Raw genomic sequence first — 71,676 nt, forward strand, 5'->3', positions numbered from 1 at the left:
TTGAAAAAAAAAATTTTTTTTTAAAAATGCAAATTCTCGGGGCACCTAGGTGGCTCAGTTGGTTAAACATCCGACTTCAGCTCAGGTCATGATCTCACGGTTCTTGAGTTTGAGCCCTGCGTCACGCTCTATGTTGACAGCTCAGAGCCTGGAGACTGTCTTCAGACTCTGTCTCCCTCTCTCTCTGTCCCTCCCCTGGTTGTGCTGTCTCTCTCTCTCTCTCTCAAAAATAAATAAAATATTAACAAAAAAATGTTAAACAATGCAAATTCTCAGGCCCCACCAGAGACCAAGGAGTCAGAAACTCTGGGGCAGGGTCCCAACAAACATTTTGCCATGTCTCTCTTATTAATAAATCAATTGAGACAGAAGATAGATTCTTCAGGGATTCCTGGATGTCTCAATCGGTAGAGCGTGTGACTCTTGACCTCAGTGTTGTGAATTCCAGCCCCAGGTTGGGTGTGGAGCCTATTTAAAAAAAAATAAAAGGTGGATCCTTCTTCCTGGATCCTAACTTCCTTCTTCCTGAGGTTAGCTATAGGAAAGAGCAAATGGTGCCATTAATCATAAAATTATACCAAGCAAACAGGGAAGGAACATTGAAAGTTTGGAGAGCAGAAGCAGAGGGAATTAATTGGGAGGTACTTAACAGATGCACAAAATGGGGTGCCTGGGTGGCTTAGTCAGTTAAGCGTCGACTTCGGCCCAGGTCATGGTTTCGGTTTGTGAGTTCGAGCCCCACCTTGCACTCTGTGTTCACAGCTCGGAGCCTGGAGCCTGCTTCAGATTCTGCGTCTCCCTCTCTCTCTGCTCCTCCCCCGCTCACGTTCTGTCTCTCTCTCTCCCTCAAAATAAATAAACATTAAAAAAATTTTTTTTTGATGTCTTTTATATATATTTGATCCCGTTTCCAGAGATCTTCATTTATTTGGGCAGTTTCTGTCTGGTATCTTATGAGAGGAGTTAGCAAACTTTCTAGAAATGATCAGAGAGTAAATCATGAGGGTTTGCAAGACAAATGGTCTCTTGGAATTCCTCAAGTCTATCATGGTAGCACAGGAGCAAATGAGTGTTACCGTGCTCCAACAAAACTTTATTTACAAAACCTGTGGGGGGCTGGATTTAACCTGCAGGCTATATAGTTTGTCACCCCTGTCATATCTGCTGCCGTAAGACTCCCTTTAATATTGCCAGTAGCACAGGTCTGGCACGAACCTTTGGTTTCTCTGAAAAAGTCTTTTTTTCCCCTTCATTGACAAGATGTTTTTGTTGGCTAACAGAATACTGGATTTTCTGGGTTTTTTGTTTTTTTTTTTTTCCTTTCCTTTCAGTATTTTGAAGACGCCAAGTCATTGTCTTCCGGCTAACATTGCTTCTCATGAAGTTCGCTGTGACTCTCACCTTTGCTTTTCTATATATGATGAGTTTTTTATTCCTCTGGCCCTCTTCAAGACTTCTTTTTTTTTTTTTAAGTTTTTTTTTTTTAATGTTTTTATTTATTTTTGAAGGAGAGAGAGAGACAGAACATGAGCGGGGGAGGAGCAGAGAGAGAGGGAAGCCCGGAATCCGAAGCAGGCTCCAGGCTCTGAGCTGTCAGCACAGAGCCCTACGTGGGGCTCGAACTCACAGACGGTGAGATCGTGACCCTAGAAAGGGACACATCTCTTCTCGGGCAGTTGATCACGGCGGATGAAGTCATGCTAGTTAAAAGATGGGGTGGATTTAGGGTTTGCCCTTGCCAAGGTTATTTTCAGTGCACCATAGGCTTTGGACTCCTCTTAGGATGCCTGATGCTTAGGGTCGGGTCTGGAATGCTGGAGACCTCGGTGTTTATTCTCCACTTTCTCCTCTCGGCCTTCCCCATACACGTTATAGGTGCCACAGAGCTGGTCTCTCTCCATATTTTGCCCCTCTGCTGGTGGTGGACTGCTTCTACTCATTATGTTTTTGCTTCGAGTACTGGTGACAGGGTTCAGTGGCTCTGTTGATAGGTAGTTGATATGTCTGGGCCCTGGAGGGTGAGATTTTCTTAGGATTCCTGCCTCTACTCCCAACCAAACTCTCCTTTGTATCTGTGGGAGGTCTTGTGTGGAAAAGATTTTCCTGCTGTTCTTTCAGTCTTAGGAAACTTCTGAGAGCATTGGTATAGACTTCTGGGCTGAGGTCTGTTTCTTCTCCCTCCCTCTGGGGTAGGTTTCTTCTTCTTCTTCTCCTTCTCCTTCTTCTTCCTCTATCCATCCCCTGACAACTACGGGTATTGACCTGTGCACCAGAAGGGGCAACGGTATTTACTGCTTCTACCCAGAGGCTTAAGCTTTTTTTTTTTTTTAATTTTTTTTTTTAACGTTTATTTATTTTTGAGACAGAGAGAGACAGAGCATGAACGGGGGAGGGGCAGAGAGAGAGGGAGACACAGAATCGGAAGCAGGCTCCAGGCTCTGAGCCATCAGCCCAGAGCCCGACGTGGGGCTCGAACTCACGGACCGTGAGATCGTGACCTGAGCCGAAGTTGGACGCTTAACTGACTGAGCCACCCAGGCGCCCCTGAGGCTTAAGCTTTTCTAAAAGGACTCTGGGCAGCTGGGGCTTTTCCTATGGAATAGATAATACTGTTCTCTCTGTCTACACTACTAAGGGAAGCTCTTTTCGGTCTTATTCTGTATCCATTCTTTCTTGTGAGCACTTGGTAAAGGTCACGGAAAAGACCTTTGAGGACAGACCTGTAAGTGAATATAAGCCCCCCTTGTGGCACACGGAGCATCCTTGTAGTTACTCCAGTCCACGCTAGACTTTTAGTAAATCATTGAAATTTTAGCTGTGTTCGTACTGGCTTGCGTGAGGGCCCAAACACCTCCCATGTTCTGGCATAGATGAGACCATTCAACACTCAGTCTCCTCTCCGGAGGAGCTGTGCCTCCTTGGATTTCAGGCTACTTAGTTGACCAGCAACCTTGGCTCGGCTCTTACGTTCAACTTTTTGGTTCAAGAAAAGTTGGCATTTTGCACTTCATCTGGCCTTTTCTCACTATCAGGTAGGGAAAAATGCTCTTTTCAGGTTTTTTTTTTTACATCCTAAATGGAAATGACACTTCCTACATGTTGTTTTGTACCATGTTCCCCCTTCCCTCCCTGCCGTTCAAACTAGTATTGCAAACAGTTCCCCTTGTCATGAAAATATTGTTATTTTTTTAAAGTTTATGTATTTATTTTGAGAGAAACAGAGAGAGTGCGGGTGGGGGAAGGGCAGAGAGAGGGAGAGAGAGAGAGAGGGGATCCCAAGCAGGCTCCATGCTGTCAGCACAGAGCCCAGCGCGGGGTTGGAACCCACGAAACCGCGAGATCACGACCGGAGCCAAAACCAAGAGTCAGACACTTAATCGACTGAACCGCCCAGGTGCCCCATGAGAAGATTATTTGTAGCGGCTGTTTATTGTTGTTTTATATTAATCTGGCAATTTTTTCAACCAAATTAAAATGATTGGGCACTGTAATAGACCTAACATTTGATTTTCCCAGCATCTTTACCCCGACATAGCGGTGGAAGAGAACTTCCTTTGGTCAATGCCACATGTCTCTTTGGGGTTGCTTCATCCTGCTGGCCTTTGGGTGGTAAGAAGGACCCAGGTCCTCCCCCTCGTAGGATTCTGGCTACAATGATTGATTCAGAGGTGAGCATGTGAGAGAAGGAGGAACAAAATCCTTCTTCAGAAATTTCCCTAACATAGATGAAAAATTTCTGTCTCTTGGGATCATAGAGCTGGAAGGATTCACAGCTCCCTCTTCTCCACTGCTTGAAGGAAATCCTGTGTGTGGTGGGACTGAAAGATTGGGAGAAGCGAGTCCTGGCAGCATCAGTTCTCTGACTTCGGGCCATAACATGTTCAGTTTCTCTGGTTCCTTCAGTTCTCTGTGTGTGATCCACCCCAGTTACCAACAATCCTTTTTTGTTTAAGTTGGTTTGATTTGGGTTGTTTAGTGCTCCAGAAAGTATCCCTACTGATTTATGCTGTAGGCGGCATTCAAGTCTTGCCATTTTAGGGGTGGCCGGGTGGCTCAGTAGGTTAAGCATTTGACTTCCGCTCAGGTCATAATCTTGCAGTCTGTGAGTTCAAGCCCCACATTGGGCTCGGCACTGGTGGTGCGGAGTCTGCTTGGGATTTTCTCTCTCTCTCTCTCTCTCTCTCTGTCCCTTCTCTACTTGCGCTCTCTCTCTCAAAATAAATACACTTAAAAAAATTTTTTTTAAAGTCTTGCCATTATAAAGAACACTGTAAAGCAACTTAGTAGCTACATCTTTTGCATACATGCATGCTTTCTGTCCGCATTAAGAAACATTTCCAAAGTAGGAATTGCTGAGTCATAGAACACGCAGCTCTGAAAGGCTTTTGATGTGTGTGAAATTGCCTTCAGAAAGGTTGTCCATTTATACTTTTGTAAGGAGTGTATATGTCCCTATTTCCTTACAGTCACGGGAATACTGAGTATTATTATTTTTTTAAATTCCCAAGTAGATAGACTGCTTTTCTATACCTGTGTATAGAACACCCATACCTGTGTTCCCAAATAAGGTCTTAATAGGATCATAAAAAAGAGAGCAAAGATCAAACATGGACGGAAATTTAGAATGACACCAGAAAGGGAGGAGTCCAAAATTTGTTCCAAGAGCATTACCACTATGAATACTCAGCCCTGGGTTTTCCCCCAGAACAGGTATTACGAACTGGCTGAGCCAGTATGAATATTTCAGGGAGAAATAAACTTGAGGAAGTGACAGAGGTCCTACCCTGGGTTACCACCTTAGCCTGGGGCTCCAGTAGGTTATTGGCTGGAGCATTAATAAAAACTCCACACCCTGTGGGGTTAATATATATGCTATAGCGGGGACCCAGATTCCTGGTTCCTGCTCTTGAGGAGTCTGTCTCACCCGCAAAGATGTGGGCTCAACTCCTTCTAGGAATATTGGCCCTGTCACCAGCCATTGCAGAAAAATCTCTCCCGTAAGTGCTTGGTGTCAGAGGTGATGTAGGGCAGGTGGCTTCTTTGTCTATTTTTCTCAAATGTTAATATGCGGGAGAAGAGATAACCTTTGACTTATTTTAATTTGCTTCTCATCTGTTCCTTCTTTGGTTTCATTTCTCCTTTACCCAGAGAGAAAGGCTGAGGCATCAAAAGGGAGCCTTAGGAAAGATAATGTTAAAAAAAAAAAAAAAGATAATGTTAAAATACAATAGAGTCCTAATACCCTGTTCTCGGTAATAGAATTAATTTCCTTCTTGGGGGGCGCCTGGGTGGCGCAGTCGGTTAAGCGTCCGACTTCAGCCAGGTCACGATCTCGCGGTCCGGGAGTTCGAGCCCCGCGTCGGGCTCTGGGCTGATGGCTCGGAGCCTGGAGCCTGTTTCCGATTCTGTGTCTCCCTCTCTCTCTGCCCCTCCCCCGTTCATGCTCTCTCTCTCTCTGTCCCAAAAATAAATAAACGTTGAAAAAAAAAATTAATTTCCTTCTTGGTACCCTAGGCATAGGTTCTCAGTGATGGTCTCCTAGTGATTGTGGGAGGTTTAAGGCTGTGCACTGAGTTATTTGTTACTCATCTGTCTCTCCATTATAGAAAATAAGATTCCTAAAGGCAAGGGCTCAGTCTGCTTAATTCACTGCTATATGCTGAGTTCTTAGGAGAGAGCTTAATTTTTCACTGACTGAATATATCATTACTGCCCTGAAACCCTTATATTTCCTTAATAGAAACTACCTGGTGACCTTACCGGCCCAGCTTAACTTCCCCTCTACCCAGAAAGTTTGTCTGGATCTGAGCCCTGGGAACCACGATGTAAAATTCACTATTACTCTGGAGACCAAAGACAAGACCCAGAAGTTGCTAGAAACCTCTGGGTTGAAGAAGAGACACTTCCACTGCACCTCCTTTCTGGTAAGCACAGATTCAACCCTGAATCTGCTCCCTTCCTTTCTAATCCTTCTCTGGAGACACTTGGCACAATCTAAAGATAATTAAACTTATCTCCCCTAAACGTAAACTCAGCTCCTGGCCATAACTCATTCACCATTTCCTTGACCTTGGATTTCTTCCTTTAGTTTTTGACCTTAACCTCTGAATATCGTTTCCCTTCTTTTTCCTGGCAATGTGTCTTACGGCCCTAACTTTGCTACCCGCCTCTAACTCAGCTCTTTCCTTCCACCCTCCCACTCTGGGGTCGAGACCAGTTGATTCATTCCCCAACATCCTGCTCCTCCAGAGCCCCCTTCTCTTGTCCAGGTACCACCTCCTGCTGGTGGCACAGAAGAAGTGGCTACAATCTGGGTGTCGGGAACTGGAAATAACATCAATTTTGTGGAGAAGAAAAAGGTTCTGATTCAGAGGCAGGAGAACGGCATCTTTATACAAACTGACAAGCCCATCTACAACCCGGGGCACAAAGGTAAGAGGCATACATAGGGGATTCGACAAAAGACTGGGGAAGCCACCGCCCGTATTCCAGAAAGAGGGGCTTTGGGGTTTGGGGGTAGGCCTATGGGGCAGGAGGGAGAAAGTTCTGGAGGGATGAAGCGTGACAAGTGTGGAATGCCTGCTGTGTTACGGAAGCAGAGAAAAGTGGGTGGAGTTGCGTGTGTGTGTGTGTGTGTGTGTGTGTGTGTGTGTCTGAAACAAAAGTATACATTTTCCGGGAATGGCGTTTGATCAGTGTAGCTGGGCTGCTGTGTCTTATGGCCAGCTGTTTGTCTATGAATAAGAAAGCATCAAAAGCATTTGGCTTAAGCTCCTGATATTTGTACTTTGTGCCTTCTTCCCTAGAAGGGCATTCCATTATGGTGTTTCCAAGTCAGGGGCTTTGATCTGTCTGTCAGTTTAGGTTGTTTGTTGTGTTTGTTTGTTTGTTTGTTTGTTTTTTAAAAGGAAACCCTGACCAGGTTTTGCTGACTCAGAAGGGGGGGGGGCGCGGCAGGGAGTGGAAAGAGTGGAAGAAGGACTGGAGAGGGGGAAATCCCTTTGCCAATGATGCCTATTCTATTCTAGTGCATTTCCGCATCGTCACCCTGAACAGCAGCTTTCTTCCCGTGAATGACAAGGTGAGAATTCAGTTGGGAAGAGGGAAGGGGAGAGGGGTAGGGCAGACTGAGACAGAGCAGGGAGAAGGAGAAGAGATTCTTCCTAAGAGCGTGAAGAGGTGAAGTCCTCTGAGGAGCAGAATGCTTGTGCTAGCCTCAGGGCACAGGTCGAAAGCCTGCCAGTCCCCAGCAGCTTAAAAACAGCCAGAGGTGCCAGTTCTTAAGCTGATAGCTGCGAACATCAGTTAGGCTAATATTCCTGAGACGTGCTTGTATCCACTGCCCGTTTTAAATGTTTTCCATGTTATTTTATTTTTTATTTTATTTATTTTATTTTTTTAAATTTTTTTTTCAATGTTTATTTATTTTTGGGACAGAGAGAGACAGAGCATGAACGGGGGAGGGGCAGAGAGAGAGGGAGACACAGAATCGGAAACAGGCTCCAGGCTCTGAGCCATCAGCCCAGAGCCCGATGCGGGGCTCGAACTCACAGACCGCGAGATCGTGACCTGGCTGAAGTCGGACGCTTAACCGACTGCGCCACCCAGGCACCCCTATTTTTTATTTTTTAAAAATGTTTGGGAGAGAGAGAGAGCATGCGAGTGCCAATGGGGGAGAGCGGCGGGGTGGGGGGGGGAGAGAGAGAGAGAGAGAGGGAGAGACTTCCAAGAATCTCAGGCTCATGACCTGAGCCCAAATCAAGTGATGGATGTTCAGTTGACTGAGCCCCCCCCAGGAGCCCCTCCACTGTCGTTTTAAGAGTTTCTACAGGGGTGCTGGGTGGCTCGGTAGGTTGAGCGTCTGACTCGATTTCGGCTCAGGTCATGATTCCAGGGTTGTGGGATCGAGCCTCACATCAGGCTCCGTGCTGATGGTGGAGACTGCTTGGGATTCTCTCTCTTTGTCTCTTTCTGCCCGCCCTCCCCCCCCTCCCACCCTTGTTCGCGTGTGCTCATGCACACTCTCTCTTCCTCTCTCAAATATAAACAAACAAACAAACAAATAAATAAATAACATAGAAGAGTTTTTGAAAACTTCAAGATTTTCTCTCCAGGAGTGATACCACATGACTTTGCAGTTCAAAAATTAGAAATAATTCAGGAGGGGACGCCTGAGTGGCTCAGGCGGTTGAGCATCCGACTGAGGCTCAGGTAGTGATCTCATGGTTCGTGGGTATGAGCCCTACATCGGGCTCTGTGCTGACAGCTCAGAGCCTGGAGCCTCTTCAGATTCTGTGTCTCCCTCTCTCTGCCCCTCCCCCGCTTGCGCTCTGTCTCTGTCAAATAAACACTGGAAAAAAAAAGAAATAATTCAGGAGTATTCCTAACAAAAATTAGAAATAAGAATATCCAATCCCACCATCTTTTTTTTTTTTTTTTTTTTTTACTACAAGGCAAGGTGTTTTATAAAGTAGGCAATTCTCCGAAGGCTACATTACGTGCCTAAAGTAAAAAAATGTGGTAACACTTGGCAATTACTTAAAGGTTCCTTAAACAACTCAGTCCCTGGAATCAGAAGCCTTTTGATAGGTTTGATCTCAATTTAGGGCTTGTGTCATTTTTATATTTCTGAAACACTTACCTCACCTCTCAGACATTTCTGCTGCCTTCTTTGCCCTTCATTCACAGCCCATGATACATGATGTGTCATGAAGCTTTTAAAGATAATCATAGGGCAGCATTATTGTTATTTCCATCTCCCCTTCTCAGAGTTTCTTTCCTCTCCGTGCAGTGAAGCTATGAGCTTTTTTTTTTTTTTTTTTTAACCATTATCCTCATATTTCATTTTTAGGCTCTTTTCAATTTTTTTATTTTTTAATTTTTAATTAAAAAATTTTTTTTCACTTATATCCAAGTTAGTTAGCATATAGTGCAACAATGATTTCAGGAGTAGATTCCTTAATGCCTTTACCCATTGAGACCATCCCCCCACCCACAACCCCTCCAGTAACCCTCTGTTTGTCCTCCATATTTAGGAGTCTCTTCTGTTTTGTCCCCCTCCCTGTTTTTACATGATTTTTGTTTCCCTTCCCTTGTGTTCATCTGTTTTGTATCTTAAAGTCCTCATATGAGTGAAGCCATATGATATTTGTCTTTCTCTGACTAATTTCCCTTAGCGTAATGCCCTCCAGTTCCGTCCACGTAGTTGCAAATGGCAAGATTTCATCCTTTTTGATGGCCGAGTAATACTCCCTTGTATATATATCCCACATTTTCTTTATCCATTCATCCATCCATGGACACTTGGGCTCTTTCCAGACTTTGGCTATTGTTGATAGTGCTGCTGTAAAAATGGGGGTGCATGTATCCCTTCGAAACAGCACCCCTGTATCCCTTGGATAAATCCCTAGTAGTGCAATTGCTGGGTTGTAGAAGCTATGAGCTTCTTGATGAGTAGCTTCCTCTGCGATTACTTTCTTTCCCAATTTGGAATTCTTTTTAGCTTCTCCTTCCTGTCACCTGTATCCTTTCTGTATCAATCGGGTTTAATGTTGACTAGTTATTTCTTAACAGACTGTTAATTCCAGAGCCGAGAGGAAAGGCTAGGGGAAAATGTGACCACAGCCAAGTATTATTTTAGACTCCACTGGCCCCTGAAGGTGCCTGAAGGTTAAGGGTCCCATTAACTACCCTTCTTCTATGATCTCTCCTCTGCTCAAATTAGACCCCATTACTGAGAGTTGTTCTGCTTTCCATAGTTATTCTCTCTTTCTATCTGAAAATTACTCCTTCTCCCCTACACCATTTCTTTAGCCAGCCCCCTACTCCAAGTTCCAAATTTGAAACTCCTGTTTGAAACACTGAAATCAACTAAAGGAATTTTACTAAGAAACTGAGGGACAAAAATTGTGAAGTTAAGCGACTGAAGTATACTTGACATTAACCGAGCCTATCCACCTTGGTGGCAACACCCGTTTATCCAGAAACCTCAGCCTACTTCCAGGGGGAAATGCTGTCTTCTTACCTGAACACTTGTTGTTTTCCAGAGCCTGCTTCTAAGTAATTGGTGCTCTTCCCGCCTCTTGACTCTCCGTGTGAGGAAAGTACTTTGTTACCTGAGAAGTGTTCTTTTTCTCTAATTTTTAGCCATCCATAGTAATCTCATTTTTGTCTCCTTATTGTCTGTATAGCTCTGGTCTGTGAAAGTCTCAAGCCTCTCCTTTGACCCCGAAGGGGAATGGAATGTGCCACCTCAAAATGGGCCACTGTGGCATGTGGATTGTTTTGAACTGCGGGTAATCAAGAGCCAGCATACTCAGGAAACATTTTTTTTTTTACCTCTCTCTTAACTGACTTAGAGAACTGAGATAGGAGGCCTGGCCCAGTTACCAGATATAACTTTTTTTATCTGAAGGATTTATCTGGGGGCACCTCGGTAGCTCAGTCGGTTGAGCGTGTCGACTCTTGGTTTCGATACAGGTCATGATCCCAGGGTCGTGGAATCGAGCCCCAAGTTGGGCTCCATATTGAGCCTGGAGACTGCTTAAGATTCTCTCTCTGTCTCCTTCTGCCCCTCTCCCCCTGCTCCTGTGCTCTCTCGCGCGTGTTCTCTCTCTCTCTCTCTCTCTCTCTCTCTCAAAAAAAAAAAAAAAATTTTATCTACATGGTAAGGCAAAGATTTGATTACCAACCATTTGTTCTTCTGCTCTCCCTGTGACTTGCCCGGTGTCCCTTTGAAACCCCAGGCACTTTTGCCATTCCTTAGCTCAGGATGGTACAGAAGCCTCAATCGCCTGACTGCCTTGGGGTCTCATTGTCTTTGTGGGGCTCCCAAATGCCAGTAATCAAATGTTTTTCTCCTGCTAATCTGTCTTTGGATTACTAGACTAGCCAAAGAAACTAGAAGGGGGAAATTTTTCTGTCCCTCTAATCCTTACCTCTCATTTTTTTTGTTTTTTCTGAAGAACTGCCATGATCCTTGATATCCAGGCTGACAGCTGCCTTGACACGATGTGGTGCTTGGCCCAAGAATCAAAGGCAAACACCACCTTGACTTCATTTCCGTTTCCTTCCAAGTGAGATGCAGCCCTTGAACCCTCTCTGAGACCGCACATCTAAATTCCAGCTTTCAATCCCATTTAGTTTTTAAGTGTATGTAATACTACTTGGAATGCCCTGAACTTAATAGGTGTACAGTCTCTAATCAGAGTTTTAATTGCATTAACGTTCATGTATGTATGTATGTATGTATGTATTTCGCATTTATTGATTTTGAGAAATGTACGAGCACATGAGCAGGGGAGGTGCAGAGAGAGAGAGGGAGAGAGAGAATCCCAGGCAGGCTCCACGCTCAGCACGGAGCCCGACTCTGGGCTTGACCCTAGGATCCTGTGATCACGACCTGGTGGAAATCACGAGCTGGATGCTCAACCGAATGAGCCACGCAGGCGCCCCTGCATGTATCTCTTAAAAAGCATATCTCAGGGGCACCTGGCTGGCTCAGTCTGTAGGTCATGCGACTCTTGATCTCGGGGATGTGAGTTTGAGCCCCATGATGAGTGTACAGATTGCTTGAAATCGTTAGGGGTGCCTGTGTGGCTCGACTGCTTAAGCGTCCGACTCTTGATTTTGGATCGGGTCATGATCTCACGGTTGGTGAGATCGAGCCCCATGTCCAGCTCCGCACTGACAAGGCAGAGTGTGCTTGGGATTCTCCCTCTCCCTCTCTCGCTGCCCCTTTCCCCTGTGTGTGCGCGTGTGCGCACACACACTCTTTCAAAATAACTAAATAAACCATAAAAAAATTTTTTTTTAATCTTAAAAAAAAAAAGAAAAAGTACATCTTAAATAATCATGATCTCATTATCAAACCTAAGGAAATTAATAAGAATCATTTACTATCATGTAACACCTGTCTTAAGTTAGGGTTTTTTCACATGGCTGATTTTTTTTTTTTCAAACTAGGATCTGATTAAATTCATGCATTACATTTGATTGTTATATCTTTCGAATCTCTGATAATTTAAAATAATCTTATTTTTTCATTGTCGCCTTATATATTTTTTAGGAGAGAGAGCGAGAGAAGTGATCAGGCTAAATGACTTGTAGAATGTCCCCATTCCAGAAAATGACATTGACTTTTGAGGAAGCCTAGTTGTCTTATAGAATATTCAACGTTCTTTTTTTATTTTTTATTAAAAAAATTTTTTTTAATCTTTATTTACTTTTGAGACAGAGAGAGAGAGAGCATGAACAGGGGAGGGTCAGAGAAAGAGGGAGGCACAGAATCTGAAACAGGCTCCAGGCTCTGAGCTGTCAGCACAGAGCCTGACGCGGGGCTTGAACTCACCGACCGCGAGATCATGACCCAAGCCGAAGTCGGACGCTTAACCGACTGAGCCACCCAGGCGCCCTTCAATGTTCTTTTTAAAAAAAAAAACTGTTTATTTATTTATTATGAGAGACAATGAGAGGGGCAGAGAGAGGGGGAGAAAGAGAATCCCAAGCAGTCTCCATGCCCAACACAGGACTCTGATCCCCACCAACCATGAGATCATGACCTGAGCTGAAACCAAGGGTCAGACCCTCACCTGACTGAGCCGCCCACGTGCTCCAAAATATCTGACATTCTTCATTCGTTTGATTATGTCTTTCTTTGTAGTCTAACTTGCTCCCCTATGTTCTGGAGGTAGTTCTGAGGTCTTCATTAGATTTAAACTGAACCTTTTTGGCTAAAATATTTATCAGGAAATGCTGTGAACACCCAATGTATCTCTTCAGAAGATACCTAATGTCAGATTGTCCCGTTATTCGTGATGATGAGTTTGATTACTTATTTAAGGTGGTGATAGCCTAATTTCTCCAGGTAAACGTATGTCTTCTGTTTAAAATTTTTAAAATTTTATTTATTTATTTATTTATTTATTTATTTATTTATTTAAATGTGAGCTCCATGCCCAACCTGTGGCTTGAATTCATGACCTCAAGGTCAAGACTCACATGCTGTACTGACTGAGCCAGCCAGGCACCCCTGTCTTTTTTTTTTTTTTAATTAGCAAGTAATTTTGGTGACACTTTGACACTTAGCACAATAACCCGTTCACCATGAACTTAGTGGTTTTAGCATCCATTTTCTTGAAGAAACTATACATGGTCCTTTGATGGAACTCTTTTAAACAAAGTATTTTTTAGCGGTACCTGGGTGAGTCAATTGGTTAAGCGGCTGACTTCAGGTCATGATCTTGCGGTTCCTGGGTTTGAGCCCCACATCAGGCTCTCTGCTGTCAGCACGGAGCCTGCTTCAGATCCTCTGCCTTCCTCTTTCTCTGCCCCTCCCCTGCTCATGCTGTCTTTCTTATTCTCTCTCTCTCTCTCTCTCTCTCTCTCTCAAACATAAATTTTTTTTATTTTTGATAAATTTTATTTATTTTTGAGACAGAGCATGAGCAGGGAGGGGCAGAGAGAGAGCGAGACACAGAATCTGAAGCAGGCTCCAGGCATTGAGCTGTCAGCACAGAGCCTGATGTGGGGCTTGAACTCACAAACAGTGAGATCATGACCTGAGCTGAAGTCAGACGCTCAACTGACTGAGCCACCCAGGCACCCCTCAACGTTCTTTTTTTAAAAGAACTGTTTGTTTATTTATTTATTGTGAGAGACAATGAGAGGGGCAGAGAGAGAGCGAGACACAGAATCTGAAGCAGACTCTAGGCTCTGAGCTGTCAGCACGGAGCCTGACGTGGGGCTCGAACTCACGAACAGCGAGATCATGACCTGAGCTGAAGTCGGACGCTCAACCGACTGAGCCACCCAGGCGCCCCAACATTAAACATTTTTTTAAACAAAGCATTAAAAAAAATTTTTTTCAATGTTTATTTATTTTTGAGAAACAGAGAGAGACAGAGCATGGGCAGGGGAGGGGCAGAGAGAGAGAGGGAGACACAGAATCTGAAGCAGGCTCCGGGCTCCCAGCTGTCAGCACAGAGCCTGACGCGGGGCTCGAACTCTTGAACCATGAGATTATGACCTGAGCCAAAGTCTGTACTTAACTGACTGAGCCACCCAGGGGCCCCCAATACTTTCTTTTAAGGCATGTGGTGTAGAGCACTAAGGGATGCAAAAGCATCAGAAGCTTCATTTCTTCAATTTCTGGAGACTGGCAATCCCTTTGAGGAAATCTCTTCTCTCTCCTCCCCCAGCCAATAAGCTTTTGCTCATTGTTACCCTTATGGGGGCACCAAAGAGCCATTTAGAAAGGCTCAGAGAAAGACAGACCTTGTGATTTTTTTTTTTTTTTTTTTTTTTTTTTTTTAGAGAGAGGGCACAAGTGAGAGAGGGTGGAGAGACAGAATCCCATGAGGGGCCGAGAGAGGGAGAGAGAAGCAGGGCTCACCCGAAGTGGGGCTCAAACTCACCAACCGTAAGATCATGACCCGAGCCTCAGCCAGATGCTTAACCGACTGAGCCACCCAGGTGCCCCCTCGTGAACCTTTTGCTTCTGGCCCATCCTTATTGCGTATCCTGCTTTAACCCACGTTGTCTGGTTTTCCTTTGCAGTACTCCATGGTGGAACTGCAGGTAGGTAGAAGTTTCCTTTCCTTTTCTGTCAGCTGTGGAAAAGGGGAGATCATTTCGGTGCTCAACCCCGAGGCCAGAAAGCACTCTGAGATGTTGGCCCAGTGCCCAAGATGGAGTCCGCGGCCCAGCACCCACAATTCCCCCCAAGCCATGCCTGCTCTCTGGCCTGTGCTCTCCCACCCTCTCAGGCCTGAACCCCTGTAGATAAGGACACACTGCCCTGCGGCCACCAGCCCTTCCCACTCTGATTCCCGTGACTTCTCTGCTCCGTGCGAGTTCCACCGGGCTCGGTTCTGTACTCCTCTTGTTGTCAGGGCCGTTCTCGTAGACGCTCAGCAGTTGGCTATGACGTGAATACCTGTGGGCAGTGCCGAGAAGGACAGGGACCAGAAAGTTGGAATATCTCATGGCATCGCCTCCATTGTTCTGTTACCTTATCTGTCAGGTAGCTTACGATAAATTCCCTCAGCATTACCCCTACATAGGCACCGAGAACAAACGACTCTCTGTAAAGGCTATCCTAAAGCCCACTTTCTGAAACTGACAATAACACCTTAGAGGACTCGATCTGACTCTTTGAATCCACAAGGATGCTTTTCTTCCCCAGTGGGGTCCGGCCCTACAGGAAAATTTATTTAGCAACAAGAAAACTATAAATGAAAACTTAGCCGCAAAGAAAATTATGAATGAAGCAGGGGGCCCTTCTTCCTGGACGCAGACCATGGCGGTCATGAATCCCAGGGAGTGGGATTCTTTACCTGCGCTCTGTGTCTTTACCTGCTTTTTGTAGCGCAGAGCGAGAGACGGGCAGGTACGTCATGAAGTTTCTTTTTAATGAACGCAGGACCCAAATAGCAACAGGATTGCCCAGTGGCTGGAAGTGATGCCGGAGCAAGGCATTGCGGACCTGTCCTTCCAACTGGCCCCAGAGGCGACGCTGGGCACCTATACCGTGGCAGTGGCTGGGGGCAAGACCTTTGGCACCTTCCTTGTGGAAGAATATGGTAGGTGGGAGAATCAGCAGGTCAGAGCGTTGGACAGAATCTTGCCCCCAAGTCAGCAAAGGTACAGTAAAATATACTACGGGGAGGGATTCTTGATTCGTTTTTGAATCCTGGCTAAGCCAGCTAATGACGTTAGGAGCATTTTTGCCTTGCTCGTCCCCTCCCTTAACTTAATTCATTTAATTATCACTGTTTCTATATCCCTCTGTCTACTGTCGGTAGGGGTCAAATCCTTTTTCTTGCCCATTTTTGTTTCCACTCTCCCCAGTGCTGCCTAAGTTTCAGGTGGATGTGGTGGAACCCAAGCAGTTGTCGACCGTGGAGGAGTCCTTCTTAGTGAAAATTTGTTGTAGGTGAGACTAAAACTCTGGATCTGGTGGAGATTACAGCTATATGGAGAAGAGTGACAGGGGAGAGTGGTTATGGAGGCGGTGGTTAAGACTCGAGACATTTTATGCGGTCCAGAGCCGTGACTTCTCCCAGAACACATTTTCTTTTTTTTTTTTTTTTTTTGGGGGGGGGGGGTTGGGTTTTTTGTGTTTTGTTTTAGAAAGAGAGAGAGTGAGAAGGCACTCAAGCGGGGGAGGGGGGAGGAGACAGAGAGAGAGAGAGAGGGAGAGACTCTTAACCAGGGTCCACAGTCCATGCTCAGCACAGGTCTGACATGGGGTTCGATCCCATGACCCTGGGATCATGATCTGAGCTGAAATCAAGAGTTGGACAGTCAACCGGCTGAGCTACCCAGGTGCCCCTACATTTTTTCCCCTTATTTATTTATTTATTTATTTATTTTTGAGGGAGAAAGTGTGCTTGAGCGGGGGAGGGGCAGAGAGAGAGAGAGAGAGAGAGGGAGGCAGACGATCCAAAGCAGGTTCAGCCCTGTCAGCAGCCAGTAAGCCCACCATGGGACTCAGACTCACGAACGGTGAGATCATGGCCTGAGCGGAAGTCAGACGCCCCACTGACTATGCCACCCAGGTGCCCCTCAGCATTATTAGTTAGTGTCCGCTTTGTGCGGAACACAACAGTGAATCCGATGAGAAATCGGGGTAAGGAGAGAGAAAAGCATCGATCTCGGTCCTTCGGATGGTATTTGTTGTGTGGTGGCCGACACCCTAAGGCTTTGGGTAAAGCAGGGAAGTGGACCAGACTAGTGAAGGGTAGGACAGTCAGTGCTTCCAGAGGCTGGAGTACGGAAAAGAAGGAAAAGTGGTGTCTCGGAAAAGGAGGGCTGGATCTCAAGTGGAATCTCCCAACCCTGACTTGTCATGCTTCTCTGGGTTAGGTACACCTACGGAAAGCCCATGCGAGGGGCAGCACAGGTATCCGTGTGTCAAAAGGCGTATACTCACCATTTTCCAGAGGCAGAATGGGAACAGCTACCCGACAGATGCAAGAACCTTTCTGGACAGGTGAGTAAAGGGGATGTAGCAAGGGAAACTTATTCCTGTGTCTGAAAGTAACTAAGCACCAACATTCCGATAGAGAAAAGTAGTAAAAACCCCAGAGTAGGAATCTTTTCACACAATCGTCGTCCCAGTTCCAAAGCACAAGGCAGTCTTCTTTATTCTAAACAGGTGAAGTCTTTTAGAATCTGCCCTGGCGTCGAGAAATTACGCCAAATCCTTGCGAGGCACAATTTTCCTGCCCTGCAGTTGGTTCTTTCTCCTCCTTCTCCGATCTTGGAGCTTCAACGTTGCTTCATGATTATCTGTGTCGGAGGAGAGTTTTTCTTTCTTAAACGTGGCGAAACTAAAGTATGGAGATCAGAATTTCTGTCTACGGTATATTATCAAGTGGGAGTGAAGTTAGGTGATTCATCCTCCCTTTCTCTCTCCCTGATTACCTCACTAGACTGACAAGTCAGGATGCTTCTCAGCTTCCGTGGATATGTCCACCTTCAACCTCACTGGTTACACGTACAGCCACAGCATCAATATTGTGGCTACCGTGGTGGAGGAAGGAACAGGTAAGTTGGACACGCCTGCCTTCATTAAGAAAAGAGACAGGAGAAGGGCTGTCCTAGGAACAGACCCATCGAGAGGGCTCAAGACCTACCCTCATTAGTGTTTGCGAACGAGTCTGTTCCTAGTTCACCGTCAAAGGGAAATGCCGGATTCCAACCTGTCATTCACTACCTCTTTCGCCAAAAGTTGGGGGAGGAGGAGTTCGTTTGGGTCTTTGGCCGGAAATATGTTCAGTTTCGTACGTCCAAGGTCGCACTGTCCTTTCAGGGATTTTATGTTACACACACCAGGTGTTTAGGTCATCGTACGTCTGGTTTCCCTCTTCAGGAGCAGAGGCCAATACCACTCAGGATATCTACATTTCTTCAGAAATGGGATCGATAACCTTTGAAGACACCAAAAATTTTTATTACCCCAATTTCCCCTTCACTGGGAAGGTATGTTGAGACCTGTCTCTACACCCAAAAGGTGCTTAACCATCCGCTGTTGCCTTCTTCCTGGAGACATATAATAATAGCTCATTTAACATTTTTTTCTCAGTCCTTTACGTGTATTCGCCTGTCTAATCCTTACAACGATCCAGTGAGGTAGACGCTATTATTGGCCCCATGTTACCGATGAGGAGACTGAGGCACAGAGAGGTTAAATGATTTTCCAAAAGTTATACAGCTAGTAAGTGGCACCTAGGATCAAACCCAGGCAGACTGCATCCAGAGTATATAGTCTTAATTCCTTGGGTTGTGTTGCCTTTAGTCTCCCATGAGATGTGCCTTGAATATTAATGTGACTTCGTTGCCTTTCCCAATGCCCGGGACTCGTACTCTAATGTCCAAGTCTTTGAATTTTAGACCTGCACGGTATCTGGAGAAATCATCTAGTCTGGCTCCTCATCTAAGCAAGATTAAACGTGGCTTAACAGGGAGCCAATTATCGCTCCTTAAGCAGTTTCTTCAGAGATTTAAAAATTTCCTTTGTTGGAGTCTTCTTTCTGATACTTAACAATCTGTCCGTCTCTCCAGTTTATCTTTGTTAACGTCCCAAACAGTCGTGCAGCACAATAATGTAGCATACTTTTAGATCTATTTAGATCAATACTTAGCCCTCTTGTCTCTAGACCAAGGGTAGATCCAGATTCTCTGGGAGCCTATGGATTATAAATTTGGGAGTGGAAGGGGATTCTCTCTCTAAAAAAAAAAAAAAATAGGGGCGCCTGGGTGGCGCAGTTGGTTAAGCGTCCGACTTCAGCCAGGTCACGATCTTGCGGTCCGTGAGTTCGAGCCCCGCGTCGGGCTCTGTGCTGACAGCTCAGAGCCCGGAGCCCGTTTCAGATTCTGTGTCTCCCTCTCTCTCTGCCCCTCCCCTGTTCATGCTCTGTCTCTCTCTGTCTCAAAAATAAATAAACGTTAAAAAAAAAATTAAAAAAAAATGTACAGAGAGCCTTGGAGGGAGGGAACCTGTGTAAATGAAGGGTCCTGAAGCTTCATTAGCTACGTGACAAATCTATTCCTGCTCCAGGCTGAGCTGCTTCTGTTTGCTTCTCACTTCCCCACAGATGTCAGGTTCCAATGCTTGAATCGCATCTACTTGTTTCTGGACTCTTTCGTGAAATGTATTCTTAGAGTTTCTTTTCTCACCTCACTTCACCTCATACTTGAATCGACTCCAGACCTAACCCTAACTCATGCCCTCATAACCTTCACCCTTTAGATAAGAGTTAGGGGCCATGACGGCTCCCCCCTCAAGAATCATTCAGCATTTCTGGTGATTTCTGGCATAAATGGAACCACCAACCAGACCCTAACTACTGACAACGATGGCCTTGCTCCCTTCGAGCTGGATACAGTCAGTTGGAATGGGAGAGATATTTCTCTGGAGGTAAGCACCGAAGAGGACACGCTTTCTGGTAAGGCTTCCCTGAAGGAAAACCTCAAACTTTTCCCGTTCTCTCCCCTCCTCCCTCATTTGTCATTCTGTCAGCATCATTCACCAGTCCTGCTTCCCAGTTGACAAAAACTTTTGTTGGTCTTTAATATCAACCGAATAAATTTTCCTTCAGGTAAGCAATGTTATTTCTACTAATTCATCGTACGACTTATCCTCATCTCTATTTGGTCCCATATTTAAAATCAGAGTAGGGGAGGGTGCCTGGGTGGCTCAGTCGGTTAAGCGTCCGACTTCGGCTCAGGTCATGATCTCACAGTCCGTGAGTTCGAGCCCCGCGTCGGGCTCTGTGCTGACCGCTCAGAACCTGGAGCCTGTTTCGGATTCTGTGTCTCCCTCTCTCTCTGCCCTCCCCTATTCATGCTCTCTCTCTGTCTCAAAAATAAATAAACATTAAAATCAGAGTAGGGAGAGGGCACCTGGGTGGCTCAGTTGGTTGAGCATCCAAATTCGGCTCGGGTCACGATCTCGAGGTTTGTGAATTCGAACCCCACGTCGGGCTCTCTGCTGTCAGTGTAGAGCCCGCTTCAGATCCTTTGTCCCCTTCTCTCTCTCTCTCTCTCTGCCCCTCCCCTGCTTGCTATCTCTCTCTCAAGAATAAATAAACATGAAAAAATAAAATAAAAGTAGAGTAGGGAGGACAAGATAATTCAGAGTCATTTTCTTCCCCCTATGTCCCTCCCTCCACCCGCTCTGGGGCCATTACTCATAAACATGGCAAAGAAGGAAACTCTGTGTTTTGGATAACTTCCAGGGAAGGCAACTCATACCAGTTATCAGCTGTGACACGATGCTGCTCAACAAACAACCACAAAACTTTAGTATTATACAAACACAAGTGTGTCCCTCTGGGGGACTTCTTGTCCCTCTGGGGTAGTCAGGCAGCTCTGCTGGTCTTGGGGGGGGGAAGTGGTTCTTACATGCTGTGGCTCAACCGGCTGATGAAGGCCAGGCTCGCACGTCCCAGCAAACTAGTTCGGGTACATTCTTACAGCCACGACGGGGAGCAAGAGCAAAGGTCGACACGCAAGGGCTCTTCCAAGCCTCTCCCTCTCTTGCATATGCTCACATCCCGTTCCCGACAAGTCACATGGTGGGTCTGCAGTTAGACTAACAGGGCAACACAAGACTATGTGGCAGAGGGCATTAATACCGGAGGGATGGATTGGGCCCATGAGTGCCATCGTTCACCATGCTGCTTAAGCAAACACATACAATTTGTGTGGTGGCTCATTTATTTATTTATTTATTTTTTTTTTCAACGTTTATTTTTGGGACAGAGAGAGACAGAGTATGAACGGGGGAGGGGCAGAGAGAGAGGGAGACACAGAATCGGAAACAGGCTCCAGGCTCTGAGCCATCAGCCCAGAGCCTGACTCGGGGCTCGAACTCACGGACCGCGAGATCATGACCTGGCTGAAGTCAGACACTTAATGGACTGCGCCACCCAGGCGCCCCAATGTGGTGGCTCATTTAAGTAATTGTTTACATAAGGCCTCACTCAGTCACTCTACTTAGAAATAATCTTCATTCCCCCCCCCTTTTTTTTTTTTTTTTAATTTTTATGTGAATTCTAGCTAGTTAACATACAGTACAATATTGGTTTCAGGAGTAGAGTTTAGTGATTCATCACTTACAGACAATGCCCAGTGCTCATCCCAGCGAGTGCCCTCCTCAATGCCCATCACCCATTTAGCCCATCCTCTACTCACCTCCCTCCATCAACCCTCAGTTTGCTCCCTGTTGTTAAGAAGCTCTTATGGTTTGGGGCCCCCGGGTGGCTCAGTCGGTTAAGCGTCCGACTTTGGCTCAGGTCCTGATCTCACAGATCGTGGGTTTGAGCCCCACGTCTGTCTCTGTGCTGACAGCTCAGAGCCTGGAGCCTGCTTCGGATTCTGTGTCTCCCTCTCTCTCTGCCCCACCCCCACTTGCACTCTGCCTCTCTCTCTCTGAAAAATAAATAAACATTTAAAAAAATTAAAAAAAAAAGAAACTCTTATGGTTTGTTTCCCTCTCTCTCTCTTTTTTCCTTCCCCCCCTTCTCATATGTTCATCTCTTTCGTTCCTTAATAGAAATAATTATTTTTAAAAAATTTTTTAGCGTTTATTTATTTATTTTAAAAAAATTTTTTTAACGTTTATTTATTTTTGAGGCAGAGAGAGACAGAGCATGAACGGGGGAGGGTCAGAGAGAGGGAGACACAGAATCTGAAACAGGCTCCAGGCTCTGAGCTGTCAGCACAGAGCCCGACGCGGGGCTCGAACTCACGGACCGTGAGCTCATGACCTGAGCCGAAGTCGGCCGCTTAACCGACTGAGCCACCCAGGCGCCCCTAGAAATGATTATTTTTAACCTTACTATCCTTTACACCTGGTTTTCTTATCCCTAGGATGTATTCTTTGATTTCTGTGTAATCTTAGTCATGCTTATCTACATCTCTTGCATCAGTCCGTGAAGGTTTATCACCCACAATTGAGCATCACTTGAAAACTATAATTTCACTCGTCTACATACCAAAGTGCGGCTGCACATAACCACTGTTACGGATTCCTCAATCATCCTTAGCTGGACCTCGAGTAAAACATCCACAGGCCATTCTTAGGCAGTGAAGATTTGAGAGAGATGGTTTTGAAAACCATAAGAAGTCCATGGGGTTACTATGGTGGGGGCATGTGTTAAAGCCTTTTTCTTTCTCTTTTCTTAGGGCAGATTCCAAATGGAAGATCTGGTATATAAGCCAGAACAGGTGCCTCATTACTACCGGAACGACTATCTGCGCCTGCAGCCCTTCTACAACACAACTCGTAGCTTCCTTGGCATCCACCAGCCAAACGGAGTCTTGGCGTGTGGCCAGCCCCAGGAAGTGCTGGTGGATTATTACATTGATCCCGCTGATGCGATCCCTGCCCAGGAAGTCATCTTCTCCTACTATGTGAGACAGGGCAAGGAGGGCTGGGGAAAGTGCACGAGGGAAGGAAAGGAAATGAGGAGAGTGAGACGGAGAGGGTGATTTATGTCTAGAGACACAGTGCAAGTCACGTGGGTAATTTCAAAATGTTTAGAAGCCGTATTTAAAAAAATGAAAAGAATAGGTCACGCTAATTTAAAAAATACATTTTAGGGGCACCTGGCTGGCTCAGTCAGGGGAAGAGGCAGCTCTTGCTCTTAGGGTCATGAGTTCAAGCCCCACACTGGGTGTAGAGATTATATATATATAATATTATGCATATGTGTATGTGTAATATATGTATATATACATATATATACGCACATATGCACAATATATAATACATACATATATGTATAATAATACATATATATGTATATATACACATATATACATAATATATAATACATGTATGTATAATAATATATATGTATATACACATATATACATAATATATAATACATACGTGTATAATAATACACAAACATGTATATATACACACATATACATAATATATAATACATACATATATACATATATGTATATACACACATATACATAATATATAATAATACATATATGTATAATAATACGTATATATGTATACACACACATATACATAATATATAATACATATATGTATAATGATACATATATGTATATATACACACATATACATAATATATAATACATACATATATGTATGATAATACACATATGTATATACACACATATACATAATATATAATCATACATATATGTATAATAATACGTATATATGTATATACACACATATATACATAATATATAATACATACATGTATAATAATACATATATGTATATATACACACATATACATAATATAATACATACATATATGTATGATAATACACATATGTATATACACACATATACATAATATATAATCATACATATATGTATAATACATATATGGATATATACACATATATACATAATATATAATACATATATGTATAATAATATATATGTATATACACATATATACATAATATATAATACATACATGTATAATAATACACAAACATGTATATATACACACATATATATAATATATAATACATACATATATACATATATGCATATACACACATATACATAATATATAATCATACATATATGTATAATAATACGTATATATGTATATACACACATATATACATAATATATAATACATATATGTATAATGATACATATATGTATATATACACACATATACATAATATATAATACATACATATATGTATGATAATACACATATGTATATACACACATATACATAATATATAATCATACATATATGTATAATACATATATGATATATACACATATATACATAATATGTAATACATATATGTATAATAATACATATATATGTATATATGCACATATACATATATAATACATACATATATGTATGATAATACATATATGTATATACACATATACATAATATATAATCATACATACATGTATAATAATACATATATGATATATACACATATATACATAATATATAATACGTATATGCATAATAATACATATCTATATGTGTATATATACACACACATATATACATAATATATAATACATACATATATGTATGTATATATGTGTATATATATGCACACACATATGTATATATATATATACACACATATACACACGTGTATATACACGTATATATGTATAAGTTTAACCCAGTGTATCCAACATATGATCGTGTCAACTTGAAATCAACACCAAAATTATTAATAGATATTTTACACGTCTTGTTTCAGCTGAGTTCCAAGTCTCTGAAACTCAAAGTATGTATTTTCTAGTAGCCACCTTTCAAAGGCTCCAGCAGTCACATGTGGCTCGTGCTACTGTATTGCACAGTGTCGGTGTAAAGGATGGGGGTGGATGTGAAAAAAAAAGAGATTTTAGAAAGGAGCCCAGGGAAACTGTCTGGGAAGATAAAACGAAGAATTAAGGAGAACACATTGCTGGTCAGGGCTGAATGGGAGCTGGGTGCGTGAATGGGGGAGAGGGTGCGGAGGGGCTGGGACTCAGAACAAATTTCATTCTGTGATTCATTGGTGAGTAATTTAAAAATAGATGATAAAGGTTAAAATTAACATTGATAGCAGCTTTGTGGTGTGAGTAAAATCACAACTTGTGGCTTGGTAAGCGGCTTTACTGGTCACCTTGGTGATAGCGGGGAATTAGATTTGTGTAAAGCCCGGGTTTGCCGGGGCCCAGAGTCTCTATTCTCTTATCACCCTCTCCAAGTTTCTGAGGGATTTTCTCCCCATTGATTCATTTCAGTGTCTTCGCGCAGAAACAATCATCCTGACCAAACAGGATGAGGAGGGGTAGACAACATAAGGAGTCAGAGTGCTAACACGGGCACGGTCTTTGGGACAGGAGTGTGGGGACAGCCCGGGGGCGGTGGACGGGCTGATCAGTGTGGAAGGGCTGAGGGCCAGCTGAGAGTCTGAAGAGCCGGCCCTAGAGCCCTTGACTGCAGTCTGAGCTGACAGCCTGCTTAGAAACAGTTTCACTGAATTTGGTTTCAAGTGAGTGAACAGGGAGAGTTCGACGAGGGGATTTCTCCCCCAAAGAGTCAAATGTCAGAAGGGCTCAAGGCAGTTTAAAGTGCATTCGTTTCCATTGAATTCTGAATCAAGCGATTAAAAAAAAAAAGTTATGAAGACGGATGGATTTTGGGTTAACTTCATGTTACAAGGAGTATAAGAGAATCAAACCGGGGCGCCTGGGTGGCGCAGTCGGTTAAGCATCCGACTTCAGCCAGGTCACGATCTCACGGTCCGTGAGTTCGAGCCCTGCGTCAGGCTCTGGACTGATGGCTCGGAGCCTGACAGCTCTCTATTGTGAAGAATGGCTTCTGTTCCGTTTGGCCCCGAAGTAATGATGACCTTTGTCTCCTCCCATCCTTGGCCGTGGTTCTCGGGAGCGCCTCCAAGAGGAAGGGTCATCAAGGCGCATGGTGCCATCCGACATTTGACAAACTGACGGATGCGGCATGAAGCACTGAGCCAGGCTCTGGAACTAAGAAAGGAGACTTTCCTTATGCAGAGAGGCAGGGATGCTCCACAAGTCGCGTCCCATAACTTCTGTGCGGTTGATGATTTTTTTTTTTTTCTTTTCTCTTTTTTAGGTAGTGGGGAAAGGGCGTTTGGAGATAGAGGGGCAGAAACACCTGAATTCTGAGAAGGAAGGTGAGTGTTTAGGCTTCCACTGAAAGATGAAAGGATATCTTCAACTTCCAGGAAGCTCTTGTTATCCCAGAAGCAACAGAGAAGAAGCAGTGAGAGAATACCACTGATGACCACAGAGCAGGAGAATGGGGGGGCCGCAGCTGGGGCGATGAGGGGCGTAGACTTGTGGTTGGAGGTCATTGGTGGACGAGCGCGCATTCTCATCCCTGTGTATCCCCTCCTCTTTTCCAGGAATGAAAGGCTCCTTCTCCATCTCACTGACCTTCACTTCCAGACTAGCCCCTCATCCTTCTCTGGTGATCTATGCCATTTTTCCCAGCGGAGCGGTTATAGCCGACAAAATTCAGTTCTCAGTAGAGATGTGTTTTGACAATCAGGTAAAATGGCAGTTGAGGAAGGTGAAGAAAAGGTCTGGGCAGAGAGAGAGAGAGAGAGATCTTGTGCATGCTGGGGCTGGAGATCAGGCAGGGACAGAGGAATAGGAAGATAATAGGGAGGCGGACGTCATTATCGTATTTATATCTTCAGGATGTTTTGTTGAAATCACTCTCTTTCTTTTTAGAAAGTCATGCCGGGTAGGGGCGCCTGGGTGGCGCAGTCGGTTAAGCGTCCGACTTCAGCCAGGTCACGATCTCGCGGTCGGTGGGTTCGAGCCCCGCATCGGGCTCTGGGCTGATGGCTCCGAGCCTGGAGCCTGTTTCCGATTCTGTGTCTCCCTCTCTCTCTGCCCCTCCCCCGTTCATGCTCTGTCTCTCTCTCTGTCCCAAAAATAAATAAACGTTGAAAAAAAAAAATTTAGAAAGTCATGCCGGGGAAACTGTGTATTCTACCCAGGTCTTCTTTCTTTTTAGTTTCTGCCTCGTAAACTCTCTGTGTTATTCTGTGCTGTGCTGCTCGCTTTTTTCCAGCTGTACTGCAAGGGCACTAGTTCTAAAAGGGCCAGCCTTTAAAAAAAAAAAAAAAAAATCAGTATAAAAGTGAAGGAATGGGCCCTGATGCCAGAACTGGGGCATATTGGCAGATGAGGCAAATTATGTTGTTTCTCCCCGTCTCCGGGCTGACCTGATCCCCAAGTTATACTTTTCCCTTCCCCAGGTTTCCCTTGGCTTCTCACCTTCCCAGCAGCTTCCAGGAGCAGATGTGGAACTACAGCTGCGGGCAACTCCTGGGTCCCTGTGTGCCGTCCGGGCGGTGGATAAGAGTGTCTCACTGCTGAGGCCAGAGAGAGAGCTGAGCAACAATTCTGTGAGTAGTCTGCTACTGGGGCGGGAGGAGAAGACAGTGTGACTGCAATCGAACAAAAGATGGATTTCAGGGAGTGAGAAAGAAAGGCTGAGGGAAAGCCTTATGGTAGAAAAGCTGATGGGGAAACAGAGGCAAACTGATGGCATGAGAAAGGCAGGGCTCATGTGGGCATAGAAGTAGGAAAGATGTAATAGGAGTTAAGGGTGACAGATTATTGAAGAAGGTGAGAAAGAGGGGGGGCCTGGGTGGCTCAGTCGGTTCAGTGTCTGACTCTTGATTTTGGCTCAGGTCACGATCTCGTGGTTCGTGAGTCCGAGCGCCCCGAGCTCTGTGCTGTCAGCACAGAGCCTGCTTGGAATCTTCTCTCTCTCTCTCTCTCTCTCTCTCTCTGCCCCTCCCCCGTTCACGCACATTTCTCTCTCTCTCAAAATAAAGAAATGAGCTTTAAAAAACCTTTAAGAAAATGGTGAAAAAGGGGTCAAAAATGTAAAGGTAGGGGAGATTTTGTGATGCAATAAATACAGGAAGATTTCGGGAGTAACGAAGAGACATAATACGAGGGCGGTGAGCTGTGGCACCACAGTCCGAGAGAAGTTTCTCTACTGATTTCACTGTGTCGACAGTTTATTTCCTTTTCCCTTCCTGTTTCAGATCTATAGGATGTTCTCATTCTGGTACGGTCACTACCCCCATCAGGTGGCTGAATATGATGAGTGTCCAATGTCTGGCTTCTGGAACTCTCCACAAACCCTCTCGGTTATGTGGAGGCCTTGGTTCTCTGAACGTGTGGACCTTTTCCATTTTTTCCAGGTAGATGTTCTTACCCGTTTTGTTCTTGTGGAAACAATGGTGGTGGTGGGCGGAGGAAATCCCTTACCTAAAAAAAGCAGAGAGACTCATGTGGGCACTGAGGGGATAAAACCTTGGAAGAAACTCCTAATACGTGAGGTAGCCTCTGCTGGTCCTTATTCTGGAAGAAGGTACCCAACTGCCCAACTGCATTGGAAGAGGGCCACCGTGAGAGGCTGTGTGCAGCCTCTTTCCATCATTATAAACAGCACATGAGTAGAAGTTAAGTACTTTACGAGTAGGAGTTGGGGATGCCAAGGCCTAAGTCTGACCGGAAGTCTCTGAAGTCAGGAACCATGTCTTGTTCATCGTTGTATTCTCTCTAATGACTGATCCTTCATAATACTCAATGTGTTTTTGTTGAGTTGACTGAGCCGATATGGTCCCTGCCCTCAGACAGTTCAGGCTAAATCAAATAATAAGGGCACAGTGACTAACGTTTGGAAGAAGCATGCAATATATTTGACAATGAAATAAGTGGATTACTATTCAGTGATAAAAAGGAGGGTGAGATCTTGTCATTTGCGCCCACATGGGTGGATCTTGAGGGCGTTACGCTCAGTGGCATAAGTCAGTCAGAGAAAGATACCATATGATCTCACTTCTATGTGGAACCTAAATGACAGCAACAACAAGGTCATAGAATAATTTGGTGGCTGCCAGAGGCAGTGGGCATGGGGTGGGCAAAATGAGTAAGGGTTGTCAAAAGGCACAGACATCTGGCTTAAAAGAAGTCCTGGGGATGTAACATATAGTATGGCGACCGCATGGCTAATAATATTGTATTACATATTTGAAAGTTGCTAAGAGAATAGATCTTGAAAGTTCTCATCGCAAGGAAAAAACATCTTTTTTGTACCTAGGTATGGTGATGGATGTTAACTAGGCTTATTCTGGTGATCATTATGCGGAGTATATATTTAAAAAATTGAAATTTTTTAAATTTCTGGCTGACAGAAGTGAACAAAACTTGGCGGCTGAGTGCTGGGGAATAAACACCTGTATCACAGTTAACAGGAAAAGAAGGCTTGGTTCAACCCTTTGAGGATAGACTGCCTAGGCAGTAGCCCACATAGTAAGGGAGGGGACCACTTTAACTCTTCGTCCTCCGGTTTCTTTGGTGCCTATCAGGACATGGGCCTGAAAATACTGTCCAATGCCCAGATTAAGAAGCCAGTAGATTGCAGTCACCAGTCTCTAAAGCACAGCATTGCAGTGGCGGAAGGTAAGCTACCTGTGTAGCTTAAATCATGGAACTCCGGAAGCACACTCTTTGCTTCCTGTTCCTGTTGCCTCCGGTCCGAGTGATAATGGCTTGCCGGTCATGGATGCAGGCAGCCAGATCTCTCTCTCTGGGGAGCACTTTTGAAGCTTGAAGCCCTTACCTATTCATCCCTGGCCAAACCTCCTCATCTGTCACTTCCCCCTGATGGCCTTGAGACTAGTCGGTTCCTCGGTACTCCTTCCTCCTTGTCTCTGACTTGTTCTCCATTTCCCTCTAAATTTCTTGGTCGTAGTTCCTCTGCCTCAGTTTATCGTACAACAGAAGTCTTTTGGGAGAGCCCGGGTGGCTCAATTGGTTAAGCATTCGACTCTTGATATCGGCTCAGGTCATGATCTCAGGGTCGTGGGACTGAGCCTCACCTTGGGCTCCACATTGAACATGGAGCCTGCTTGAGATTCTCTCTCTCCCTCTGTCTCTCTTCCCCACCCCTACTCGCGCGTGTGAGAAGTCTCTCTCTCTCTCTCTCTCTCTCCCAAAAGTGTTCTGTTTTCCCAAATTCCCTTATTCTTGTTCTCCTCAGCAAATTATGGTAATCGTCTAGTGAGTTTTGAATCATCATCATCTTCATCACTTCAGTCAGAGGATCCTCAGATCCGCCAGTATTTCCCAGAGACTTGGCTCTGGGATCTGTTTCCTGTTGGGTAAGTGATGCCTCAAAGATATAGCAAGATTGTACCTTGTGGAGTCAGCAGCGAATTCAGAGTCAGACCATTTTTTTTTTTTTAATTTGTTTTTTACATGTATTTGTTTTTGAGAGACAGAAAGGGATGGAGCACCAGTCAGGGAGGGGCAGAGAGAGAAGGAGACAGAGAATCCAAAGCAGGCTCCAGGCTCTGAGCCATCAGCACAGAGCCCGACGCGGGGCTCGAACTCACAAGCCATGAGATCGTGACCTGATCCAAAGTCAGACTGAGCCAACCGACTGAGCCACCCAGGCACCCCAGAGATAATGTGTTGTTTTTTTTTTTTAGACATGGATTTACTTATTTATTTTTAAAATTTATTATTTTTTTAAATTTTATTTTATTTTATTTTTTAATTTTTTTTTCAACGTTTATTTATTTTTGGGACAGAGAGAGACAGAGCATGAACGGGGGAGGGGCAGAGAGAGAGGGAGACACAGAATCGGAAACAGGCTCCAGGCTCGGAGCCATCAGCCCAGAGCCCGACGCGGGGCTCGAACTCCCGGACCGCGAGATCATGACCTGGCTGAAGTCGGACGCTTAACCGACTGCGCCACCCAGGCGCCCCTTAAATTTTATTTTAGAGAGAGAGTGCAAGCAGGGGAGGGGCGGAGGGCGAGAGGGAATCTTACGCAGGCTCCACGCTCAGCACAGAGCCCGGCCCGGGGCTCATGACAAGCTCATCTCAAGGCTCCTGTGTCCAAAAAGTACATGAAAAGATGCTCCATATCGCTAATCAGAGAAATGCCAAGTGAGAACCCCGACGAGATCGCACCTCACAGATTCAGGGGCACTGGCTCTTTTAGATACATGGGTCCACACGTGCCCACCTGCTCTTACCCCCTCCTCTACGCAGGCACCCCCTTCTCCCATATTTGTACATCCTCACTCCCCCCGAAGGGTCACACTCTGAGGCTGGCATGTTCCTCAGTTCGGCTGCCTTTTTTACCTTCCCCCCACCTCCGTGACAACAACAAATGACTTCTGCAGGTGAACTGATAGCTTCCTCCACAGTGTTCTCCTTGTCCTGCTGTGTGTGCGCGCCTCACCTGGGTTCTGTGTTCTCACAGTAACTCAGGGAAGGAGGCTGTCCACGTCACGGTTCCTGATACTATCACCGAGTGGAAGGCCATGACTTTCTGCACCTCCCAGACTAGCGGCTTTGGTCTGTCACCCACTGTTGGACTGACTGCTTTTAAACCATTCTTTGTTGATCTGACTCTCCCTTACTCAGTAGTTCGAGGGGAATCTTTTCGTCTTACTGCCACCATCTTCAATTATCTAAAGGACTGCATCAGGGTAAGAGCCGAGATACGGGAATCTCTGACCCCGGGGAAGAGATGGGACGCGATTCCCCGTTTTCCTAAGCCTCTGTGCGTGGCTTCCTGTACTCAGACCCTTTATATTTCCTAAACGTCTTCAGGTTCACACTCACCTGGCTAAATCCGATGAGTACCAGGTGGAGTCGTGGACAGGTCCTCAGGACTCCAGCTGTCTCTGTGCTGATGAAGCAAAAAGCTATCACTGGAATATCACAGCTATCAAGTTGGGTAAGAGGAGGAGGGGGTGGAGGGAGCAAGAGAAGCACAGAGCAAAGCTCAGTCAGTGAGAACGTTACCCTTTCCTCTCCTGCGTTCGCTTTGTTCTTGCTTTTTCCTTTTATTTGCCTCTATTTTTGCCCTCTAAGCCTATGCCCTCAATAAATAAGCAAATGCTCTTTGATCGACGACCAAAAAGTTACCCAAACGAGACTATTTTGAGTCCGAAAAGGGGAGCTTTTGATATTTATGGCAGGACAAGGGCTATAGAGTCTTGTTATTAATCAAGTACTTACTAAGGGCCAGCCTCTGTTCTAGCTGCTGGACCTGTACGAATTCATCTAACCGTCACAATAGCCCTAAGAGATGTCATTTGCTCTTAAGAGAAGATCCTGGCGACTTAAAGTATGGTCTTCCGATGTATTAGTTACCTAAGACATTAGTTATCTAATACCTATCTGATACAACCACCTTGAAAACTTAGAGGCTTAAAAGAATAAACATTTCTCATCACCCAGTTTCCGTGGGCCAGTAATTTAGGTACTGTTCAGCAGGGTGCCTCTGTCTCAAGGTCTCTCATCAAATACCAATCAAATCGTCACCCAGGGCTATGTTTTCATTTGGAGACTTGACTAGAGGAGGATCCGCTTCCAAGCTCCTCCCAAAGCCTCTGTCCCACACAGGCTGCGGTTCTTGGCCTCAGCTGTGGGCTGGTGGCCTCCCTCAGTTTCTTGTCACATGAATCTGTCCACCGGGCGGCCTCATGACAGGACAGCTGGCCACCTGCAGAGTAAGGGGCCCAAGAGAAAGAGAGCCCCTGAGATAGGAGCTATAGTCTTTTGTAACTTAATCTCAGAAGTGGCATCTCATTGCTTCTGTCCTATCCTCCTCTTTGGAAGCCAGTCACTTAATCCAGCCCACGCTTTGAGAGGAACTGACACAGCAGTATGAATACCGGGATGCAGAGATAATTGGGGACCCCTAGAGGCGGCCTACCACACTGGACCCGCATTATTGACATCACCCGGAAATTTGTGAGAAATGTGATATAGGCCCCACCCCAGATCTACTTAGTTTGTGTCGTAACAAGATCCACTGGTCTTTGAACGCCATTAAGTTTAAGGAGCACTGGTCTGGAGGGGAAGAGACCTCCTTGGACCTCCGGCAACAGGGCTAATGCCTTCCTTTCTCCTTCTTTTTTGTCAGGTCATGTAAACTTTACTGTTACTACCAAGATTCTGGACAGCGATGAACTCTGTGGGAGGCAGAAGGGGTTTGTTCCAGAAAAGGGCCAAAGTGACACACTCATCAAACCGGTTCTGGTCAAGGTGAGTTTTCTGCAGGCTGAGCTTCACGAGGTAGAGACAGCAGGCACCCCGGGGGTGCTGTGTGTGTGTCTAGCCGTACGGTTGGTCTCCCACGGCTGTCTGACTCCAAGTGCAGTCAGGTAGCTCATTTGCCTTCTTCTGTGACCCCTTTCTGCCCTTAATCATTTGCCTACCCCATACCAATGCTCTCTGACAGTGCCTAATACAGCGCCGGGTATAGACCCTCAACGAATGTTAGTTTCTCTTATTAAAAATCTCTACTGGGGCGCCTGGGTGGCGCAGTCGGTTAAGCGTCCGACTTCAGCCAGGTCACGATCTCGTGGTCCGGGAGTTCAAGCCCCGCGTCGGGCTCTGGGCTGATGGCTCAGAGCCTGGAGCCTGTTTCCGATTCTGTGTCTCCCTCTCTCTCTGCCCCTCCCCCGTTCATGCTCTGTCTCTCTCTGTCCCAAAAATAAATAAACGTTGAAAAAAAAAATTAAAAAAAAAAAATCTCTACTATCGGCATTTGCTGCTTTTTTTTATCCCCTCAGGGACTCCATTGCCAGTCATGCCTCTTAGAAGTGTCCTAAACTTGCCCTTAGTTCTAGCCCTTGCACAGAAAGAATTTTACTGGTAGATCCATCCCTGTGTTGAAATGGAGTTCTCAGGGTGGCCGGGTGGCTCAGTCGGTGAAGCGTCCCGCTCTTGACGTTGGCTCAGGTCATGCTTTCACGGTTTGTGAGTTCGAGCTCCACATCGGGCTCTGAGCTGGCAGTGTGGAGCCTACTTGGGATTCTCTCTCTCCCTCTTTCTCTGCCCCTCCCTGGCTCATGCTCTCTCTCTCTCTCTCTCTCTCTCTCTCAAAATAAATAAATAAACATTAAAAAAATAAAGAAAAGAAAAAAGAAAAGAAAAGAAAGGAAAAGAAAAGAAAGAAAAGAAAAGAAAAGAAAAGAAAAGAAAAGAAAAGAAAAGAAAAGAAAATGGAGTTCTCCTGAGCTTCAAGGAGAAGCTCTGTTTTCTCTTGTTGGGAGAAACCCTGGGGGCACGGGGAGGGCCTTTTCTCCCCATTTCCCATCCACTTCCTGTTCCTTCAGGGCCACCTGCCCTGACATTCACCTTCATCGTTTTCACCCTATGTCTCTCTTCATGTCAGCCTGAAGGAGTCCTCGTGGAGAAGACACACAGCTCATTGCTTTGCCCAAAAGGTGGGTGAGTGCAGAGAGGGGTCGGTACTGAGAATTCCCGTAGCCAACGGGAGACTTTCTTGGGCCAAAGGAGGAATATAAAGGACAGGAAAGGGTAGGAGAGTCTAAGGGTGCTGTCCCTAATAGGACCAATTAGCTGAGAGACAGGATGAAGAAAAAATGTACAACACAATTGTGTGTTGTTTTTTTAAGTTTATTTTCAGCAAAGAGCACTATGAATAGGTTAAAAGAAATTTGCCTCCATCCCATAGCAAGGACTGGGTACGGACAACCCTGGATTATAGAAAGGTTTTCTATGGTTTGGGCTTGAACTCCCACTGTTTTGACCTTCTATGCTTTCCCCTTTTCTCTGCCTCTCACAGGACAAGTGGTTTCAGAATCCATTTCCTTGGAGCTCCCTGTGGATGTGGTTCCTGATTCAGCCAAGGCTTATGTTGCGGCTCTGGGTAAATAGCCAGAGATTCTTGCTCAAAAGGACAAAAAAAAAAAAAAAAAAAAAAAAAAAAATGGGGCTGAAAGTGTGGAGTGGGTTGGGGCATGTGGACCTATCCGAGGGAAGATGTGTTAAATTAGAAGGGACAGAAGAAGAGCTCATTCTATGTAGTGAGCAAATACAGCCTCTAGATAACAGTGCATGTGGGATTAGATGTCTATGGTAGTTAAAAACAGAAAGAAGCCTGGATAGGAAGAAGTTAAAGGTCAGGGAAGCTTCATATGCGTTTAGGTTCAGGTGGTCTATAAACTGAGTGGAGGAGAGACATAATGTTTGTAGCAACCTTTAAAAAAATGAGGAATTTATCTAGTTGAGTATAGCTTAGGGGAAATAACACCATATTTACACAGACAGGACACTTCTCTGGGCAAGGAGAGGGATTGAGTAGAAAAGCATGAGGTTGAAAATCATATCAAACCAGATTGGGATCCCACTTCTGCCATTTAATAGCCACATGACCTTGAATAAGTAAACAATTCCGATCCTTCCCACCCCCCCCCTTCTGCGAGACTGTGATGATAACCCACCTCTCTGGATTGGTGTAAAAATTAAATATAAAGTTTCCACCACAATATCTAGCATATACTAGGAGCCCTGTGTATGTTAGATCATTTCTTTACTCTGATCCCCTACTAAGATCCTTTCCAGGATAAAATTTCTCTATTTTGACTGTAGTTGAGTCAGACCTCTAGTGTAACACTCATTTTTATTGTAGGATGTAGCTCACTGTCTATGTCTGTCTTTCACGCTGCATTGTGGGCTCCTTGAGGACAAGGGTCACCCCCCCTTTTTTTTTTTTTTGAAAGAGAGAGAGAGAGAGAAAAAACATGCAAGGGCAGAGAGAGAGGGAGAGAAAGAATCCCAAGTAGGCTTTGGCTGTCAGCATGGAACATGATTTGGGGCTCCATCTAATGAACTGTGAGATCATGACCTGAGCTGAAATCAAGAGACGGACGTCTAATGGACTGAGCCACCCAGGCACCCCACCTCTTTTTTTTATTTGATTCTAGCACAGTTATTGCCACATAGTTGACATTCAGTATGTATTTATAGATTTGAATTGAACTTAATGGCTAAAAGTGCAGATGTTAATGGGTCACTTAGATCAGGCTTACGGGTGTATAAAATATATGGCTAGGTCAGTAGGTATAACTTGGAAAAGGGGATCAGGATTGTGTTTGCTTTGGCAGGAACATGGTGATTTGGAGGACAATGCATTTATACGTAGGGGAGGAACTTAGAGATTGAGTCTAAGTATTGTAGGTTTTGTTATGTTACTCACCAGCCCGTGACGTGTCTTCTTACAACCCTCCACGCCCTTAGGTAACCCATGTACTTCTTCTCTGTGTGCTCCAGCACCTTGTGTGCACCCAAAATGATCGCACTATATTATAATTGTTTATAATGAATTCTATTTGTAATGTTTTGTAATTGTTTGCCCCTCGGATTATGATCTTTTGAGATGAAGACTGTGCTTGACTTACTGTCTCCCAGGCCACAGCGTAGGTACTCAACTAAATGATAGCTGATACGTGTTTGTTAAATGAGTGACAATATGGGGCGCCTGGGTGGCTCAGTCGGTTGAGTGTCCGACTTTGGCTCAGGTCATGATCTCGCGGTCTGGAGTCCGAGCCCCGCGTCGGGCTCTGTGCTGACAGCTCGGAGCCTGGAGTCTGCTTCGGATTCTGTGTCTCCCTCTCTCTCTGCCCCTCCCCCACTCATGCTCTGTCTCTCTCTCTCTCTCTCTCTCTCTCTGTCAAAAATTAATAAACTGTAAAAAAAAATTAAATGAATGACAATAAATCAGAAGGCTTCTTTCTTCTCTCTACCATCACTCTCTCTCTTCTTTTGGATCTCAGGAGACATTATGGGCACAGCCCTCCAGAACCTAGACAATCTGGTACAGATGCCAAGGGGCTGTGGGGAGCAGAACATGGTATTGTTTGCTCCCATAATCTACGTCTTGCAGTATCTGAAGAGGGCAAGGCTGCTGACTGAGGAAATCAGGTCTCGGGCAGTGGGTTTCCTGGAGCTCGGTGAGTTGGTTCGATTTTTCTTCTTGAACGTGTTCTCTAGGGGCTATGATAGGCTAATAAGATATAGGGAGGTTCCCTCCAAAGTGGCCCACATCCCTGAAAGTCTTGAAAGCCATGTTTTTTTGAAGTTGGTCCTGTGATCTAACCCCGTATCTGGCTTCCCAGGGTACCAGAAGGAGCTACTGTACAAACACAGCAATGGCTCATACAGTGCCTTTGGGGAGCAGGATGAAAATGGAAACACCTGGTAATATTGCCCAATTCTCAGTGGATCCCAGAGCGTCATTTCTGGGCCTGTGGAACTATTCCTCTCTACCTCTTCCCTTAACCCCATTCCTTCTTACATCCGTCTTCTACTCCTTTAATACTGATTATTTCAGCCTCATGGAGGGTCAAGCCCCTCACCCTTCTCCTTGAACTTGTGCCTCCCCCGTTCTTGTCCCCATTAATACCCATTAATGCTTCCCTTTTCTAGGCTCCTATGGCATTATGTTCCCTCGATCCCCTTCTGGAACCGTACGCCAGAATAAATGACGGAACTGTTGCACCCTCACTGGGGAATCCCCCCCTTGGTGCCACATGTCTCTCTCTTTTTTTTTTTTTTTTTAATTTTTTTTTTCAACGTTCATTTATTTTTGGGACAGAGAGAGACAGAGCATGAACGGGGGAGGGGCAGAGAGAGAGGGAGACACAGAATCAGAAACAGGCTCCAGGCTCTGAGCCATCAGCCCAGAGCCTGACGCGGGGCTCGAACTCACCGACCGTGAGATCGTGACCTGGCTGAAGTCGGACGCTTAACCGACTGCGCCACCCAGGCGCCCCATCCACATGTCTCTCTTTGCCCACGTAGGTTGACAGCGTTTGTCACCAAATGCTTTGGCCAAGCTCAGGAATTCATCTTCATTGATGAGAAGAATATCCAGGATGCTCTCAAGTGGATGGCGGGAAACCAGCTCCCCAGCGGCTGCTATGCCAACGTGGGAAAGCTCTTACACGCAGCTATGAAGGTGCAAATCCACCCCAGGGCTCTCAGCCCATCACCACACCTGGGAGGAGCTTGCGCCCTTGACTGAGCAGAATCAAAAGGGCATAGGCCTGGGAGTCAGTGTTCTTCAGGTCCGAGCCCTGGCTCTGGGTGACCCCGGTCAATGTACTCAACCAGTCTGAGCCACAGCTTCCACGTCTGTAGAAAACTAGAACACGTACTAGCACGAGGCTCTCCACTTGTGGTCCTCAGATCAGCAGCAGCAGCAGCAGCACCTGAGAACTTGTTAGAAATACAAATTCCAGTTCCTACCCCGCCTACTCTGAGAAACTCTGCAGGGCGTGGGCCAGAAATTTGTATTTCTAACAAGCCCTCGAGGTGATGCTGATATTCCCGAAGGCGGGAGCAAACCACTGGGCTAGACGTTCGCTGCGTCTTTTACTATCTCCCCGAATCGGAAGCGAAGCCACTTTCTCTGGTGACGACCCATAGGCAGTCCAGTGTTTTCTGTAAGAGGTGCACTCTGTGCCAGGCACTGTTCCGAGCACTTCGTTTATTTGATATTATTGAATGTTTACAGCCGATTAATCAGCTAGGTGCCGGTACACCACTATCAGTCCCATTTTACAGATGAAGGTGCAGAGATTAAGTAAACCGCCCAAGGTGAATGGTAATGAGTGGTAGGACTCTGTTTTGAACCATAGCCGCTGGACTCCATTCACTACCATTGCCTGTACCCTTCCCAAACACAGGCTGAGGTGTTGATGCTTCAGGAGAATTTGTTCAATTCGGAATATACCCAGTGCAGGAAAGATTTGTGTGTACGTTGCTAGGGAAATCATTTACATTGCCATTCTGGGGCCTCAATTAAAACAGTTTGAGTATTAAACAAAAAAAAGTCTCTGTATAGGATTCACTAGTACATTCCTTACGCCAGATTTTATCAGTGTCTCCAAATCTCTGTCCCCTTATACACTGAAACACACGTGGGAGTAGCACAAGCCAGGGCTTGACTTGAACAAGATGGCGGAGATGTTTCCTCTTCCTGCCCACCAGCCCCGGCCAGGCTCTTAAGAAACCCATCACCTGTCTACGTAGCAAGCTTTAGTGATTTGGTGCAGGAGCTCCATAATTAAACTCCCTGGGTTTAACTCCTGCTGCTTATTAGCTGTGTAATCTCCAGCAAGCCATTTAGCCTTTTAAGGGTTTATTTTCTTATCTCCCGAATGAGGATAGCAATTGTGATTAGCTATTTTTAAAAACTTGCTAATATCTTTCCATGAAAGGCATTAAACGGGGTGGGTGCCATCTGATCTTCCCCCTGGAGAAGAGGCTGGACCTTTTTGTTTTTTTTAAATTTATTTTCTTTATTTTGAGGCAGAGAGTGAGCACGAAGGGGAGGGGGTGGTGCAGAGAGAGGGGGAGAGAGAAAATCCCAAGCTGTCGGCCCAGACTTGGGGTTTGGTCCGTGAGCTCGTGATCTGAGCTGAAATCAAGAGTCAGACGCTAACCAACTGAGCCACCCAGGCGCCCCCGGGGCCTTCTGCTTCTTGAGAGGATGTCTGTTTGAGGAGGCTCAGATTCAGGAAGAACCCGAGAATAAGAGATTTTTCTCCATATCCCCTCCCCCGTGATTGTCTGTTTGCTTGTTTAAATAATCCACCCATTCAGAGGGGATACTTTTTTGCAATCTGCGCACGAGTCATACAACGCGCTGCGCTGCCTGTGGCCCTGACCTCGTCTCCCTGCATCCTCTAGGGTGGCGTTGATGATGAGACTTCCCTGACTGCATACATCACAGCCGCGTTGCTGGAGATGAGCAAAACCATACAGGTGCGTGTCTCTAGGGCCTCCTCTGTCTATCCTTCCTATTATGCCTACTTCTAGAGACATTGCACCTACCGTTCACCCTTGTAGACTCAAAAAAGGATACGATGACTTCCTTATCACTTCCCGTTTTCAAAGGAATGCCTTATAAACTCAGTTCTTCATTGTACTTTTTAGGACCCGATGGTGAGTCGGGGCCTACGGTGCCTCAGGAGTTCTGTTTCCTCCACTAACAGCCTCTACACACAGGCCCTACTAGCTTATACTTTCTCTCTGGCTGGGGAGATGGACATCAGAAACACTCTTCTTGAAAAGTTAGACCAGCAGGCTATCATCACAGGTATGTTGGCCATGTTAGGAGTGTTTTGTCGAAATTGTGGAAATGCGCTGTGAGTTATCTGTGATTGTTCCTAGTCCCCGTAGTCCCACATATATTCAGTCTTAGAGAGGATCCCTTTTAGCACAAGGTGTGAAGTCATTAGGTCACTGTTGAGGGTTTTATAAGAAAGCCCATGGAAGTCTTTAAAAGGCGTTGTTATATTTTTAACACGAAGAGAAAACAAACGGTGGGAGCTAGTCAAAGGACCCCTTGGTGTTGTAGAATCCCCCCTTTTGCCCGTCTTTGACAATTCTTTGCTATGAGCTCACTGAGGTTGACGGGATAAGAGAGACTTCTCAAGGTCCTTTAAAAACTTTATGGACATAATGTCTACACCCAACGCGGGGCTCGAACCCATGACCCCGAGACGAAGAGTCTCGTGCTCTTCTGGTTGAGCCAACCAGGCACCCTAAAAACTTTTGGATGTATTTGGAATACTATTTGATGTTCTAACAAGCATTTTATTGGTCTAGCTGTGGGGTTAAAATCAGACTTCCAGGTAAAAGCTTAATCTTGGCCTTCATTTGTATGAATGCCATTACTAAGTTGTCCTCTCCTGGGTTCTGGGTAGTTTTTTGACTGGTACATAAGCGACTCTAGTCATGAAATGAGTGTCTCAGACCGTGGGTTGCACATACCTGTTCCAGTGTATATTGATTTAATGAGATTATCTCTTCTCCATTATCTTGCATTGCCGGCTCACATGATTTGTCTTATGTTTTTCCAATTAGATTGCCTCCTGTGGGCTATTTATTATCTTTAAATGGATAATTAATTAAACTTCTAGATTTCACTCTTCTTTTTTTAATTTAATTTTTTTTTAATTTACATCCAAATTAGTTAGCATATAGTGCAACAATGATTTCAGGAATCGATTTCTTAGTGCCCCTTACCCATTTAGCCCTTCCCCCCTCCCACAACCCCTCCCGTAACCCTCAGTTTGTTCTCCATATTTATGAGTCTCTTCTGTTTTGCCCCACTCCCTGTTTTTTATATTATTTTTGCCCCCCTTCCCTTATGTTCATCTGTTTTGTCTCAAAGTCCTCGTACGAGTGAAGCCATATGATTTTTGTCTTTCTCTGACTAATTTCACTTAGCCTAATACCTTCCAGTTCCATCCACGTGGTTGCAAATGGCAAGATTTCATTCCTTTTGATGGCTGAGTAATACTCCATTGTATATAAATACTACATCTTCTTTATCCATTCATCCGTCGATGGACATTTGGGCTCTTTCCATACTTTGGCTATTGTTGATAGTGCTGCTATAATCATGGGGGTGCATGTGTCCCTTCGAAACAGCCCCCCTGTATCCCTTGGATAAATGCCTAGTAGTATAATTGCTGGGTCCCAGGGTAGTTCTATTTTTACTTTTTTGAGGAAGCTCCATCCTGTTTTCCAGAGTGGCTGCACCAGCTTGCATTCCCATAGCTTTCGCTCTTTTTATTTCCATTTGCTCATCCCTTTCTTTGAGTTGTCTGTCATCTTGGTTGTCCTAGAGTTCTGTTTTAGTCTCATCTTCTATTTGCTCACCCTCATTAGCATTTTTCTATGATTTCTCAGAGTTCTTATGCATTTTTATTCTTAAAATGTTAAACTTTTGATTAGGTAAAATAAAGGCTAAAAAATTAACAAAATTCTACACGCCAAAAACATGCCCCCAAACACATAAGATTCTTGTAAGTTTCTACTTACCTTATCTCCACTGGCATTAGAATTGATAAATTAACAAGAGTGGTTTTCATGTGATTGCTGGAGGCATTTGTTGATACTCTTAGCTTCACCTTGAGGAATTATGGATGGCTCTACACACACACACACACACACACACACACACATGTATACACACACATCCCTGTGTAAACATAATGGCCAATACACCCGAAGATTCTGAGAAATATTTTTTTTCTAACTCATGATTAATTTTTGGCTGGTGCTTGCTCTGCTCTGAGGTGTAGCATTTACACATTGAATATGGGAAATCATCTCCTTCTAAGACCTTCCTGATTATGCTTCTTTCTCCACAGGAGAGTCCATTCACTGGAGCCAAAAGCCTACTCAGTCCCAGGATGCCAGACCTTGGTCTGAGCCTGAGGCTGTAGATGTGGAACTTACAGCATATGTCTTATTAGCCCAGCTTAGCAAAGCCAGCCTGACTCAAAAGGAGATAGCCAAGGCCACTGCCATAGTGGCTTGGTTGGCCAAGCAACGCAACGCATATGGGGGCTTCTCTTCTACTCAGGTAAATAACCCACTCTCCAACCTCGACTTATCAGGTAGTATTAGGTCCTGTGTGGAGAGAGGACAAAACAACAAACAAACAAAAACAAGACACAAAAACTATTGCCCTTGACTTCTAGGTCAAGAGACATATAATTCTATAGGGAGGGAGGAAAAGCATGTGAAAAATATATAGGGTTCATAACAACGGGTCATATGAACACATAAATAGTACTATATGTACTTAATTCTCTTCCTTTGTAGAGTATGAAACATAATGGAATAAAGAGAAACATTATAAGATCAGTGTTTTATGTGTGAATAGGACATCTATAATTATGGCTAAATTATACATTAACAGATTAGAAAGCCAATTATGGAGTCAGAAACATAAAAGCAAGATTTTACAGGTATACTTCCTTCTATTGCAGGCATTGGGAAGCTAGTAAGATATACAGTTTCTACTTTAAAAAGTTCACAAACTAGCTCTTTCCGCCATCTTTTCGTGCCGCCATAACGGTGCACATGAATGTCCTGGCAGAGGCTCTCAAGAGCATTGACAATGCCGAAAAGAGAAGCAAACACCAGGTTCTTACTGGGTCGTGCTCCAAAGTCATCGTCTGGTTTCTAACTGTGATACTGAAGCAGGGTTGCATTGGCGAATTTGAAATCATCGATGCTCACAGAGCTGGGAAAATTATTGGAAACCTCACGGGCGGAGGGGGGGAGGCTAAACAAGTGTGGAGTGATCAGCCCCAGGTTTGATGTACAGCTCAAAAGTCTAGAAAAATGGCAGAAAAATCTGCCCCCCTCCTGCCAGTTGGTTTCATTGTACTGACCACCTCAGGTGGCATCATGGACCATGAGGAAGCAGGATGAAAACACACACGAGGGAAAATCCAGAGAATTCTTTTCCTAGGGATAGAATATGCTCATGCAAATAAAATGCCTCACTGGACTCTTCAAAAAAAAAAGTTCACAAACTAGAAGTAAAGTTAGGAAAAGCTCTATAACGACAGAGCAGGATTTGGTTATACCAGAAAGAAACCAAAGATACAAAATAATGCACTTAAAAAGGGAGAGAGAGCTTACAACAACTTGAAGGATAAGAAAAGTCTGCAGGGGAGTAGCATTTGAGGTAGATCTAAAAGCATAGGCAGGGGCACCTGACAGGCTCAGTTGGTAGAGCATGTGACTCTTGGTCTTGGAGTCGTGAGTTCAAGCCCCATGTTGGGTGTCGAACCTACGTACAAACAAATAAATAAAAGGATATGTAACATTTGGAGGGACAACTATTACAAGGAAGGAGAAATGGCATGAGCAGAGACAACAGTTTGCAAAAGTATAGAATGACTGTCGGGAAAACTGGGTTAGCCAATGCATAACGGGACCTCAGTTTAGAAAGTTCGGACAGGTTTATACCATGGAGGGCCCTTGTGTATCAGACTCAAGATTTTGCCCATTCTGAGAAGCTATTAATTTTTTTAACTTTGTGTCAGAAAGATTAACCTGTTACTTACTGTTACTTAGTGTAGGGGATGGTTCTGAGGAGAGAGACACTGGATTTGAAGAGATAGGACACTCTTTCATTTGTCTAGGTTAAGGGTAAGGAGAACTTGAATTTGGTGGCAGTTGGGAAAAAGATGTAAAATCGCATGATATATTCAAATAGTATCATAAAAATCGTCTTAGATGATTATACAGAGACTAGTCATTAATTCATTTGTGCTGCAAATGTTATTAAATACATACCATATCCGACTCACTGATCATACAAAATACTCAAAAAACCATATTTCTTGTCTTGGTAAAGATTGTATTCTGACTCATTGAAATTAGGGCCAGTTTCGTTGAGGGTATAACATGTAAATTAGACCTGGAAAAAGAATATATTTTAACTGATGAAGTATCTGGTAAAGATGTTAAGAGCACTGAAACTGAATATGGTAATGCCTTAATAGGAATTTAAAAAAAATTATATGGCACTGGGGCACCTGGGTGGCTCAGTCACTTGGGTGTCTGACTCTTGATTTTGGCTCAGGTCATGACCCCAAGGTCGTGAGATTGAGCCCCGCATCGGACTCTGCACTGAACGTAGAGCCTGCTTGAGATTCTCTCTCTCTCTCTCTCTCTCTCTCCTCCTCCCCTGATTGCACTCTCTCTTTCTAAATAAATAAATTAATTAATTAATTAAATGGTACTATCCTTCCTTCCTTCAAGGAAATTCTTGGCCAAAGATCAGGAAGGACTTCTTTCTTGCTGAGCCCTAAATAATTATGATATACAATTTCAGAAATCTGTGAGTGAAATGTTTAGAACTCTCAGTGACAGATACATGTCAGAATTGTTTTTTAATAAAATCCTTAGCTATTACAAGAAGGCACATGTCACCCACAGTGGTTTTTCAGCCAGTGATGAGGTCTCGTTTCTTGAATTGTTTCCACATATTGGAGAATAAGGACCTTTTGGGATCAAGTTCATGGAGAGTAGATAAAAAGTTGTGTGTAGATAGTCAAGCTGCATAGGAATCACTTGTTCACAGCTTCCCCAGAGTGGGTGACCTGCCTTCCTGTTTTTTCAAGAAAAAATTTTTTTTAATATTTATTTTTTAAGAGACAGAGTGCAAGTGGGGAAGGGGCAGGGAGCGAGAGGGAGACACAGAATCCGAAGCAGGCTCCAGGCTCTGAGCTGTCAGCACAGAGCCCAACGCGGGGCTCGAACCCACCAGCCGTGAGATCATGACCTGAGCCGAAGTCGGACGCTTAACCGACTGAGCCACCCAGGCTTTTATACGACAGTATGATGTCTAAATACAGCTGTTCTTTTTCATTTGGGATAGGAAGATGTGGGGTTCCCTTATTCTGTAGATACTGTACAAAGTGTCGAGCATGTAGATATCCTCATAGCAGTAAAATATAGCAATTTGCTGGACATCTCGTTCTGTTTTTTTCTTTCCTCTAGTTGTCACTTATATAAATCATATTTTCAGAATGGAAAAGTTCTGATGCCTTGCCTTCTTGGTGGTAGCTTATCTGTCTTCTATCCAAGTGAAGAAAAGATGGTCACATGGCACAGCGGCGAAGAAGCCTTAGTTCGCAAGGAAGGGTACCCTGATAGCCTCTCCAGCTGTGCCATAGAAGATCATCACAGAGCTAGATGACTTTGAAGAACGTGCAATTTTTAGGGCTATTATGTTACTGCTATTTCCTCTCCAAATAAGGAAACTGTAAAATACATACTGAACAGTTACCCACTTGCTTCTAACTATAGCCCATTCTGAAGCTAGGTTTGGTTGAAGACGAATATGAGATGAACCCGATAACCTATACATGTGTCATAACAACTTGATGACAATTTTCTAGACAGGCAAGATATGATTTCTATGTCGGTTTCCCTGGCATTGATGAACGTGGCTCTTACATACTTAGAAGAGGCGTCATCAGCGGGGTGCCTGGGTGGCTCAGTCGGTTAGGCAGCCGACTTCAGCTCAGGTCATGATCTCGCGGTCCGTGAGTTCGAGCCCCGCGTCGGGCTCTGTGCTGACAGCTCAGAGCCTGGAGCCTGTTTCGGATTCTGGGTCTCCCTCTCTCTGACCCTCTCCCGTTCGTGCTCCGTCTCTCTCTGTCTCAAAAATAAATAAACGTTAAAAAAAAATTTTAGAAAAAAAAAAGAAGAGGCGTCATCCACACTAGTGAACCGCCAGACACGTAGGTTATCGGGTTATTTGAAGTTAATTCCAGTGGCTCACAAAATGTAAGCATATGCCCCACCCGTTTTCTTCAGGATACTGTAGTTGCCCTCCAAGCTCTTGCCAAATACGCCACCACTGCCTATGTGCCATCTGAGGAAGTCCACCTGGCTGTGAAATCCAGTGAGAATTTCCAGCGTGCTTTCAACATTCAGGCTGCCAACCGGTTGGTATTTCAGCAGGAGACTCTACCCAATATCCCTGGAGCGTATACCTTGGAGGCCTCGGGCCAGGGCTGTGTCTACGTGCAGGTAAGCAGAGATCCATGAGAAAGAACCAGCACGCATTGGGAAGGAGAGCCTGCGGGCGTCTTTGCCTCCAGTCGAACCTCCTGTCTCATTTGTTTTTTGTTTTTTTTTTTTTTTTAATTTTTTTTTTCAACGTTTATTTATTTTTGGGACAGAGAGAGACAGAGCATGAACGGGGGAGGGGCAGAGAGAGAGGGAGACACAGAATCGGAAACAGGCTCCAGGCTCTGAGCCATCAGCCCCGAGCCCGACACGGGGCTCGAACTCACGGACCCCGAGATGGTGACCTGGCTGAAGTCGGACGCTTAACCGACTGCGCCACCCAGGCGCCTCCCTCCTGTCTCATTTGTGAAGAGAGTAGTTTGAGCTGTGCAATAGTTAAAGTTCTTCCCAGCTCTGATTTGGTTATCTATTTCCTCCTGCTAGACGGTGCTGAAATACAACATCCCCCCTCCTAAATTTGCGGATACCTTTAGTCTTAGTGTGGAAGTGGGAAAAGATACATGTGAGCAAGTTACTTCACCTCGATCCTTGGTGCTTACTATCCACACCAGGTGAGAAAAGCTGAGCTGGGGGGGGGGGGGGCAGCCGGATCATAGAAGCTGAGGTGTGTGTGCGCACGCGTGCGCGCACGTTGGGGCTATAGAGTCTGCTAGGAGTGAAAATCACGGGTTGACACAGATGTGCCTCTTTCTGCCCTTAGTTATGTGGGGAGTCGCAGCTCTTCCAATATGGCCATTGTAGAAGTGAAGATGCTTTCTGGGTTCAGTCCCATGGAGGGCACCCATCAGTTAGTAAGTCTGTTCTTTCTTCTTCATTTAACAAGCTCTGAAAGGACATAACATGATCCCTAAAAAGCTGGTGAAATGGGCTTCACGGTATATCTATCTATCTATCTATCTATCTATCTATCTATCTATCATCTATCTATCTATGCATGTATATATACAACTCATAATTACATTATTTCAATGGGCTGCAAAAGTGCATCAGATGTGTTAAATGGAAACTGGAATCATCTTGGTTCCTTTGTCTTGCCTTTTCCACAGTATATATTGTTTCCTTGATCATGACAGAGCTTTGGTATAGTACCCTAGGGGATAGGGAAGGCTCTGGATCTTAGTCTGTTTTATTTTCCCCCTTTCTCATTTAGCTTCTCCAACAACCACTGGTGAAGAAGGTTGAATCTGGAACTGATGTACTGAACATTTACTTGGAAGAGGTAGGTGTTCAGAAACTGAACCCAAGAGCTTGATTCCTTATGTAGCTTTGCAACTTCCCTTTTAATCTGCATATACTGGTGTCACATGCACAGGGATGAGGGAACTGAGAGAATGGGTCTGAAGCCACGAAGTGAATTCTACCTCCGTGTTGTTTACTATAAAATATTCTTATTCACCTCCAGGGCAGTACTAACAGATACATCATGCTAGCCATCTATGTCATTTATTTTTTAAGTTTATTTATTTATTTTGAGAGGGGGTAGGGGCAAAGAGAGAGGGAGAGAGAACCCCAAGCAAGCTCCGCCTTGTCGGCGTACAGCCCGATGTGGGGCTCAATCCCAAGAACCATGAGCTCGTGACCTGAGCCGAAATCAAGAGTCGGACACTTAACCAACTAATCCACCCAGGCTCCCCGCTATCTATGCCATTTAAAAATGTGTCGGCCAGGATGTGACTATTTTAAAATAAGGTGGTCAGGAAAGGCCTCTGTGAGGAGATGTTACCTGATCAGAGACCTGAAGGAAGAGAGAAAACCACTAGGAAGCAAAGAGCCTTTAAAAAAAAGAAAGAGGGGCGCCTGTGTGGCTCAGTCGGTTAAGCATCCGACTTCGACTCAGGTCACGATCTCGTGGTCCATGAGTTCGAGCCCCGCGTCGGGCTCTGGGCTGATGGCTCAGAGCCTAGAGCCTGCTTCCGATTCTGTGTCTCCCTCTCTCTCTGGCCCTCCCCCGTTCATGCTCTGTCTCTCTCTGTCTCAAAAATAAAAACTTAAAAAAAAATTAAAAAAAAAAAAAAGAAAGATTCTGTTCCTTTGGCCACTTCAATTAATTTAGTGGAGGAACCATGGGTTAGAGTAGACCAAGAATGGAGGGGACTTTGTCACAAGAAGGCCAGGAAGCTGTAAGATCCTAAGAAGAAAGAGTCAGGAAGTCGGCAGAAGCCAACATCTTGAAGACTGGCCTAGGGCAAGCAAAGACAGGTAGAAGGGTTTCAGGAGATTTGGGTGAAGACAAGAGTCTTTTAATCTCCGCATTACAGAGAGTGTTATTTTCTCTTTAGTTTTGATATGACGTTTTGTCTTTCTTCTCCACAGCTGAATAAGAAGACTCAGGCCCTTACCTTCACCATCAGCCAACGTATGTTGGTCACTAACCTGAAACCAGCAACCATCACGGTCTATGACTACTACCTCCCAGGTGAGGGCTAAGCTCTATTGTATCTCCCAAGGTAGTTCTACCTCGCTCTTCATGCTATCTCCCCTAATTTTAAAGATACTCTTTCCCAAGCAAGTAGCATATAATTACATTATTTGACCTCCCAAACCATTGCATTTTAACTGTATGTCATTTTTAAAAGTCTTCTGCACTAGCGATGTTTTACGACGGTCCACAGACCAAAAGGACAAGAGGGACCCTTGTTCTTTAAGGCCTGACTATTCTTAATGTTTTTGCTGCGATGAAGAATTTACCACAACAGTAGTGTTTGGAACTTTCCCGTAATTCGGAATATGCTCATAATACGCTCATCGCGTCTAGGGGTCCTCTGAATAGGGTTAAAGCAGTAGCTTTTATGAAGTGCTTTCTCTTTGAATGCATGGGGGCCCTTATGTAATAATATATGTCCTTTCATCTTACAGGTGAACAGGCAACAATTCAGTACTCTGATCCTTGTGAATGAGGTAAGGATGAACTTTTGCGGTAGGGTGATAGTATTCAAAAGTTAAGGGACCTTCTTCTGAGTTATGTTATTACCTTCGGGGAGCTAGTTTTTGATAGAAAGTGGGCTTTCCTTTTTTCTTTTTCTTTTTTTTTTTAATCTTAAATCCTTTTTTCTTCTTGAGGTAAGCTTTACATCCATCGTGGGGCTCAAACTCACGACCCTGAGATCAAGAGTCACATGCTCTACTGACCGAGCCAGCCACATACCCCCTTTTTTGGGTCCTAAACTCTTTTTTTTTTTTTTTTTAATTTTTTTTCATGTTTATTTTTATTTTTGAGAGAGACAGAGACAGAATGCAAGTGGGTTAGGGGCAGAGAGCGAGGGAGACACAGAATCTGAAGCAGGCTCCAGGCTCGGAGCTGTCAGCACAGAGCCCGACGCATGGCTTGAACTCACGGACCGAGAGATCATGACCTGAGCCGAAGTCAGACGCTTAACCCACTGAGCCACCCAGGCGCCCCGGTCCTAAACTCTTAAAGAAAGAATAATAATCTTAGGTCACACCAGAAAAAGTTAATAGTGGCATTTGTGGGAGGGGTTCTATGTGGTTTTTAAAAACAAGATTTTCTTCTGATTGAAACTGATGAATTTTTAAAATTACTTTTACATTCTACATCTTTGTTATATAAAAATACTAAGGGAAAAGTAAAGATTATCTGATCCTGCTCCTCTGAGATAACACTATTAATAATCTCATTGCGCGTTCAGGAGATTTTCTTGTAGGTAGGAAAAAGCTGAGGGAGCACCTGGATGGCTCGATTGGTAGAGCATGTGACTCTTGATCTCCGGGTTGGGAGTTTAAACTCACCTTGGGTGTAGAGATAACTTTATTTATTTATTTATTTATTTATTTATTTATTTTTAAAGTTTATTTTTGAGACAGAGCATGAGTGGGGGAGGGGCAGAGAGAGAGGGGGACACAGAATCCGAAGCAGGCTCCAGGCTCTGAGCTGTCAGCCCAGAGTCCGACGCGGGGCTCGAACTCACAAACCGTGAGATCATGACCTGAGCTGAAGTTGGACACTTAACCGGCTGAGCCACCCAGGTGCCCCTAGAGAAAACTTAAAAAAAAAAACAACAACAACAATTAAACAAATAAATAGATAGGAAAAACTCTTTTACATTCATGAAGACTTTCTGAGTATAATGATGTCTTCTTTCCCCCCCCCCCCTCCTCTCCCAGGATAGAAGTTGGAAAGAGACTAATTTAATCCCCTGTGACATTACTGGACAACATTCTTCTGCCTCTTAAAGCAAAACTCATTCAATCAACTAATTTGATTTCTCTGATTGACTAGTGAGTGTGTAACAGATGAGCAGGCGTGAACCTCAGCTACTTTCTTCCACTTCACAGATGCATAGGTGCCGGAATAAAGGGTTGGGGCGGGGGGATGGGCTCGGAATAATCACCCCAGGGAAGAATTACCTGGAAAAGACCCCTGGGGGAGGAGATGTGATTTAGCCACAGGGGGGACTCTCCAGAGGAGATTTGGAAGTAGAGGGGGATCCAGGGAAGATAAAAATGTCTTTCCGGAGGTTAAATCTAAGGGGAGATGTAATTTAGCGTTTTGGGAGTAGATGAAAAAAAGTTTTTTCCTTGAAAAGAAAACCCGTGTCCTTGACTCTGTGCGTCTTGCTATGGCTCCCAAAGGTTTTGTTGAAAGATAATAATCATCCTTTAACCAGAACTCGTATTTTGGCTTCCTCTTTAAACCTTTTGACCCAGACACGTCAGAGAATCGTCTTGCCGATTCTGGGAGGGGTCAGAGAGTCCCAATTAAGGGATTGTGTTCAGCCAGCTGTCACTGCAGGGCAAAATAGTGATTGATAACAAGAGAAGTGGCTGGCCAGGATTCCCTATCTCTGCGATTCTCCTTCAGGATTCCCCCAGCCTCTTCCGCCAGGGGATACCTATCTTTGTGTAAGCTGTTTCTGGAAGCAATGTTTTTGTTTTAGAAACGGGTCTGGAGGCAGAGGTATGGGGGGGGGAAAGAGATGAATAGTATTTAAACAGAGAAGATCATCTAGGCAACCACACCTTTTCACCCTGGATATGCACTCTCTGATCTCGCTCCTCTGGACTGTAAATTTTGACCAGAAGAGCCAGGGGAAAGTAAGTCCATGATGTAGAGATATTTCCATAAGCCCAGGGCCATATTTGCAAAAATTGTTCATTTCCTGTCTCCCCCACCCTAGACTCTGCCCTGGACCTCCTAGGAGTTCCCAAAGTGAGAGAACATGGGGAACATACCCAAAGGAGGTCATCCCCAAACCTGCTTTACCTCTCAGGTATCATGGAAATTAAAGAAAAGAGGGCACTCATGAACGCTCCCCCAACTCCTGAACCCTCTACCCTGTTACATTTGGCTCTGTGACTCCTCCCAGAACCTCCCCCTTTTTGCAATGGAGGGAGATAGTGATCCTCAGGACTTAAGAAGTTATATCTGGGGGCGCCTGAGTGGCTCAGTCGGTTAAGTGTCCGACTTTGGCTCAGGTCATGATCTCCCGGTTCGTGAGTTCGAGCCCCTCGTAGGGCTCTGGGCTGACAGCTCAGAGCCTGGAGCCCGCTTCACATTCTGTGTCTCCCTCTGTCTGCCCCTCCACTGCTTACACTGTCTCTCGCATTGTCTCAAAAACATATAAACATTTAAAAAAAAGTTTTAAAGAAGTTATATCTGGATAGAGTATTTTATTTTTAAAAAAAATTTTTTTCAATGTTTATTTATTTTGGGGACAGAGAGAGACAGAGCATGAATGGGGGAGGGGCAGAGAGAGAGGGAGACACAGAATTGGAAACAGGCTCCAGGCTCCGAGCCATCAGCCCAGAGCCTGACGCGGGGCTCGAACTCCCGGACCGCGAGATCGTGACCTGGCTGAAGTCGGACGCTTAACGGACTGCGCCACCCAGGCGCCCCGGGATAGAGTATTTTAAATGAATGTTTGAAATGAATAGAGTTTCTGTATTCATTGTATCTTTTGGGCTTCAGATTGAAGGCAAAGAATATTCTTTTTTTATGTAAAATAGTTTTTTTAACGTTTATTTTTGAGAAAAAGAGACAGTGAGTGGGAGGGGCAGAGAGAGAGGGAGACACAGAATCAGAAACGTAAACATTTCTGCATATCTAAGAAGCAAGGCGATTGTGAGGATTAAGTGACATGTCATATTATAGTGCTTATAGTAGGGACTCAATACGTGCATTTATTATATGCCAGGCACTTTACCAGTTCTGGGAATGCAAAAATAAGTAAAATGAAGTTTCTGTCCTCAAGTTGTTCACAGACTGGTGGAGGGAGAAAATAAATAAATCAACAGTTACACAATACAGAGTGAGAGAGAAAGAAAGAAAGAAAGAAAGAAAGAAAGAAAGAAAGAAAGGAAGGAAGAGGGGGCGGGACGCCTGGGTGGTTCCGTCGGTTAAGCTAAGGTTAAGCTAAGCGTCCAGTTTTGGCTCAGTTGATCATGGTCTCGCAGTCTGTGAATTCAAGCCCCGTGTTGCATTGTGTGCTGACAGCTCAGAGCCTGGAGCCTGCTTCTGATTCTGTCTCCCTCTCTCTCTGCTCCTCCCCCACTCGTGCTCTCTCTCTCTCTCTCTCTCTGTCTCAGAAATAAACATTAAAAATTTTTTAAGAAAGAAAGAGAAAGAAGGGAGGAAGGAAGGAAGGAAGGAGAGGGAGAGGTAGAAAATACAAAAAGCTATGGGATTACGTAGGAGAGTCACCTTGCCAGACTGAAGTGAAGAAGTGGTCAGAATGGCTTTTCCGGGTTGATGCCTGAGCTGGATGAACAATGAGAAAATGAAAGAGGAAGCAAGTTTGGGCAAAGTGAGCTACAAATGAAATCAAAGAGGTAGAAGAAATCATGGGTATTTCATCCAAGTAGTTCAATGTAACTCATGGATTGTGTGTGTGTGTGTTTAAAAGTGAGTTGAGGGGCGCCTGGGTGGCTCAGTCGGTTGAGTGTCTGACTTCAGCTCAGGTCATGGTCTCACGGTTCATGGGTTCAAGCCCCGCATCAGGCTCTGTGCTCGACAGCTCAGAGCCTGGAGCCTGCTTTGGATTCTATGTCTCCCTCTCTCTCTGCCCCTCCCCTGCTTGTGCTCTGTCTCTCTCTGCCTCTCAAAAATAAATACATGTAAAAAAAAAAAAAGTAGTAATTAAAAAAGAAATTAAAAAAGAAAAAGAAAAGTGAGTTGAGAAAGTAGAGAGAAGTTAGATCCTGACTCGCTTTTTCAGAAGAGCAAGGCGCCTGGCCGGCCCGGTCAGAGCATGTGCAGCTCTTGATCTTGAGTTGTGGGTTTGAGCCCCACGTTGGGTGTAGAGATTACTTAAATAAATAAATACACTTAAAAAAAAAAAAAAAAAAGAAGAAAGAAAGATCATTCCAGCATCAGACTGAAGACTGGAGAAGAGAAGGGTGAAGCTGAAGTTCTCAAAGTCATTTAGGAAACTGCTGTGGTAATCTGGACACGCGCTGGGGAACTGGAAGCAGGAGTTAGGAGGAAGGGGCGTACGTAGAAGTTACTCCGCAGGGGAGATCGCATCAGAATTTAGTGATGTCAGAGACAAAATGCACCAGACAACTGAGGTGATGTTATTCAGGCTATTGCAATAAAGAACATGTTTATTAACGAAGAATGTCTCATAGAAAAGGAAAGGGAACTGAGGTTTTATGGAGGTAGGAAAACACAGGGCCCCGATCTTACTGGAGTCATGAGCCAGTGTAGAGACGGGTCTTTTCATGGAATATACGAGAACAGGATGGAACACAAAAGGTGACGGCGGTTTGGAAAACAAAAAAAAAAAAAAAAAAAAAAAAAAAAATGGGGGTATTTCTTAACTGACCTGTTTTCCAGAAGCAAAGAGGTCTGGTGAAACTCACCATTGTCAGTGACTAATTGGATGTAAGACAAACGAGTCCGGGAAGAATCTGGGAAAACTGCCAGGACTCTAGACTGTAGAATTTGTAAGAGAGGAAAACCTTTTCCTCTAACTTCTTTTTTTTTTAATGCTTCTTATGTCATTTTTAAAAAATATTTGTTTTTGAGGGAGAGGAGGGGCAGAGAGAGGGAGACAGAGAATCCGAAGCAAGCTCTGTGCCGTCAGTGCAAAGCCCGATGTGGGGCTCGAACCCACGAACCGTGAGATCATGACCTGACCTGAGCCGAAGTCGGACACTCAACTTGACTGAACCATCCAGGTTCCCCCCCCTTTTCCTCTAACTTCTTATATTCTGTGCCTGGGGCCTGGGAATTAAATTGGCAAAAGACAAATTAACAGGAGAAAAGATCTATTTGTATGCACCTGGTCACTTTACAGGAAGAAAGCAAAAGCCCTAAGAGTCAGTTAGGTCTGGGGGCTCATATTACCATTTTAACAAAGGGCAATATGTTATAGAGAAGTTACAAAACAAAGGAAAAGGTCTTTGGTCTTCTAGGGGCAATAACACTGTGGGAAGGTAAATAATAGGGGGAAAGGAGTGAAAGATTAAGGTTATTTTAGTAAGGTTTGTTATGCAGACTTGTTTCTGCTGACTTTCCGTGTCCTGTGATAAAGATCGCTTTCCTGGTATGGGAGAGGGGAGGGGAGACAGTCTCACAAGAGAAAATTAACGCCCTGCTTTCAGGCAGAAAAGGAGAGGGCAAAGTTCCTCCTGTGTCTGCTTCCCAGATATGCCTTTGGTCTTCCAACCTTACCCCTACTTCTCCAGGAAACCAAACTGCCCGTTTCGACTATGCCCCCTGATCATTTTAATATATGCTTTTTATGCTGCTTGCAAAGCCTTTCCATCTCTTCTGCCTGGAGGTTTTCCACTGGTCCTGTAAGACGGCCTTCGAGAGGTGTTTTCTAATCCAGTCAGGAATCTTCCACAAGAATTCCTCTCCACTCCTGTAGCGCTTTCCGCTGAGGACTTATCAGACTGGGTTCACATTTTTCTGTTAATACCCGCTCTGCCGCACCAGCACGTAAGATCCTTGAGGGCTTCTAACCTGGCGGGTATACACGTCGAATACCTCTCCAGTATCCATGCTCTTTTTCTTCACTAAGGAAAAGCATAATTGTAACGTGCCCAACTGAAATACTCACCTTCTCAGAATTACAGTTCGGGGAGGCTCTGTGGCAGAGCTCTAGCCAAAAAAAAAAGGTAACTGGAAGTCTCTGGAAATAAATCCCTTCTGAAGGAGATGACAGAACCTCACAAAGGGATAGCTTTTGGCCTTTCCTCCTTCTTCTTGACTTGAACGACGACGAGGATCCTGGAGGAAAAGCATCCTTTTGCAGCCATGCAGATAAAAGCTGTATGTTGAAGATGAGAGAGCAGAGAGACGAAGGAGTTTGGGTGCTTGACGACATCATAGATCTGTCCTTGACTTTGGGCCCTTGGACATTTGGGATAGGCAATGAGAATAATACATGGTTTTCTTTTTGCTTTTGCTTTTTAAAAACGTTTTATTCAAGTATAATAAACATAGAAACAACACCAGTTTCTAAAAGCAAAGATTATATTTGCCCATATAAAAACAAGAACATGGGGTGCCCGGCTGGCTCAGTCATGGAGCATGTATGTGACTCTTCATCTCAGGGTTGTGAGTTTGAGCCCCACATTGGGTATGGAGATTACTTAAAAAAAAAAAAAAAAGAATATATAAGAATACAAATGGTTGCTGCTGGCTTGTTTCCCTCAACAAAATGTTTATAGGTATTCATTGATATTATTTTGTATAGCTATAGATCATTCATACTCATTGCGACATTGTTTTCCATTGTATAAGTATATCTCAGTTTATTTCTCTATTGTACAATTGCTGAGAAATGACGTAGTTTCACGTTTTGTTACTTGGAATAGCATTGCTATGAATATTCGAATACATATCTTTTGGTGAACATATTGTACGCCTTTATATTGGATATACACCTAGGGGTATAGAGGGTATAGGGTATAGGGTATAGGGGTATAGGGTATAACACACGTTTTACTTGAGTAGATGCTCTGAAACCTTTTCCAAAGTGTTTGGACCAATTTACACTCTCAAGAGCGGCGTATGAAAGTTTCAGTTACTCTTCATCTTTGCCAACATTTTGGTATTTCCTGACTTGTTTGTTTTAGCCATTGTGGTAGATGTATACTGTCATTTCATTGGTTTTCAATTGGTATTTTCTTGATAACTAATAAAGTTGAGTACTTTGAAAAAAGCTTATGGGCCTCGTGGATATTCTTTTTTGTAAAAAAGCAGCTTTATTGGGGTGCCTGGGAAGCTCAGTTGGTTAAGTGTCCCACTCTTTTTTATTATTATTATTTTTTTTTATTTAAAAAAAATTTTTTTTTCAACGTTTATTTATTTTTGGGACAGAGAGAGACAGAGCATGAATGGGGGAGAGGCAGAGAGAGAGGGGGACACAGAATCAGAAACAGGCTCCAGACTCTGAGCCATCAGCCCAGAGCTCGACGCGGGGCTCGAACTCACGGACCGTGAGATCGTGACCTGGCTGAAGTTGGACGCTTAACCGACTGCGCCACCCAGGCGCCCCAAGTGTCCCACTCTTGATTTCAGCTCAGGTCATGATCTCACACTTTGTGGGTCTGAGCCCCACATTGGGCTCTGCTCTGACAGTGCAGAGCCTGCTTGGGATTATATCTATTTCCCTCTCGCTCCGCCCTTCCCCCATTCTCTCTCTCTCTCTCTCTCAAAATAAATAAACTTTTAAACACTTTTTAAAAAATTTAAAAACAGCTTTATTGAGATATAATTCGCATATCATACAATTCACCCATTGAAAGCATATAATTCAATAGTTTTTAGTATATGCTGATATATGCAACCATCACCACAGTCAACTTGAGAATATTTCCATCATCTCAAAAGAAACCCCATATCCTTTAGCTCCCTACACCCCTTGCCCAGCCCTGAGCAACCACGAATCTACTGTCTATTTCTACAGATTTTCTTATTCCGAACTTTCACATGAACGTAATCACAATATGTGAACTTTTGTGACTGGCTTCTTTCCTTTAGCATAATGCTTTCAGGATTTATCCATATTGTAGTATAAACCAGCACTTCATTCCTTTTTATGGTCAGATAACACTTCTATGACCTGATAATATGATCGGATATCAACTGGGGCTAAACCACATTTTGTGTATCCCTTTGTCCACTCGTGGATATTTAGGTTGTCGCTACCTTTTTGCTATGATGAATAATGCCGCTATAAACACTCAGGGACAAGTTATTGAGGGGATGTATGTGTTCAGTTCTCTTGGGTGCATACCCAGGAGCGGAATTCCTGGGTTATAGTGTAACTCTGTGTTTAATTATTGGAAGAATTGCTTGACTGTTTTCCAGAGTGGTGACACCCTTGTGTATTCCCGCCAGCCGTGTATGAAGGTTCTTCCTTCTCCACATCCCCATCAATTGTTGTTGTTAATCTCATTTTCTGATTCTGGCCCCTCTAGCTGGGTATATCGGGTGTCCTTGTTTACAGAGTGTTCAAGTCTTTTGTCTGTTTTTCTATTGGGTTGTCTTCTTTTTGGAATTCTTTATATATCTGAAATCGGAGGCCTTTGTTAGATGTATGTACTGCAAATGTCTTCTTTCAGTCTGTGGGTTGCGTTCTCACTCATTAAAATAGTGTCTTTTTGCGAACAAATGTTCTTAATTTTAATACAGTTTCAGTGAGTGCTTTTAGGTTCTGTTTTTTTTTTTTTTTTGCTGTTGTTTAATTTTTTACTATGTGTCTTATGTGTAATTTTTTTTTTTTTTTTGAGAGAATATTTGTGTGAGAGCCGGGGAGGGGCCAAGGGAAAAGGAGAGAGAGAATCTTTTTTTTTTTTTTAAATTTTGTTTATGTTTATTTATTTTTGAGAGAGAGACAGAGCACAAACAGGGGAGGTACAGAGAGAGGGAGACATAGAATCTGAAGCAAGCTCCAGGCTCTGAGCGGTCAGCACAGAGCCCGACTCACGAACTGTGAGATCATGATCTGAGCCGAAGTCGGATGCTTAACCAACTGAGCCACCCAGGCACCCCAAAAGAGTGAGAGAATCTTTAAAAAAAATTTTTTTTTTAATGTTTATTTATTTTTGAGAGAGAGACAGAGCACGAGTGGGGGAGGGACAGAGAGAGAGGGAGACACAGAATCCAAAGCAGGCTCCAGGCTCCAAGCTGTCAGCATAGAGCCAGATGCGGGGCTCGAACTGATCAATTGTGAGATCATGACCTAAGCCAAAGTGGGACGCTTAACTGACTGAGCCACCCAGGTGCCCCAAGAAGAGAGAATCTTAAACAGGCTCCATGCCCAGCACGACGGGACTCAATCTCACCACCATGAAATCATGACCTGAGCGGAAATCAAGAGTTGAACACTTGGGGCGCCTGGGTGGCGCAGTCGGTTAGGCGCCCGACTTCAGCCAGGTCACGATCTCGCGGTCCGTGGGTTCGAGCCCCGCGTCGGGCTCTGGGCTGATGGCTCGGAGCCTGGAGCCTGTTTCCGATTCTGTGTCTCCCCCTCTCTCTGCCCCTCCCCCGTTCATGCTCTGTCTCTCTCTGTCCCAAAAATAAATAAACGTTTAAAAAAAAAAAAAAAGAGTTGAACACTTAACTGACTGAGCTACCCAGGCGCCCCTTATATTCTATTTAAGAAATCTTTGCTCCAAGTCACAAAAGTGTTTTCCTTTCTAAAAGCTTTTTTGTTTCAGCTTTCACACACACACACACACACACACACACACACAATTTTTTAAAAGTAATCTCTACACCCCACTTGGGTCTCATGCTTACAATCTTGACATAAGAGTTACATATTTTGCAACTGAGCCAGGTGCCCCCCCCCCCCCCCCCCCCCGCCCCGCAACTTTCATATTTGACATACAATCCACTTGGGGTTAATTTTTGCAAATGGTATGAAGTAGGGGACAAGCTACATTGTTTCCCCGTATGGATATCCAACTGTCTCCTGACCATCTACTGAAAGACCATTCTTTCCTTACTACATTGCAGTGTGTGGTTTTACCATAAACTAGGTAACCATACTGGTGAGGGTTTATTTCTGTGTTCTGTTTCATTGTTGTGTTTGCCTATCCTCATAATAATACCCCCCCCACACACACACACTAGTTTTATTTATAATAGTTTTATACATATCATTTATTATATATATGATATCTGCTGGTATAGTTTTCTAGTCGTGTGATTTTTCCTGAAGATAGACTTGGGGGCGCCTGGGTGGCTCAGTCAGTTAAGCCTCTGACTTTTGATTTGGGCTCAGGTCTTGATGTCAAGGTTTACGGGACTGAGCCGTGCATGAGGCTCTGTGCTGACAGTATGGAGCGTGCTTGGGATTCTCTCTCTCCCTCTGCCCCTCTCTCCTGCTCATGTGCTCTCTCTCTCAAAAAAAATAAATTTGGGGGCGCCTGGGTGGCGCAGTCGGTTAAGCGTCCGACTTCAGCCAGGTCACGATCTCGCGGTCCGTGAGTTCGAGCCCCGCGGCGGGCTCTGGGCTGATGGCTCGGAGCCTGGAGCCTGTTTCCGATTCTGTGTCTCCCTCTCTCTCTGCCCCTCCCCCGTTCATGCTCTGTCTTTCTCTGTCCCAAAAATAAATAAAAAACGTTGAAAAAAAAATTAAAAAAAAATAAATTTGAAAAAATAGCATAGTATAATATGGTGGCATAATATAACATATAATATTACAGTATTATAATATATTATAATATTAAATATATAATCTATTATATATTACTATATAATATATATTATATTATACCACCATATTGTGTGGTAATATGTATTATAATATATATAACATTATAATATATATTTATTAGCTATCATATGAACAGAATATACATTATTATATATGTCATATTAATATGATTATATATTAAGACATTAATCATAAGTAATAGCAATTAATGTATTAATTGATGTATATACAATATGCCTACATATAATACTATAAAAGTGTTTTATAGTATTAAAATAATACTATACTACTATACTATTACTAAAATAATATAATAATATTACTATTTAATAGTATTCAAATAATAAATTTAATGCTATAATTAATAATATAGTATTCAAATAATATTTAATACTATATTTAGCAATATAGTATTAAAATAATAAAATTGTTATTAGGACTATGGAATTGGATGGCTTTGTATGAGGAGCAATAGATATTTCGGAGAGGGGGCTACACTGCTCGGCTTTTCCATAGGCAGTTGGCAAATGATTATTTAGTCTCTAAGACATTTCAAAACCCTCACCGTGGCTGTGTCTGCAGTCCTAAACCACGATCCTTAACCAATCTTAAACCCCTACGTTGAAAGACTCCCCCACTTAAACCAGACCTCCAAACCACATAAACATCCCGACTTAGCCCTCCCCTCCCAAACTCTACTAAGGAGGTATGCTGACACCCTCTCACCTGTTGAGGGTGATTAATAAGCAACTAAATGCTACATATGAAAATCTGGGGGCCTCTTGGCCAGATCTAAAAATTCTCAACTTCAACCACAGTGCAGGAAAATCTCAAGACCAGGCTCAACATTTTGTTACAAGAGGAACAGCCCAGGGGCACCTGGGTGGCTCAGTTGGTTAAGCGCAGACTTCAGCTCAGGTCACATCTCACAGTTGGTGAGTGTGAGCCCTGCGTCGGGCTCTGTGCTGACAGCTCAGAGCCTGGAGCCTGGTTCGGATTCTGTGTCTCCCTCTCTCTCTGTCCCTCCCCCGCTCGCGCTCTCTCTCTCAAAAATAAAATAAATGTTAAAAAAAAAAAAAGAGGAACAGCTCCAGAGAAAGTTGAATTCTCAGCCATTTCCAGATTGCTTTGCCAAGGTCAAAGCACTCTTTGAAAGATGAGGTAGAGGCTTCTGTCTTGCAAGACAGTGCACGGTCCCCTCAAGGATATACCCCTGATTTCTCTCTGGTCATTACTTAAAAAGGGGTGGTGAGGGTGAAAAATATATTCATATAAAGTACTTATCTGGAGGAGGGAGGGATGAATTACAAATTAGCATGAGAAAATTTTTGGGGGTGATGGATATGTTCACTCTCTGGATTGTAGTGATAGTTTTTATGATTGCATACATATATCAAACTTCATCAAATTGCACACTTTGGGGGCACCTGGCTGGTTCATTCGGTGGAGCACAATTCTTGATCTCAGGGTTGTGAGTTCAAGCCCTACACAGGGTGGGAAAGCTTAAGAATTGTGCACTTTGGGACACCTAGGTGGCTCAGTCGGTTAAGCATCTGACTTCAGCTCAGGTCATGATCTCACAGTCTGTGAGTTCAAGCCCCGCGTCGGGCTCTGTGCTGACAGCTCGGAGCCTGGCGCCTGCTTCAGATTCCGTGTCTCCCTCTCTCTCTCTGCCCCTCCCTTGCTCACAATCTGTCTCCCTTTGTGTCTCAAAAGATAAATAAATGTTAAAAAAATGATAATAATTGTGCACTTTAAACATGTGTGGTTAATTGTCCTAATTTTACCTGAAAGCCATTTTAAAATGTATTCAATAAATATTAGTTATTATTGTGAGGAGAGAACCTGAACCCTTCTTTCTAGGAATCAAGATTTCCAGGCCCATTTAAGTCCTCTGTCCCATAACTGAGGCTGTCCTATGAACCCCGTGCCTTCTTTCCGCATCCAGGAGAAAGGGTGGAGGCAGTTTTTACCTAGGCGAGAAAGTGACACCTGCTGGCCGGAGAGGAAAGTACACATGGTGTCTTTTGCTGAACGTGTTTAGATTTTACTTCTTTTCTTCAAAAAAATCATTTATAGGGGCGCCTGGGTGGCTCAGTCGGTTAAGCGGCCAACTTCGGCTCGGGTCATGATCTCGCGGTCCGTGAGTTCGAGCCCCGCGTCGGGCTCTGGGCTGACAGCTCAGAGCCTGGAGCCTGTTTCCGATTCTGTGTCTCCCTCTCTCTGACCCTCCCCTGTTCATGCTCTGTCTCTCCTTGTCTCAAAAATAAATAAAACGTTAAAAAAAATTAAAAAAAATCATTTATTTTGGAATAAACAAGACATACTGATGTAAAATTCAAGGGTGCAAAAAAAAAAAAAAACCACCTTCTACGTCTCTTCTCTCACTTCCCTCCTCAAGAGTAGCTATTCTTAGTTTTGTTAAATGCTAGCTCCCTGAAAGAACCTTAGTAGTGTCTGGGAGGGGAGGGCTAAGTCAGGATGTTTATGCAGTTCTGGGGTCTGGTTTAAGTGGGGGAGTCTTTCAACGTAGGGGTTTCATTAAGATTGGTTAAGGAACATGGTTTAGGACTGTAGACACAGCCACGGTGAGGGTTTTGAAATGTCTTAGAGACTAAATAATCGTTTGCCAACTGCCTATGGAAAAGCTGAGCAGTTTAAAATGGTTTTTCTGGGTGTTCCTGAATGACACACCACAATTATTTGCAACTTTTATTTTCTGGGCAAGTATTTCCTGGAATACTAAATTCATATTAACGAAGACAGTGCAATAGTAAAGTCAAGTTCATGTAGACGGTGTGGGTGTAGATGGTTCTTTGTTTCTCGTCTATCTTTTCAAAATATTCTGTGCATATTCGGTCATACATGCATATATACATTTACAAAATGTCACCTTTAAAAAAAAAGTTAAGAGGGGCGCCTGGGTGGCTCAGTCGGTTAAGCATCCGACTTCGGCTCAGATCATGATCTCAATGCGTCGTGGGTTCAAGCCCCTCATCGGGCTCTGTGCTGACAGCTCAGAGCCTGGAGCCTGCTTCGGGTTCTGTGTCTCCTCTCTCTGCCTCTTCCCAGCTCGCACTCGGTCTCTCTCTCTCTCAAAAATAAACACTAAAAACATTTTTTTTAAGTTAAGAAAAAAAGTGTCATCTTTTATCTTCTAACACTTGTTGCAGAAATACAGAAACTAGATATAAGATACTCCTTAAATATTAGCTATCCAACAGCGTTCGCTCTGTAGTTCCGTGTGATGTACTGTTTTCAGAGTATGCATGGGTTTGGTTTTTTTCGTTTTTATGTTTTTTTTTTTCTCTTGTGCGTTGAATGGAATTACTGTTTGCAGTATTCTACTGGCATTTTCCTCCTTAACAATTTATGTAACAGATTACGGTTTTGGCAAAACCAGTGGGGCACGTTTTCTCTTATTCCTGGTTTCTTCTTTTCTGTCTTAAATTTTTTTTTTAACGTTTATTTATTTTTGAGACAGAGAGAGACAGAGCATGAACAGGGGAGGGTCACAGAGAGAGGGAGACACAGAGTCTGAAACAGGCTCCAGGCTCTGAGCTGTCAGCACAGAGCCCGACGCGGGGCTCGAACTCACGGACCGTGAGATCATGACCTGAGCCGAAGTCGGACGCTTAACCGACCAAGCCACCCAGGCGCCCCGTTCTTTTCCGTCTTAAAGTGCAGTTACAAGGCTGTGCGCCAGGGGAGAGAAAGAATCATTCCATGGCACTGAGATATGAAGGCACCTGCAGAGATGTTTATCAAATACATGTTCTCTGGGCATCTACTCGCTTCCAGGTACTGTGCTGGGCACTGGATGAATATGACGACTACACTCTCACCCTAACAGGGCTTAGGGCTTAATGAGGAAGATCAACACTGAGCATATAGTTATGAGTGGAATGAACACAACAAAGAGCAAGAGGTATGGGGGGCCTCACCTAATCTCGGGGACCAAAGATTCCCAGAACCGATGCTTGTGCTGCATGCAGAGGGATAAGCAGGAAGGATAGAGGTATGGGGTGACGAGTGTGGTGAACGTTCCACATAGAGGAAATAGTGTTCGCATTCTCTGGAGACTGAGGTTATTGTTATCATTTTTTTTTTTTAGTTTCCCTGTTTTCTGTGTCCAGCCGTTTGTTCAACCATCTTGCGATCTCCTTTCCAAATATCTTGCGTAGGTATGCACACATAGATTTTCCGAGTTAGAAGTCATTATCCTGGGGGTGCCTGGCTGGCTTGGTCAGAAAAGCATATAACTGTTTTTTTTTTTTTTTTTTTTTAAGTATTTATTTATTTATTTATTTTGATAGAAAGAGAGATAGGGGAGGAGCAGAGAGAGAGGGAGAAAGAGAGAATCTCAAGCAGGCTCATGAACCGTGAGATCGTGACCCAAGCTGAAAGGGAAGAGTCGGATGCTTAACCCACTGAGCCACCCAGTTGAGTCACCCCGGAAGAGCATGTGACTTTTGATCTTGGGCTCTTGAGTTGGACCCCCACATGGGGTGTAGAGATCACTTAAATAAAACCAAAAAAAAAAAAAAAAAGGCATCGACTTGAATACCTAAGAATCTGTTCTGTGGCTAATGTCCCTCCTCAGCGCAAGCCTCTCATGTTAGTGATCTTGCGGAAAGACAACCCTGTACTACTGTTTAGTTTTTAGAAGATGCAATGAAAATCACTTTCTGAATCCTATATAAAGTTCAAGAACTGGCCACGGCTGGCAGAAGACGGAGCTCTAATTTCTTGGAACTGAAAATGTCTTTAGAAATCTCCTAATATGATCTCTTTAACTGAAAAATGAGGAAACTGAGGCCCAAGGTACAGAATCCTTTATGATACTCAACACAAGCAGCCAGAGGAGACCTGAGAAGTTGGACAGGTTATAATCTCACAGAGAATGCTGTGAGATTTACATGCTGGTATATTTCCCCAACAATTAGCCTCGTGTGGTGTGTGGAAGATGGAGATGATTTTATTTAAAAAAAAAAAATTTTTTTTCAACGTTTATTTATTTTTGGGACAGAGAGACAGAGCATGAACGGGGGGAGGGGCAGAGAGAGAGGGAGACACAGAATCGGAAACAGGCTCCAGGCTCTGAGCCATCAGCCCAGAGCCCGACGCGGGGCTCGAACTCACGGACCGCGAGATCGTGACCTGGCTGAAGTCGGACGCTTAACCGACTGCGCCACCCAAGCGCCCCAGATGATTTTACATAAGGCATAAGGGAGTGACTGGGTGGTTCAGTCAGTTAAGCGTCCGACTTTGGCTCAGGTCATGATCTCACAGTTCATGAGTTCGAGCCCCGCGTCGGGCCCTGTGCTGACAGCTTAGAGCCCGGAACCTGCTTCAAATTCTATGTCTCCCTCTTGCTCTGCTCCTCCCCCGCTCATGCTCTGTCTCTGTCTCTGTCTCTCTCTATCAAAAATAAGTGTTAACGTTTTTTAAATGAAAAAAAAAAAGATTAAATGGATAATAAGTAAAAAACATCTAACATAGTTCATGTAAATGACTGTTGAGGTTGTCATTTGGTCAGTTGGATCAAGAGACAGGATTCTTTTTTTTTTTTTTAAGTTTATTTATTTATTTTGCAAGAGACAGAGACAACGAATGTGGGGGAGGGACAGAGAGAGAGGGAGAGAGAGACAATCCCAAGCAGGCTTCTCACTGTCAGCACAGGGCCCTATGTGGGGCTGCAAGATCATGACCTGAGCCGAAACCAAGAGTCAGATGCTTAATGCACTGAGCCACACAGGCGCCCCACCAAGAGATCAAGAGATAGGATTTTTTTTTAAGTTTATTTATTTTTGAGACAGAGAGAGACAGAGCATGAACAGGGGAGGGGCAGAGAGAGAGGGGGAGACACAGAACCGGAAGCAGGCTCCAGGCTCTGAGCAGTTAAGCACAGAGCCCGACGCGGGGCTCGAACTCACAGACTGTGAGATCGTGACCTGAGCCGAAGTCGGATGCTTAACCCGCTGAGCCACCCAGGCGCCCCAAAACTTCTCTTTACTTACAGTTTAAACCTTTTGGGAAAATGGTTGAATCTAGCATAAAGTGGAGAATTACTAAAGCTAAATACACCTAGATACTTCTTAGGGGCAACACTTTCAAATGTCCCACGAATAGTCTTGATGCTAGAATCCACCAGTCTTGCTTTTTCGTTCCATAATTTTGGTTTATGTGCAGAAAGCTCATTTATGGTCGAATAATCGATTTCTAACCCTAACCATCGTCTTGTAAATATATGATGTTGCTGTCAGTTCAGCGTAAATGTATTGCGACAAACAAAAAACATCAAACGTGTGTATTCAATTGATCATAGATCATCTTTCTATGGGAATTGGGAATTATAGCTTATCTTTAGTTAACAAGTGTCCATAGGAGAAATGTATGTTTTCTGTGTGTGTGTGTGTGTGTGTGTGTGTGTATTAATGGATGTGCATACGGATGGTTGGAAAGGCAGAAAGAAAAAATTTGAAAGATAGAAAAAGACAACTATAAAATTACAAGGCTTAGATAAGAAGTCTTCAAAAGCACAGGTTTTTAACCATTTTATCGCCACATTATGAATGAGGTGACATTTTCACATGCCATCCCTACCCTGACTTATCTCTATAAAGGGACCCAGGAATATGCCCAATTCTGGCATTAGACATTAATGTACCCACTTAAGAAAACACAGGGGCAGGGGCACCTGGGTGGCTCAGTCAGTTAAGCATCTGACTCTGGTTCGGGCTCAGGTCATGATCTCACGGTTTTGTGAGTTTGAGCCTTGCATTGGGCTCTGCATGGGCAGCGCGGAGCCTGCTTGGGATTCTCTCTCTCTCCTTCTCTCTGTCCCTCCCCCACCTGCACTGTCTCTGTCTCTCCCAAACTAAATAAATAAACTTAAAAAAAAAAAGAAAGAGAAAAATAAAACACAGGGGCAAAAAAGAAAAAAAAAAGAGAGAAAGAAAAAAGAAAAAAGAAAATACAAGAGTGCCTAGCTGGCTCAGCTGTAGAGTGTGTGACTCTTGAACTTGGGGTTTTGAATTAGAGCCCCATGTTGGATGTAGGGATTACTTAAAAAAATAAAATAAAATCATAAAGAAGAAGGTAAAGAAAATAGAGACAACTTCTATGGATAGCAATTTTGCTATAGTTACTGAAATACCAAACATATGTGTATTTTGACCTACAAATGACACTTTTTTTAAATTTTTTTTTTCAAGTTTATTTATTTTTGAGACAGAGAGAGACAGAGCATGAACCGGGGCGGGGGGTGGGGGGGTGGGCAGAGAGAGGGAGACACAATCTGAAACAGGCTCCAGGCTCTGAGCTGTCAGCACAGAGCCCGACACGGGGCTTGAACTCAAGGACCGTGAGATCATGATCTGAGCCGAAGTCGGAAGCTTAACCGACCAAGCCACCCAAGCGCCCCTACCAGTGACACTTTAAGGAACTTCTTTTACAGTTATGACTGCATCTGTGTGCACTGATACACGTTTAAGGATATTGTGATTATACAATGGTACAAATAACAAAAATGTTCATCAGTATGTCTATATTGTATAATAACAAAAATGTCCATTCAATATCTCTACACAAGGGAATACTGTGCAATTGTTAAAAAAGAATATGGCAGCTCTACATATTCTCTTACAGGATAATCGCTAAAGTCTATTCTTATGTCAAAAAGCTTGGAGGTGGGGCACCTGGGTGGCTCAGTCAGTTAAGCGTCTGATCTCGGCTTGGGTCATGATCTCACGGTTTGTGGGTTCGAGCCCCGCATCAGGCTCTGTGATGACAGCTAGGAGCCTGGAGTCTGCTTTGGATTTTGTGTCTCCTTCTCTCTCTGTCCCTCCCCCACCCGTGCTCTGTCTCTGTCTCTGTCTCTCAAAAAAATAAATAAACATTAAAAAAGAAAAAGCTTGGAGGCACTTACGTTTTCTTTCTTTTTCTTATATCCTACATCCGTTATGTCAGTAAATCTGGTTGGCTTTAGCTTCAAAAGATACTCAGGGGCACCTGGCTGGCTCAGTCAGTAGAGAAAATGACTGTTGACCTTGAAGTCATAAGTTGAAGCCCCACATTTGGGTGTAGAGCTTACTTTTAAAAAAGTACACACACACACACACACACACACACACACATACTTTTTAATATCTATATCTTCAGTAACTGACCACTTCTCATCATTTCTACTGTTATCACTCTGGTCTATTGCAAATGCCTCCTAACGGATCTACCAGTTTCTATCCTTGTCTCCCATGCCTATTCTCTTAAAAAAATTTTTTTTAATATTTATTTATTTTTGGAAGAGAGGGAGTGTGAGCAGGGGAGGGCAGAAAGAGAGGGAGACACAGAATCCGAAGCAGGCTCCAGGCTGCCAGCACAGAGCCCCATGCGGGGGTTGAACTCACAAATCGTGGGATCATGACTTGAGCCGAAGTAGGATGCTTAACCAACTGAGCCACCCAGGCTCCCCTCTCATGCCTATTCTTTTTTTTTCAACGTTTATTTATTTTTGGGACAGAGAGAGACAGAGCATGAACGCGGGAGGGGCAGAGAGAGAGGGAGACGCAGAATCGGAAACAGGCTCCAGGCTCTGAGCCATCAGCCCAGAGCCCGACGCGGGGCTCGAACTCACGGACCGCGAGATCGTGACCTGGCTGAAGTCGGACGCTTAACCGACTGCGCCACCCAGGCGCCCCTCTCATGCCTATTCTTAACACAAACAGCCAGGGTGGTCCTGTTAAAAAGGTAAATCAGATCACATTGCTCCTCTACTCAAGTTCTCCCAATATTTCTCCGTCAGAGTAAAAGCCAGAGTCAGATCTAATAATCTTTATTCCATCCCTCCCTCCCTCCTCCTCCCTCCCCGGCGCTCTCACACTTCTTTATCCCTCGTCTCCCGTTCCTCACCTCTGGTCTCCTTCTGGTCCACACACACTATGCTTGCTGTTCCTGTAGGGGAGGAAGGTGTTCTCTTTGACCCTCGTAGGGTCTCTGGCTGGGTCTGAAAGCCAAACTGACAAAGACAGAGTAACAAAGGAAAAGCATATAAATGTTCTGAATATAATTTTGATTATATATTATATATGTATATTATAAATGTTCATATATATTATAAATGTTCTGATATAATTTTGACAAGGGAGCCTTCGTAAGGAAACGAAGACCCAAAGGAATGGTTACACCTGAGGATTTTTATGCCGGGTGGGATGACAAGCTGACGGTCGAGGAGAAATATGATATGTCTGAGAGTATGATGTAATTGTAGTAAACCGGAGGGAACTTAGTAAGTCCTGTTCAGATTCCTCACAGCATCCCTTTGTCTTTGGAGATAGGGGTATTCCTTTCCTTCAGGTATAGGGAAGGTGCCTCTGCCATGAGGCTTCTAAGACCTATTTCTAGGAAGAAGGCTCAGGAGAAGGTCTGAATGACATTCTTGTTTCTGTAGATCTAACTCCTTCAGCTGAAAATAATCAATATGGCAAGGCGCCATTTTGGGGTAGTGCGCCCTGAACCCCATCGTTCTTCTAACACACTGGCGCATAATCCTTGTGCCTGGAGCCGATATACGCATGACTGCCTCTGTCACCCCCTCCGGATCCCTTCTTAATGGCCATCTTGTCTAGGAGGTATTCCCTCACAACTCTCCTTACATTCTAAGCCCCGCCGCCTGATTTTCCCAACCCCTTTCCATGAAAAATGTTTTCTCCGTTGCCCTAGTCATCATATGACATTCTACAGATTGTGGATTTTCCTCATTTGTTGATCGCTCTTCTCCCCCACGAGAATGCAAGTTCCACGAGGGTAAGAATTTTTGTCCATTTTGTCTACCAATGGATGTCCATGACAGAAGAAAATGGCTGTAAGCGGCTGTCTCACAGTAGGCCCTCAAACTATTTTTGGTGCATACTGAATATGTGGATGAATTAGATGTCAGTATGAACTAAAGAGAGCCGTCCAGGATAATTCTAAGGCGTGTTGCCTAGATAAGTGGGATTGCCATTTTCTCAGCTGGGGAAGGCTAAGCCGAGCAGATTGGCTGTAATTATGGGTCGTCTGTCACACACGCCTCTAGAATGCAGTCAGGAAGGAGACTCAGGGGCGCCTCAGTTGGCTAAGCATTTGACTTCGGCTCAGGTCATGATCTCACAGTTCATGAATTCCAACCCCGCGTTGGGTTCTCTGCTGGCAGCGTAGAGCCCGCTTCAGATCCCCTGTCCTCCTCTCTCTTTGCCTCTCCCTCGCTGGTGCTCTTTCTCTCAAAAATAAATAAAACTTTAAAAAAAAAAAAAAGAAGGAAACTGAGGCAGAGTGCTCTGACAGGGAGATCTATCTCCCCTGATTCTGGTAACTCGTGCTCTGACAGGGAGATCTATCTCCCCTGATTCTGGTAACTCGTGCTCTGACAGGGAGATCTATCTCCCCTGATTCTGGTAACTCGAACAATTTCTTTACTCAGATTTATAGATGTCAAAAAAAATTACCCAAAAGTTAGAAATGTGTCCTTTCAGTGTAGGACTAGGTTTGCGCCTTTGATCGATTTCCTCTTGACTGGGTTACTTTACAACTCAAGAGGCACAGATTGACTCAAAGGTGCAAATGCTCCCTGTCTGGGTGGTGGAAAAGATAATCCTTTTTTTTTTTTAAGGTTTTATTTGTTGAAGTAATCTCTATACCCAATATGGGGCTCGAACTCATGACCCCCGAGATCAAGAGTCACTGGCTCCACTGACTGAGCCAGCCAGGTGCTCCTAGAAAAGATAATCAATCCTTAAGGTTACGGTTGGTGGTTCAGAAGGACATCAACCAGTTTTGTATCCAACCCATCAATCCTTTCTAGCATTCCTGTATTAAATTGACTGTAAACATCGAGCATCTCAAATGCACTTTGAGCTGATTTTAATGTCTCACTGGTTCTCTCGTTACTTAACAAGTTATATAAAACGTTTGACACGTGTTCATTTTATATTTGCATGAGAGTTATGATTCTACCTTTTTGAAAATTATCCTTTACTATCATTTTCACAGACCTGCAGAGCCACCACTCAAAATGATTCCTGGGCACTTTATTCACTGATTAGCCCAAGCACGTGATACAATAGATTCTCTTGTTGTTAGCAGACGAAGAGGTAATGAAGTTGGCAGTTGGCTGGACTTTAGGCAGCAGAAAAGGTCTACCGTTAGCCACCGCATTTGACATACCGGTTAGTGGGTGTTAGTTCTCTACTGCTGCTGTAACAATTTACCACAACTTAGTGGTTTAAAGCAACACAAATTCATTACCTCCCAGTTCTATAGATCAAAGTGTGATATGCGTCTCACTGGGTGAAAACGGAGGTGTCATAGGGCTGTCTTTTCTGGAGGCTGTGGAAGAAAATCCATTGCCTTGTTTTTTGCCCAACTTCTAGAGGCTTCCTGCATTGCTCAGTTCACGGTCCCCCTTCCATCTTCAGAGCCAGCAACGGCAGGATGAGTCCTCTCTGTCTGTTCTGCCTGTCTCTTCTACCTCCCGCTTACGCGTTTAAAGACCCTTGTTATTTGGCTCATTCAGATAATAGAGAACATTCAGATAATAGAGAATGATCTCCTTATTGTTAGGTCAACTGATTAGCAAGTTTAATTCCATCTGCAACTTTAATGTCCTTTTGCCATAGCATAACACATTCACAGGTGTCACGGACGAGGACATCTCTGGGATCATTATCCGTTTACCATTGGGAGAAGGGAGAAAACAATTTAGGGAAATAATACATACATCTCTCGTCTTTATTTTTTTGCTGAGACATCTCCCCAGTATCTTTGTGGATCAGAGCTGTATCCCTGGTTAACAAAGGCAAAGCGGGTCTTCCACTGTATGTATTTACAGTAGCAAATGCCAAGTGTCTTCATGCAAACATTTATGTGTGTTAAGCATTTTATTTATTTATAACATGCATGTATTTTAATTTAGATCTTAGTTAGCTAACATACAGTGCAATAATGGTTTCAGGAGTAGAATTCAGTGATTCATCACTTACATACGACACGCTAAGCATGTTATTTATTTATTTATTTATTTATTTATTTAATGTTTATTTTTGAGAGACAGAGAGAGACAGAGCATGAGCGGGGAAGGGGCAGAGAGAGGAAGACAGAATCTGAAACAGGCTCCAGGCTCTGAGCTGTCAGCACAGATCCCGACGTGGGGCTTGAACTCACAAACTGCGAGATCCTGACCTGAGGTGAAGTTGGACGCTCAACCGACTGAGCCACCCAGGCGTCCCACGCTAAGCGTTTTAAATAGAT

General features: G+C 44.2%; 1 protein-coding gene across 2 annotated transcripts; it reads left to right on the forward strand.

Annotated features, from left to right (window-relative positions):
- Positions 1 to 4,892: 4,892 nt before the first annotated feature.
- On the forward strand, positions 4,893 to 50,381 carry A2ML1 (alpha-2-macroglobulin like 1). 2 transcript variants are annotated; one of them, XM_019834470.2, is made up of 36 exons: positions 4,893 to 4,997; positions 5,741 to 5,924; positions 6,270 to 6,432; positions 7,029 to 7,081; positions 14,557 to 14,577; positions 15,422 to 15,581; positions 15,850 to 15,934; positions 16,867 to 16,993; positions 17,436 to 17,550; positions 17,876 to 17,985; positions 19,256 to 19,423; positions 22,195 to 22,422; positions 25,641 to 25,701; positions 25,933 to 26,078; positions 26,797 to 26,946; positions 27,598 to 27,756; positions 28,927 to 29,020; positions 29,601 to 29,721; positions 30,834 to 31,062; positions 31,187 to 31,313; positions 32,508 to 32,629; positions 33,765 to 33,816; positions 34,179 to 34,262; positions 36,169 to 36,345; positions 36,511 to 36,592; positions 37,196 to 37,352; positions 39,089 to 39,163; positions 39,335 to 39,497; positions 41,563 to 41,777; positions 45,539 to 45,754; positions 46,178 to 46,305; positions 46,455 to 46,545; positions 46,905 to 46,973; positions 48,068 to 48,170; positions 48,611 to 48,652; positions 49,877 to 50,381. In XM_019834470.2, the coding sequence occupies exons 1-35, from the start codon at positions 4,933 to 4,935 to the stop codon at positions 48,649 to 48,651; spliced, it is 4,341 nt and encodes a 1,446-aa protein (XP_019690029.2). In that variant the 5' UTR covers positions 4,893 to 4,932; the 3' UTR covers position 48,652; positions 49,877 to 50,381. The 2 variants fall into 2 exon arrangements, with proteins under 2 accessions (XP_019690029.2, XP_023112525.2); XM_023256757.2 differs by having other exon boundaries at positions 49,882 to 50,381.
- Positions 50,382 to 71,676: the final 21,295 nt, after the last annotated feature.

The sequence above is a fragment of the Felis catus genome, chromosome B4 (assembly GCF_018350175.1).
Source record: "Felis catus isolate Fca126 chromosome B4, F.catus_Fca126_mat1.0, whole genome shotgun sequence".
NCBI lineage: Eukaryota > Metazoa > Chordata > Mammalia > Carnivora > Felidae > Felis > Felis catus.

Excerpts from the sequence above, each read along its gene's own strand:
- A2ML1 (XM_019834470.2), top strand. The coding sequence starts at position 4,933 with ATGTGGGCTCAACTCCTTCTAGGAATATTGGCCCTGTCACCAGCCATT. Across the intron at positions 15,935-16,866 it reads TTAGTGAAAATTTGTTGTAG|GTACACCTACGGAAAGCCCA; the intron begins GTGAGACTAAAA and ends TCTCTGGGTTAG. Across the intron at positions 26,947-27,597 it reads GAGAGCTGAGCAACAATTCT|ATCTATAGGATGTTCTCATT; the intron begins GTGAGTAGTCTG and ends TTCCTGTTTCAG.